A 72089-nucleotide genomic window follows, 5' to 3' on the forward strand; every position below is an offset into this window, starting at 1 on the left:
CTCAAAGTATTAAAATGCATAGCATCCTCATTTTACATGGTAATTCAGGAATAAAAAAATAAAAATGACTGTAAGCTGAAACAGTGCAAAGTAATTTTAATAAAGGGAGAAATTACATTTGTTCTGTAAGCTGTAAACATTTGTTGTCAAAATAATAAAAGATCTCTTACCAACATTTATACGTGTATAGGGGAATGAAAAAAGAGTAAAACTAATATTTATTTAGTACACTGTAACTTAAAACACTAGAGAAAGTGAGAATTAAAGTGCTCTCTTTCTTTGTAAAAATAACAATAAAGAAAGCTTATCAAGACAGGACTTCCCCTTCTAGGAAGATGGAATAGATATAATTTTTCCTATCTTCCCACTAAGTACAACTAATAACCTAGTCCATTACACATAAACAATCATAAAGAGACTCTCAGAGGTACAGGGAAGAAGGCAGACCAGCTAGGGTGCCTGTGACTCAAAGAACAACAGGGTGGTGAGTTCCCTGGATTTTCCTCTTGCCTCATATATCCCAGACTATGAGATGGAGAAGCCAGAAACCTGCAAACTCCAAGGTGCACAGACAAAAAAACAATCTGCCAAGAAAAGCCTGCTCTTTCTAGCGAAAGGATCAGGAAAGCCTAGCGAGACAGAAAGCTTTTAGACAATAACCTCTCTATTCCAACCAAACACCAAGGAAAACTGTGAACCCTCCTTCCCTATTGGCATCAACAATCATTGGCCCACACTAAGGCACTTCAATCCTCATTTACGACATCAACTCTCAACAAAGTGGGTACAGAGGGAACATACCTCAACCTAATAAAGGTCATCCATGACAAACCCACAGCTACCATCATATTTCTGGACTGTCTTCTCAATATGTAATCTCTATTCCACTCTCCTGTGGGAACTGCCTCCGTCCTCTAGCTGGGCCTAGCCCCTCCTAGGCACTTCTGGCCCGTGGGGATCATGAGGGGAGCTGGTTTGCAATCCCATGCCCCGAGGCAAGGGCTTCTCCCTCTACTGTAGGTCTAACTCCTCAGCTGGGGTTGGTCACGGGCCTCATTAAAGATATACATTCAGGCCTACTTTCCTAAAACTCAAGCCTCCTCAGTCACGCCTTACAACTCTGGACTTGAGAGTAGAGGAGACAAAGTCACATATCAAAGCCAAGGGCATCTGATTTGGATACTCTGAGGACAGATCATGCTTCCAACAAGCTTCATGGGCAACTTTCTGCTCACCACTTTCTTCTTACCTCTTAATGACAACTCAGTCGGCCCGAAAGGCACCAGCAGTTAAACAGGAGAAAATTTGGCAGAGACGATGGTTCACACAGCATAAATATTTAAATGAAAGCTGAGAGGTAATGCAAGGAAAAATAAATCATCATTTGTGATTTTTTTTTTTAACAATCTTTCTGTGGAGGGCTGCCGCAGTTCACACAAGTAACAGACTAGAAGTCAGGACCCACCTTAACACCCAAAGGAACTTGGTCATGGCATGCCTGCTCTAGTAGCCTTCATTTCTTTATTGGAATATAGTAATAATAACTCCTGACCACTCCAAAGCAGTGGCAAATATTTTATATGTATGATATGCCATAAATGTCTATACAAGTACTTCAGACATGGGAATGACATTAAGGTATAGCATGAACAGTCTGAATATACATCAGTATTACACTAACATCCCTGAGTTTAAACATTAATGGACTTTCCTGGTGGTGCAGTGGTAAAGAATCCGCCTGCCAATGCAGGAGACACGGGTTTGAGCCCTGGTCTGGGAAGATCCCACATCCTGCGGAGCAACTAAGCCCGTGTGCCACAACTACTGAGTCTGCACTCTAGAGCTCGCGAGGCACAACTACTGAGCCTGCGTGCCACAACTACTGAAGCCTGCACACCTAGACCCCATGTTCTGCAACGAGAAGGCACCACAATGAGAAGCCCATGCACTGCAACAAAGAGTAGCCCCCCTCTCGCTGCAACTAGAGAAAGCCAGCGCACAGCAATGAAGACCCAATGCAGCCATAAATAAATAAATAAGTAAATTAACAAATAAATAAATTTATAAAAAATAAAAATAAACATTAAATACCTCAGATGTTCTAATTTAGAGTGAGTACAGAAAATAAGGTCACTTCTGCACATCACATGCTCATATAATTTCTCACACATATTAAGGATTCAATGAATCTCAGGGGCATGAATGTGGGAACAAAGTCTGCTTAGCTTAGAGGGGGAAGAAGATAACTCTATGTGGTTCTTCAATTAGTAACAGTAAATATATTTAAATGAGCAAACGTGCACAAAGAGTCTAACAGTGTAGTGCACACCAAGGAAACACTGGATTAGTGGTGGTTATTACTTATAACAGCTTCTCTGATTTTTGAAGTGATTGTATTCACTTTGTTAGTCACTGTATCTGAACATATGATGCTTTTTCCACACTCACTTTGTTAGAGCATTTTGACCTTTTAGAAACTCCCCACACCGTAATTCAACCTTTTCCAGTATTTTCAACACTAAGTCATTTCCATGACATAGACATACAATGATAGTGTTCCAGATGAGCTGACTGATGACAGAAACGATGGTACAGAAGGAATCCTTGGAAAATTTTCAAGTAATTGCTGCTTCTGTACAGAGGGAATGGAAAGAGAAAGTAACTAATATTTTAAACTCTAGAAAGTAGAATTCAGATTGAACTATGCTGATCATGTAATAAGATATGAAAATGACTTAGTGATGAATGAAAATGCTGTAAATGGTCCTCTAGTTCATTTATAATGTTGATGGCCTCCTCTGTATTAAAACTGGCAAATTTAGATGTTTGATATAAAAAAGGATGATATAAAAAAGGATCTAGGGCTTCCCTGGTGGCACAGTGGTTGAGAGTCCGCCTGCCGATGCAGGGGACACGGGTTTGTGCCCCGGTCCGGGAAGATCCCACATACCGCAGAGCGGCTGGGCCCATGAGCCATGGCCGCTGAGCCTGCGTGTCCGGAGCCTGTGCTCCGCAATGGGAGAGGCCACGGCAGTGCAAGGCCCACGTACCGCAAAAAAAAAAAAAAAAAGGATCTAGCTTTGGGGGTATCTTACATATATATTATATAATGCCAGATGAATTTACTTCTATAATGGATTCAAAAACGTTTAAGAATAAAATAGCACACAAAGTGACAGGGGTGTACTCTTAAGTATCACATAAATGAATAGTACAGCAACCAATTTTTTTTTTTTTTTTTTTCTTTTTGCGGTATGCGGGCCTCTCACTGTTGTGGACTCTCCCGTTGCGGAGCACAGGCTCCGGACGCGCAGGCCCAGCGGCCATGGCTCACGGGCCCAGCCGCTCCGCGGCATATGGGATCCTCCCAGACCAGGGCACGAACCCGTATCCCCTGCATCGGCAGGCGGACTCTCAACCACTGCGCCACCAGGGAGGCCCCAGCAACCAATTTTTAATTTTCATTCTTGGCAATAACAGTCAAGTGACTTCACATTAGGATTAAATTTCTTGATTCTACCTACTTTAAAGATTATACTCTTAACCTATACACTGCTTACATAAGCCAGTTTACTTTATGCTCAGCCTGGATAAACAATGAATACTGAAGATTCATTGTATTTTGAATAAGTTATTGCATTTCAAAATAGGGGCATTCTCAATTCACTGACTTTGGCTATAATAACATGTTTTACCAATTGATAATTGAAGAATATTCATTTTGGGAGAAGCACAAATACTGTTTGTCTCCTAGTATGAAATAATTTTTCTCTTTTCTAAATTCCTATAACATTCTATCTCTGTTCTTCTAGTGGCATTTACATTATTCTTCTTTGAATTTATGATGATTAATGCTCAGATACTATCTCTCTCTTATCTCCCTGGAGCTTGTGCTCCTTAAAGTTCTTTAATATGTGGTTTTATATCCCTCTTAGAGCCAAATTAAAACCATTATCAATAGGTGGGTGGTCAACAGAGATTGAACAAAAGGAAGTTAGTTTTTTGGTGTTTTTTCCTAATTGTGCTGTAATTATAATTTATAAAAGATATAATGCTCACCAGATTTCAGCCAAGGCTTTCACTTGAACAATGAACAAAATTCTCCAGCTAATGGAAAAATAACAATAAAAATTTTGAAATATAAAGAACTCATACAATTCAACAACAACAAAACTCCACAAACAATCTGATTAAAAATTGGGCAGAGGAACTGAATAGACATTTTTCAAAGAAGACATCCAAATGACTAACAGGTACATGAAAAAATGTTCAACAACACTAGTCATCAGGGAAATTCAAATCAAAGCCACAATGAGGTAACACCTCATACCTGACAGAATGTCTATCAACAACAAGACAAGAGCTAACAAGTGTTAGCCAAGACGTGAAGCAAAGGGAACCTTTGGGCACTGTTGGAAGGAAGGTAAACTGATACAGCTGTTATGGGAAACGGTATGGAGGTTTCTCAAAAATATTAAAAGTGAAGCTACCATAAGATCCAGCAATCCTACTTTTGGATATATATAGATATATATCCCCCCAAAACTGAGAACTAGATGTCAAAGAGATATATCCATTCTCATGTTTATTGCAGCATTATTCATAATAGCCACGAGGTAGAAACAACCTAGTGTCTTTAAGGGATGAACAGATAAAGAAGATGTGGTATACATATACAATGAATACTGTTCAACAGAGAAGGAAAGAAATCCTGCCATGTGATAACACGGATGGACCTTGAGGGCATGATGCTCAGTGAGATAAACCAGACAGAGGAAGACAAATACTGTATTATATCACTTATATGTGGAATCTAAAGAAGCTGAACTCATAGAAAAAGAGTAAAATGGTGGTTACTGGGGTCTAGGAGTAGGGAAACTGGGGGGACATTGTTAAAGGGTACAAACTTGCAACTACAAGATGAATAAATCCTGAAGATCTAATTCACAGCACAGAGATTACAGTCAACACTATTGTATTATATACCTCAAAATTACCAAGAGACTAGACATTAAATGTTATCACCACAAAAAGAAATGATAATTATGTAACATGATAGAGGTGTTAGCTAAAGCTATGTATAAATGTAGCAAGTCAACACGTTGTACACCTTAAACTTATACAATATTATATGTCAATTAAGTCTCAGTCAAATAAGTATGTAAGTAAGTAAGTAAATAAATAAATAAATAAAGTGAGGAAGCAAGCTGGGAAGTATACAGGGACAATATTGTAGAAAGGATGAGAATGACAGACCATAAGTGTGCTTATTTTTTAATGTTAGAAAATTAAATTTCTTTTAAGGATATTGTGTTTTGTTATTCAAAAATAATTTCTTGTTCTTAACAAAATATAAATTCTAATATAATGAGATGTATCTATCCCACATATCCATTCATACTAAGTTAATAACTATAACAACTGGAATTGAATATTTATTTCAACATCCTGTTAAGTGACAAAATCTTGTTTATACTTTTTATAGACAATGTTTTCAGAATGAAATTGTCCTGTATGCCTGAGGCTGATATGAATTCATAAGGATACAAGTCTAAGAGAAATAATTACATTTTTTATACTTCCACTTACTTAACACTGAAGATGTAGGCTAGCATATATTTTTATCTATTTATAAGGTCATAATGCATTCGTCTTTAGAGCTACAAAAAGAAAAAAAATACTGTCCTGTGGGATTTTATCTTCATAGAAGTTAACTTTTAAAATATATTTTGGGACCAAGAACTTTAATTTATCAGTAGTCCAAGTCTGTTTTAAACTAATTGGAGGCACCACACAAATCACTCCTCACCTAGTTAAGTCTCTAAATAAACTGGGTTTAACTTCTATAATAAGTAAATAAATACATTTAATATTTGTCTCCACAAGACATAAAACTTGGATTGAAAATATGTTAAAAAAACTTTTCCAAAAAGTGATATTATTATAGCTTACAAACAATTAAGGATGACAGCCTTAGAGATACAAAGCTTTTCATTCCCTTTTGAACATTTCCAATCTCTTTTATCACTAGTCACAGAGATAAGAAGTTTATGGCACCATTATGTCATGCTATATCCCAAATTTTGAAGCTGCCTTATGACTGATATATACAGGGGCATATTTTTAGAATTGATAAAGTACAACATATTTGTTAGAAAATGTGTTAAAACTAAATTGGCTTTGGACAATTTAAGCTTTGGAAAATTTACCTAGGAGAGACCCTGGGGAAATAAAAATGGATTGGTCCCTACTGGCAAAGATGTTGAGATCACATTTTGTCATTATAAGAATGCAGGCAGTTAACTGTCTCTAGGCAGCCATCTATGGCCATGGGAGCCTCCCTACCTGAATGCCTTTTGTCTGGGGTCCTGTTAGGAAATGTGGGAAACTGTCCTTTTCCATACACAGTAAGGGTTAAGTGAGAAGGAATTTAGTTAGACTGGGAGACCCAAACATTGAAAACCACTCTTTCGAGACAGGAGCCACCTGACTTACAATGATTTGCCCAGTGGGCTTCCAGTGACACAATCTCTCTTTTACAAACAAAGTTCCTGACAAAAATGACCCAAACTTGGCAAATTCCATCTGATAGAGTGCTTCCCAACATATTCTCTTCAGAGCACTCCTTCCAAGAAAGTTTCCCCCAAACGGTTCTGCGATTAATACAGACTCATCACGAAGCAAGGTGGTACTTAAGAGCATTAATTCTGCAGTCAGTCCCCTGAGTTTGACACCCATGTGTCCACAGGCATATATTTTAACCCCTATGCCTAAATTTTACTACTGTGAAATGTAGATACCAATAATATCTACCTCATAGGATTATTGCAAGAATTAAATTAGATATTACACATACAAGGCTTAGAACAGTGCTAGGTATGAATTAAACATTCATCAAGGGACTTTCCCTGGCAGTCCAGTGGTTAAGACTTCACCTTCCAATGCAGAGGGTGTGGGTTCGATCCCTGGTCGGGGAGCTAAGATCCCACATGCCTCGGGGCCAAAAAACCAAAACATAAAACAGAAGCAATACTGTAACAAATTCAATAAAGACTTCCAAAATGGTCCATATCAAAAAAAAATCTTAACCAAAAAAAACATTCAACAAATGTTAGCTACATGTAGCCATAAAAATAAACCTGGAAATCCTTCATATAATAATCCGCTTCTGAAGATTACTGTGAATGTGAGCATATAAATGCTCTGAAAACTACTTAAAGAAATCAGTCTAACCTAATATTTCCCAAACCTAAATAGCAGATCATTTAATGACTCACTGAACTAGTTTTCAACAGAATATTCTATGAAAAACTATCCCAACAATTTTTACTGATGCCAAAACCAAGTTGAGTTCACCCACCATCTTTTCAAAAAGAAAGCCATTCTCACTTTAAGCAAGTAATGATCACTTTGGACGAAAACTGTGTGACAAGACGTTTGAATTCAAGGGCAAGCCACATGAACTGAGACAGGCCAACCCCCAAAAATGGACTTTGAGGCATTCTTCAAAAACCAATTATATCCCAATTCTGCGGTCATCTGTTGCTGAGCACTTGAATGACCCATTCGTTTACACTTTTGCTATACCCTAATCAATTACTTACCTACATGTTACAGAGAAAGAAAGGTTGATGACCCTGCCTTCAGCAATATAATAAGACTGCTAGCGATCACCTAAGAAAGACAGTTCGCCCCTCAGATCAAACTCAAAAATAACAACTCCTTGAAATGGACACTCAATAGTTCTAGTCATCTCATATTACTAATTCTCACAGAAATCTTCCAGTGGGCATTATAATCCTCATTTTACACATAATGTAACTAAAGCTGCAAAAGCAACTGAATTATATAATTAGGAATCAGGTAATAATGGATTCACCCAGATCTGTGAGATTTCAAAGCTAGTGCTCATTCTTTTACACTATGCTGGCTATTTATACAATGAGTATAAACTGTTCCATTTTGACTTTTTAACTTTTTAATCATCTTTTTCTGCTATACTGTTGTCTCTTTTCCTTTGACATTGACTCATAAAACGGAATTACAGTCTTTGGGGGGAAGATTCTGAGAAAGCAAATCCCTATGGACAGGTACCCTCTTCTTAACTAGTCCTGAGTGGGAGTGGTTAGAAACCCAGATAAGACTGGTGTGGCAGCTTTGAAATACTAACTTAGGGAAGGTTAATTTCTTAGGAATCTGCAGTGGGGACTTAAAGAAAACAAAGAAAACTGGAGTTCGGAAACTGAGAATTGGTCTGAGGCCTTAAATTGTTGGAGGTTTTAGTTTTCTAATAAACTCAAGTTTCTCTGGAAAGTTTCTTGCTTAGCCTTGGTGGATGGGGCCTAATATTTGTGCCGCTGTAGGAATTCAACTTATATAAGTTAATGGCAAAACTGGATTAGCTATATGGAATTCTTCCTTACCAACAATATTTTAAGAAATGCATCTATTTCTAAAGATAGCTGAGGTACAGCTGCTCAGTGGAGAAAAATAACCTCTTGATTCTGCCATCATCAGGGTCTACTACTTAGAGAAATAAAGTTGACAGCTGTTAACATTAAGGCCAAGTCAGTGTTGTGCTAAGACAAATAGGAGGAAAACAGAAAGCACCTTGTATTCCTTCTGTTTCCAAATAACCTTAATAGAATTAAATCCCAAATGTGCCCAAGATGGGCTGGAAGGATTTATAGACTACAAGCATCTAATGATTACAGATAAATCTGGGCATCATTAATATAGTACCTATGGGGAAATGTTCAATATTTCTGGCTTTCATATTTGTTGTAATTTATATGAATGGCTGTCAGTGTACTTGCTCAATAATTGGACTGTAACATTAATGAACTGGTATTGATTTAATATACCTGAGGCTGTAAAATTATAATTATGAATGGCTGTTGAGAGAGGTATGAAGTCAGAAATCATACACTGACAGTAGCCCAAAGTGCATAGATAACTTGAAGATGCAACATGAATTTGGGATATAAGCTGAATGAAAAAACAAAGAAGATGCAGTCCCTTGGAGGCATTAAAACCTACCAACTTTAGACAGAGGCTTGTCTAGATAGAGACCAACACTCTCAGGAAAGTAAATCAATATTTTGGGGTTGGCTCAAATTGGCAGTCCAGAACTAGAATGGATCAGTGGGCAATGGAGAAAGTTACACAATGTCTTCAAGTGCCTGACTCTGCACTGCCATTCACTGCCATCAAGATGGCCCCATTCACGAGTAAGATGATTTCCAGCAGCAAGTATGTTTCTATCCGTGATGTTTCAGATGCAGTCGGAGAGAATAGGTCACTTCCAATGACCTTTAAACAGAAGTTCTGAACTTCCTGCTGTTTGGGTCACTTCTGATCCAGTCCCTGGGACCAGAGGGAATGTCATGCCCTGAATAAAACTCAGGCTTTAGTTATCTGATCTACTGACTATGACAAGGGAGTGTTATTATCCTAATTAGTTTTGACCAATCAAATTTCACCCCAACAAGAGGAACTCCACCCCCATCAAAAACCTATATATACAGGCTGCTACTTTCAGAGAATATATTTCATAATGTCAAAGACAACATCTCCTTTTATTCTTCAAGACTCAGGTAAATATATCTGATATAAACATAAAGAAGGGAGTGGTGAGGGGGGAGATATTATCTACATAGATATAATTAACATCTAAAGGATAGCTTCTAAAATGTGACCTATAAATGAAAATTTTTTTCTCTCAGAGTAAGGCTAAATACATTCATTTATACATACATATATATGCATGGAATTAGAGGTTGAAACATATGCAGATACCTCAGATATCTTGTGATGTTCTTTAAACTTTCTAAGTACCCACCAGTTGATTTTATAATTTAAAAACAAATAACCTCAGCTCCAAAAAACAAACAAAAAACAAAACAAATTGACTTGGATATCCTACATTTCTGGGGACAATCGCTTGACTCAAAGAGAGATATCTGCTTAACTTAATTTACAAATAGAATCTAGCATTTCTAAGTAACTGGCCACAGAAGACATTTAAGGAAGATTTCACATATAACTCATATCAGTGAAATTTTACACACCAGTGTGCCATATCATGATTAGTTATTCTCTACATATTTCAATTTACAATATGAGATTTCAGAACAGATTGAAGATGATTACTTTCTTCTTAAATTTTCTCAGATTCTAAATATTGCCCATATGTCAAGTTGCCACATGGTTAACTTGGTAAAATTAGAAGTTTAAAGAGGCTATGGTGACCTAAAGTAACTAGAGAAAGAAGAACAAACAAAAACCCAAAGTTTGTAGAAGGAGAGAAATCATAAAGATCAGAGCAGAAATAAATGAAATAGAGATGAAGAAAACAACAGTAAAGATCAATGAAACTACTGGCTGGTTCTTTGAGAAGACAAACAAAATTGATAAACCTTTCACCAGACTCATCATGAAAACAAAGGAGAGGATTCACATCAATAAAATTAGAAATGAAAAAGAAGTTACAACAAATACCACAGAAATACAAAGGATCATGAGAGATTACTACAAGCAAGTATATGCCAAAAAAAATAGACAACCTAGAAGAAATGGACAAATTCTTAGAAAGATACAACCTTCCAAGACTGAACCAGGAAGAAATAGAAAATATGAACAGACCAATCACAAGTCTGAATTTGAAACTGTGATTAAAAATCTTCCAAAAAACAAAAGTCCAGGACCAGATGGCTTCATAGGTTGAATTCTATCAAAACATTTAAAGAAGGGTTAACACCCACCCTTCTGAAACTCTTCCAAAACGCTGCAGAGGAAGGAACACTCCCAAGCTCATTCTACAAGGCCACTATCACCCCGATACCAAAACCAGACAAAGATATCACAAAAAAAGAAAATTACAGACCAATGTCACTGATAAATATAGGTGTAAAAATCTTCAACAAAATACTAGCAAACAAAATCCAACAACACATTAAAAGGATCATACACCATCATCAGGTGGGATTTATCCCAGGGATGCAAGGAATCTTCAAAATACACAAATCAATCAATGTGATACACCATATTAACAAATTGTAGAGTGAAAATCATATGATCATCTCAATAGATGCAAGAAAAGCTTTTGACAAAATTCAACACCCATTTATGATAAAAACTCTCCAGAAAGTGGGCATAGAGGGAACCTACCTCAACATAATAAAGGCCATATATGACAAACCCACAGCAAATGTCATTCTCAATGGTGAAAAACTGAAAGCATTTCCAATAAGATCAGGAACAAGACAAGGATGTCCACTCTCGCCACTATTATTCAACATAGTTTCGGAACTTTTAGCCACAGCAACCAGAGAAGAAAAAGAAATAGAGGAATACAAATTGGAAAAGAAGTAAAACTGTCACTGTTTGCAGATGACATGATACTATACAGAGAATCCTAAAGATGCCACCAGAAAACTACTAGAGCTAATCAGTGAATTTGGTAAAGTAGCAGGATACAAAATTAATGCACAGAAATCTCTTGCATTCCTATAACTAACAATGAAAGATCAGAAAGAGAAATTAAGGAAACAATCCCATTCACCACTGCAACAAAAAGAATAAAATACCTAGGAATAAACCTACCTAAGGAGGTAAAAGACCTGTACTCAGAAAACTATAAGACACTGATGAAAGAAATCAAAGATGATATAAACAGATGGAGAGATATACCATGTTCTTGGATTAGAAGAATCAGTATTGTGAAAATGACTATACTACCCAAAGCAATATCTACAGATTCAATGCAATCCCTATCAAATTACTAGTGGCATTTTTGACAGAACTAGAACAAAAAATCTTAAAATTTGTATGGAGACACAAAGGACCCCGAATAGCCAAAGCAGTCTTGAGGGAAAAAAATGGAGCTGGAGGAATCAGACTCCCTGACTTCAGACTATACTACAAAGCTACAGTAATCAAGACAATATGGTATTGGCACAAAAACAGAAATATAGATCAATGGAACAGGATAGAAAGCCCAGAGATAAACCCACGTTCCTACAGTAAACTAATCTAGGACAAAGGAGGCAAGGATATACAATGGAGAGAAGACAGTCTCTTCAATAAATGGTGCTGGGAAAACTGGACAGCTACATGTAAAAGAATGAAATTAGAACACTCCCTAACACCATACACAAAAATAAACTCAAAATGGATTAGAGACCTAAATGTAAGACCGGACACTATTAAACTCTTAGAGGAAAACATAGGAAGAATACTTTTTGACATAAATTACAGCAAGATCTTTTTTGATCCACCTCCTAGAGTAATGGAATCAAAAACAAAAATAAGCAAATGGTACCTAATGAAACTTAAAAGCTTTTGCAAAGTAAAAGAAACTACAAACAAGATGAAAAGACAACCCTCAGAATGGGAGAAAATATTTGCAAACGAATCAACGAACAAAGGATTAATCTCCAAAATATATAAACAGCTCATGCAGCTCAATATTAAAAAAACAAACAACCCAATCCAAAAATGGGCAGAAGACCTAAATAGACATTTCTCCAAAGAAGACATACAGGTGGCCAATAAGCACATGAAAAGCTGCTCAACATCACTAATTATTAGAGAAATGCAAATCAAAATTACAATGAGATATCACCTCACACCGGTCAGAATGGCCATCATCAGAAAATCTACAAACAACAAATGCTGGAGAGGGTGTGGAGAAAAGGGAACCCTCTTTCACTGTTGATGGGAATGTAAATTGATACAGCCACTATGCAGAACAGTATGGATGTTCCTTAAAAAACTAAAAATAGAACTACCATATGACCCAGCAATCTCACTACTGGGCATATACCCTGAGAAAGCCATAATTCAAAAAGAGTCATGGGGCTTCCCTGGTGGTGCAGTGGTTCAGAATCTGCCTGCCAATGTAGGGGACACGGGTTCGAGCCCTGGTCTGGGAAGATCCCACATGCCATGGAGCAACTGGGCCCGTGAGCCACAGCTACTGAGCCTGCGCGTCTGGAGCCTGTGCTCCACAACAAGAGAGGCCGCAACAGTGAGAGGCCCGTGCACCACAATGAAGAGTGGCCCCCGCTTGCCGCAACTAGAGAAAGCCCTCACACAGAAACGAAGACCCAACACAGCCAAAAATAAACAAATAAATTTATTTAAAAAAAAAAAAAAGAGTCATGTACCACAATGTTCATGGCAGCTCTATTTACAATAGACAGGACATGGAAGCAACCTAAGTGCCCATCGACAGAGGAATGGGTACAGAAGATGTGGTACCAATATATTAAAAGGAATATTAGCCATAAAAAGGAACAAAATAGTGCCATTTGCAAGACATGGATGGACCTAGAGATTGTCATACAGTGTGAAGCAAGTCAGAAGGAGAAAAGCAAATACTGTAAAATATCACTTATATGTGGAATCTATCAGAAGAAAATTGGTAGAGATGAACTTATTTGCAAAGCAGAAATAGAATCACAGATGTAGAGAACAAACTTATGGTTACCAAGCGGGGGTGGAGTGGGATGAATTAGGAGATTGGGACTAACATATATATACTACTATGTATAAAATAGATAATTAATGAGAACTTACTGTGTACCACAGGGAACTCTCCTCAGTGCTCTGTGGTGACCTAAATGGGAAGGAAATCTAAAACATATATATATACTCTTTTTTTTACACTCTTTTTTTAGTCACATATATTATATATATATATATAACTGATTCACTTTGTTGTACAGCAAGAAACTAACACAACATTGTAAAGCAACTATATTCCAATAAAAATTAATTTAAAAAATTAAGAGGCTATGGTGAAGCCAGGTCTTAGCCAATTCTTGAAGCAATCACCTAACAGCATCAGTTTCAGAATAGTCTAGCCCAAATATCCTCTGGGAGTAGCTACCCACATCTCAACCAAATCCAGTGAGAGAGAAATCAACACTGATCATCAAGTACCAACAAGTGGGGGTTAGGACACCTTGCTATTTGATTGAGTGAAACTTGTGGAGAAGATAAAAACAAAAATAGAAAGCAAAGCTTGGCAAACAAAAAATAAAGTGAGGCACCATGCCTAGTAGAATTTACAGGGAGCTACAAAGAATCTTAAAATAATTTTCTTTACTGTGCAATTAAATTTGAATTGTGTCAGATATTATTGAAGAACCTTAGGCTTAGTGATTAGGATAAACAATGAGTTGCATCTTCCTTTATTCATTTATTCAACATATATTTGAGGCACTATAACAGGTACCGAGGATAAAGTAATAAACAAATTACTTGATTGTATGCACTTAGAATTTAATATAGGACACAATTCTTAAACAATATCACACATACATTATTACCAACTGCAATAAGAGGTGTTAAAGAAAAGCTGAAGGTGTTTTAAGATTGTCTGACATAAGAATACAATTTAGATTTGGGGGGATAACCCTTAGAAACATTGCAATTTAAGCTGAATAAACAGTTATTCAGACTTAGAGTTGAAATAAAAGGCCATCTATGAAAATAAAGTTGCCTGTCTAAGGGCCCTTAAATGGAAAAGAGATTTAGGGAACGATTCAACCCATCATTCAGACAAGGTGGGTTTTTCCTCCTGATTTGTTAACCTATGACAATCTCTCTCTACTTTACTCTAGAAATCATGTCAACCTGTATTTAGGCATCTCCTCTATTATAAATAACTGATCAAGGTATTTTAAGTTTTAAAAAAGACTGTACTTCCAAAGCCTGGGATATTATGATTAGACTAGCTGGGAAAAATAAGTAGGAACTCTGATGAACTTATAATACAAAGGTTACACTTCTGATGAATTTCAAATTTGCATGACATGGATCTTTAAAAAGAAGTTTCTAACTCTGTCCATTATAAAGGCTTACAATTAATGGCCAGCTCAGCAAAACTCTTAACACTTGGAGTATGGTCTCTACCATCTCCCTCCCATAAAAGGAATTGGGGAACTTTAGAGAAATAACTGGGGTAGAAAATGTACAAGATATGCCTGGAGCACTGATGAACCACAAATGAAGGAAATTATCAAAACTAACGCATTCACACCAAAGACCTCAGGACCTAACACAGATCTCCTATGGCTAAAGAGGTGGAAATCAAACGTTATAAGAGTAACTGCAATGATTGAAACACATTGAGTATTTTATAATCTCTGAATTCAAAATAATAAAAAAGGGGAACAAAAACATCTTTTTTCCCTTTTAAAGAAGAATGTTAGTGAACCAACTCATTAGTTCAAAAACTAGTAAAAAATAAATGTGGGGGGGGGAGGATGAATCAAATATTTAACCTATCCCACCGATATGAACTACATCCTAGGGTAACCAAATACTTAATTAAGGGATGCATCTCTTTACAGATTGGAATAAGTAAGGCTGCCAGAGCTTTAGGTGTCAACAGGATATTACACATATGGCAATAACAATTACACCCAAGGATTAGTGAATGCTTTACTACGTATAGGATTCTGTATTAAACATTATATATATATCATGTAATTCAAACTTCACAAAATTCTGTCACAATGATAGGTATTATTCCCATTATAAAACAAGAAAACTGCCATGTAAAGAATGTGTCATACATCTACAAAGTACTTGAATTATGAATTAAATCCTTAAACCCAAGTCATCTAACTCAGTGGCCTACCTTCTTAACTCTCTTGACCAGTGATGACAGAAACAAGTTAAGAAGGTTATAACAGAAAAAGAAGGAGCATCTAATATACTCTTGGGAGATAAAGAGAACTTTCCAGGATGAAGTGATGTCTAAGGTAAGACATGAGGGATAGTGGTATATACTCACAATTGAGTACAGTGAGGGAGACCATGGCAGAAATATACCAGGCAAAAGGAAAGTCTTGAATTAAAGCCTGCATACTTGAGAAAGGACGATGCATCAGTTAGTTATCATTATGTAACAAACCATCCTAAAACTCAGTGGCATACAGTAGTAAACATTTATTTCTCATGCATATGTGGAGTTCATTGAATCAAGGCTATACAATGCTGATATTGGCAAGGATTGTTCGTGTGTCTGTGGGTTAACTGGGGTCTCTGATCTATATATCTCTCACCCACCACCTGGGACCATGTTCTTTTCTTGGTAATGGCAGAAGAGTAAGAGGGTAAACAGAAGCAAGCTAGTTTTCTTGAGAACTAGAGTTAGAAATAGTGAACTGTCTCTTTTGCTCATTCTACTGCCCAAAGTCAGAAGACCAAACTCAGCACTGGAGATTCACACAACTCAACTCACAGTAAGTGGATATGCCTAAAGCAAAGATGAATAATTGGAGCCACCATTGATGCAAATATACCACACATACCTAGGAGCTACAGATGGCACATAACAACCAACAGCAGAAACCTTTAAGGGGTTAGATGCAAAACAAACCTAGAATTTAGCCCAGGGTCTATATTAGCGCTATGTGTAGGGAAAGCTAAGAGAGTAATATGAATGCCACCATACCAGGGCTACTTCCTCCTTGTAATCTCCAGAGTCCTTCTTTTCTCTCTCATCCTTTAATTGTTGTTGTGAAAGGCAATATTTCCAGTTTCTAAGTTCTCCAGAGACCAGATTGTTCCTGTGGTACTAAACTACTAATGTACTTGATTGTGCAAAGCTCATCAGCCCTTCAGTCCACCTACTTTAATGGATGCTCAGTGTGTACCACATTAATGGAAAGAGGAAGAGCGTTTACCTGCTCCAATGGCCTGCACGGTATCCCCTAAATCAAAAACTGTCAGACTCTTCCCATACAGCCAGCTCCCTTACCTCACACCTTGCTTTGGAAATGGGAACATAGTCTCTTTTAATGACCTTGCCGTATCTCTTTGATGCATCTCAATTACAGTACCTAGGAGCTGCTATACCCAAAATGTGGTGAATTTGCTCTCTCTCCAGCTGTCACAGAGAAAAGCAGCTTTGAGAGAGCAGCAGCGGTTTAAAGCTTAGAATGAGAAAGAAAGATCCAGTCAAGTGTCATTTTCAGAAAGAAAATTGATTTTTTTTTTCTAAGTCAGAGACAGGCTTTAAAATCTAGAAATTCTAGGTTGTCTTTCCACACATGGCTGAGTTTTTGGTTTTGTTTTTAATTTGATTCTCCTAATGATTTTTAAATCTCCATATATAAATAAAATCCCTTTTCAAGAATCACCTAAAATCTGGCCCTGTTCCTTCTACAGGGATCATTACACAGGTTGATTCTGTGACATCTCATCATTATTATTTGTGGTTTGGGGATGTAGAAAACGTTTCCAATGCATGGACTTTCCTTAGCTAACCATACCAGAAATAATTTCATGTTACTGTTTTTGAGACTAATATGAACACAGACATACAGAATTGGGTTAAAAAACTGGTTACTTTGAAGTTATAAGAAAATATAGATAAATACATACGAATAACAGTGGCTATAAGACATTTCCAAGTAAATAACTCAAATAACAAAGATGCATAAGTAAAAAAAAATTAAGTAATTCTTATGTCCACAACTTTTCAAACTCTTAAAAACTTAGACCAATTTTCCTAAGAACCAGTGAACTGCACAGAATATCTCAACTCACTTAAATGTGCTCTTTTCATTTCTTTATCATCTCTAGGCATGTTATTTACTCTGTACTCTATTTTTTCAAGCTTCATATGTCCTCTAAGTCTCTTGATTTACAGGCACCACCTCCATCCCTTTCCTTTCCTTTCCTTATAATTTATCTGTTGATGAATCCAAGTCATTTAACTAGTATTTTCTCACAGACTGGATTTTGCTGACTGTACCATTATGGTGCAGATTGACAAGTTGCTCTGTCCTTTGCACTTCTTGCAAATTGGCAGGTGAATCGAGGGACTTGATCAGAGTTGGGTTCAGTTCTTTTTGAAAGATTACAGGTAGTCTCTTTGGGAAACAGTTTCACAGTTCCTCAGTAGTGCTAAACAGAGTTTCCATATGACCCAGTATTTCCATTCCTATTTATATACTCGAAAGAATTAAAAACATGTCTACACAATATACACATAAAAATGCTTTAACATTTATAGCAGATTATTCATAATAGCCAGAAAAAGGTAGAAACAACCCAATCTCCATCAACTGATGAATGAATAAACAAAATGTGGTAAACAGTGAAATATTATTCAACAAAAAGGAATGAAATACTGATAAATGCTACAACATGGATAAATTTTGAAAATATTTATGCCAAATGAAAAAAGCCAATAACTAAAAAGCCACATATTATATGATTCCATTTAAATGAAATGCCCAGAACAGGCAAATCGCTTGAGACAGAATATAAATTAATGACTGTGAGGGGTTGGGGAGGGAATGAGGAGTGACTGCTACGGGACAGTAACTTTCTTCTTAGGGTGGTTAAATGTTCTGGAATGAGAAAATGACAATGGTTCGCAACTTTGTGAATATACTTAACACCAATAAATTGTACACTTTAAAAGGATGAAGTTTTTGGTATGTGGATTATATCTCTGTTTTAAAAGACTTCTGATGGTATACCAGGAAGGTACATAATTAGGTTATCTCTTTTGTTATCTTAGTGCCTTTTGATGCTCAAAATCTAGATCTAATAATGCACTGGGGATTGCAAAGTGGTGAAATTCTAATTCTATTAGTTTCTTCATAATAGGGATATTTTATTTAAAAAATTCTTCTCATCCTCTATCTGGTTAGCCAATGGCACACTTTTTTTTACATGTACTATTTTTTGTTTTATTGGGGTACAGTTGCTTTACAATGTTGTGTTAGTTTCTGCTGTACAATGAAGTGAATCAGCTACATGTATACATATATCCTCTCCCTCTTGGACCTCCCTCCCCCCATCCCACCCACCTAGGTCACCACAGAGCACCGAGCTGAGCTCCCTGTGCTATACAACAAATTCCCACTAGCTATCTACTTTATACATGGTAGTGTATATATGTCAATCCTAATCTCCCAGTTCACCCCCCCTCCACCTCTCATGTCCACACGTCTATTTTCTTTGTCTGCATCTCTTTTTCTGCCCTGCAAATAGATTCATCACCAATGGTACACTTTTTATACAAAAGGCAGAATAAATGCCTTTTAATTATTTCTTTTTTCCAATTTTAAAGATACATCATTGATTCTCTATCATCCTTTGAAAGAAGCTGATTCACATGTGCATGCACACACTCATACACACACACACACAACTATGAATCCATGAATTGAAATAGATTGAATAGGTTTTGATCAGCTGCAATATTATACTTTTTAAAGCTCAAATGATCTCATCTTTGGCCAGGATGAGCCTCTACCAGCAGGCTCCTGAGTATATTTGACATAACCCTGGTAGTTTTTAATAGCTTCCTCATTCATCTTGTATATCTCCTGCTTGAGACCTGGAATCAGCCTTTTTCCCAACAAGTCTTGGTTTCTTAGAGAAGGAAGTGGTATTCTAAAAAACACAATCTGGACTCAATATGCTCAGTGTTACTGTGAGCAAAGTTTCATATCTCTTTCAGGACCAGGCAAGATAAAGGTATGTTCTATTATAATATACACATAACTATATATATATATATATATATATATATATATATGTATGTATGTATATACAAAATTTATATAAAGGATATATGTTGTTATTAAATTTAAAATATATATTGAGTTGATGTACTACCTCTACTAAAAACACAAGACTACAGGATCTTACTATAGCTCTTATATCTTACATCTATAGCTCCTTTCTTCTACATTGGCAATTCAGACAATGTAGACAACGGTTTACATGGACACAGAGAATGGTAGGAGTAGAATATCTCATAATTACTCAATTTTTTCATATTACACACAGAATAATTTTAAAATATGATGCAATTATCACTGTCACCAATTGAATTCCTAGGACAAATTAAAACTTTTTTCTATATGCAATCCCCAATCTCCTCATTTATTTGTGGTTTGTCATATGTACATTGTCTGAGAATGTAGCTACTTTATTGATAACTTTAGAAAAATAGAAACATTTAGAAAAATTCTGATTTTTGTTATTCTTTCCGGCTTGTATCACTTCCTTAATGCCTTCTACCTTGTTATTAAATAGTATGTTGCACCTACAAATTGTCTGTGGACATATATTTCTGGCATATTTGGTTGTGTGTAAGGAAATTATTTTGCTCCTTTTTATCTCTTTTTATTATAATAACTTTGAATGGCATTTGGCTTCAAAATAATTTTTGTTATATATATATATATATATATTTTTTTTTTTTTTTTTTGCGGTACATGGGCCTCTCACTATTGTGGCCTCTCCCATTGCGGAGCACAGGCTCCGGACGCGCAGGCTCAGCGGCCATGGCTCACGGGCCCAGCTGCTCCACGGCATGTGGGATCTTCCCAGACCGGGGCACAAACCCGTGTCCCCTGCATCAGCAGGCGGACTCTCAACCACTGCGCCACCAGGGAAGCCCTTTTTGTTATATATTTTTATGTGTACGTGTTGACCTGAAACTTTCTAAGGAGGCACAGCTCAGAGTTATCATTTACAAAGTCACAGAGCTTGTTCATCCATTGTATATACACCACGTCCAAAAATATGGCAGCTCACTTTCTGGGATTTCCTGGCTCGGTTCCTTCCCTACTTTGATCTAGACCTTCTCTATCCTTTTCTCTATTGTGCCTGGCCTGCTCAACTTAGATTCCATGCATGGTAGCTTCTTTTCAGTTTGAGGTCCTATCCTGGATGGGAGCCCTGGAAGACAAGTTTGGAAAATCCATGAGGGCTCTGCGTTCTTCTTACCCTTTACAGCACAGGACAAAACCCTCTTGGTGTCAGCTGCTGTTCACATGTTGACCCACCTGCATACCAGCTGGCTCTTTGGGGTTTCTCTGTTCTTAGGGTTCTCATGATTATCAGACACCCCATTGCTTCTCTCTGCCCCAACACCACCATGTAGGTCCTTTAGCTTTTTATGGCTATCCTCATTTATGTGTATTTTGGAATGTGTGAGATATGTTTCATCTGGTCTCGTTGCAAACATTGTCATGGATTTTTGGTTCTGCTATTTATTGCAGCAATCTCTTTTTATGTGGTGATTTAGAGAGTTTCCAAAAAGATGCCCCTTTGACACCATTTTTCCAGAATCCTGCTCATTGGTTTCTGAAAGAATCAGACTTGTTTGGAAAGGGCTTTAAAATGTACATATGCAAAAATGATTACTTAGAAATAACAGGAAAGCTAAATTTCTTCAGAGAGACATATTACAAATTTCCTTGGCCAAAACTTCGTAAAAATAGTTGAAATTTTTAACTATCTCTAGAAAGACAATAATTACTTGAATTTCTACTGATTACATAAGTATCACGATCTCCTCCACAATAATCCAAACAGTGATATCCAAAGAATTACTTGATGTAGTGACGTATCTGGAAACTATTCATCACAAAGGTGATCATGCTTTATTCACTATGAAAAGAAATTAACAAAAGTTTCAGAATAATCTTTTCACATTCCCCAAATCATAAAATTCTGTTCCAAAAAAATAAGAGCTTTTTCCACACTGGTGATCTTCTTTTGTTTCCTAGGTTCCTTCAGAGTATTTTTTATATGCTTGTGCACTTATTTGTTTAGTCTTAGTAGAGAATGATTTTATTAAGTGAAATCTGAATCCAGTTCCACATTCTACAGAGTTATTTGTACACTATCAGCAAACCTGAAAGAAAGCAAAATGTTGGTATAGAAATGGAGCTGATTCACTTCCCCAAGTCTCAATTTACACTTTTGTAAAATGGAGATGACAAAAAACATGAAATAATGAGCATTAGGCTCCTGACTGGAAAAAAATTAAATAATGAACATGAGACTTTTGTGAAACATTAAGTACTTGATATAATGCCAGTAATTTCTGTGAGTAGTACTCTTCCTCCTAAGTAATGGAATTTCATGTATTTCATATTTATGCTAAACTTTTTTAAAAGGACTCATTTTCATAAATATGTTGTCATTTCTTCTGCAGAACCTGCTGATTCAAAATGGAATATTTTTAATTCACCTGTTTCCAAAAATGTGTCTTTAGGTTTCTATAGAAACTTCCATAAGTAATTCAGGAAGCATTAGAAATATCAGAGTTACCACAGCATGGGAATATGAGGACATTTTACATTTTGCCAATGTCGTCATAAGAAGTCAACAGCCACTGCTGTAACTGCAATTTGAGTAGAATTCTTTTACCATATTTTATGGTGAAATCTCAATATTCCCACCATTTTCTATTTTCTACTTGAGTGTAAAGATAGGTCAAATAACTTTCTTTGACTTAAGTTGAGTTCCATTCCATCCCTCTTATATTCTGCTCCGGTTTGCCTTGTCTAATCAGAGATCACACTGCCTCTTTGTACATCTCAGAAAAGACCTTTCTTCCAGATGCTGTACAAATATTACCAAGTTGTTCCAATGTAAAGACAGATTCCATAAGAAGAATTTCTGGGCAAGTTATCATACAGTTTCAGGACTGAGAAGTGGAAGGAAAAGCCATTAAGGGGTACGGATTTGAGCAGTCTTCACATGCCCTCGAGGTCTGTGCATACTTTTATGAGACAAATTGGACAGTGCTTTTCCTCTGTGGTAACTCTGCTGGCACAAACTGTTCAGAGGAAACACCTTTCTGGTTTGGTTTTGCATAGCAGCTCAAAAAGGCACAAAGCACCCCTTCTTTTAAGCTCAAGTTCATAAACTCATGAAAAAGGAACCTAATGGATGGGTTTGACCCTCACTCTGAATCCAGTAAAATTAAATTCCCCAAATAGAACTATTGGGGGTTTGTTAGCAGTAAAATTTGAGAGAACAATGAAGCTAAACCCCTATTGTGCCACTTCCTTTACTTTTCTTGGATTTTGGGAGCGTCGACTGGATTACCTCACATAAGCAGACCATTTGAGTAAGAGTAATCTTATTTTATATAAAATGACAAGCATTAAGCTGAATTCTTTCCTGTCTATTAAACAAAATGTATGGAAGAAAAAAGGAAGTTGAATTGAAATTTTTTTAAATATTAAGGTCAGAATTCACTAAATTATTACAAGTATTTAAACAACTTGTCACTGATAGGAATGCTGTAGAGCAAATGCTATCATGCTATTTCAATACAAAGTGTAAAGGGATCACAGAAGAGGTGTCTTTTCAGTTTTAACCAATTTGATACCACCATTTTCCTATCAGAATTGTTTCAAATTCCCCTACAAACCACTTAGGCTTTGTCGACATAAAAATTCTTTACATCAAGTAACGAAATGAAATTCTGTAGGAGACAGCTCCTGTATTTTCTTTTTAAATTCAGAAACACAACACATGTATCAACTAGGAATCAGAAGGGTTTTCAGCTGAGGTTAAAGCAAGTTACTGTGGCAGTTCACCTACCGTTGAGCAGGATCTGCCCATGTATCAGACAGGAATGTGTACCAGGAACAAATTTCTTATACAAGCTCCAGACAATGACCTTGCAAATTTTCCTTTTGTACAACCTCTGCGGCTTACATTACAAATCTGTCTCTAATCATTACTTTATTCCTTAAGAGCAAAACATTATTATTCAGCTTTCCCTTGTCTTGTCACTTTCATGTCTGGGTCAGATAAGATTGGGTAAGATCTCCCTTCAGGAATTTTTGTAATGTTGTTTCCCACAAAAAGTGCATCCTCAGTAGAAAAAAGCCCATAGCTGCCAAATGTGGATTTAAACTGTCTAAATGGCTTTATTACTTGAAAGAGTTTCTTAAATCCTTGAGGTAATTTGAAGCAGTGCTGATGAAAAGTACTAGTCATTCTGAAATTTAACTCTTTTGTATCAGGATTCTGAATAATAATTCATCTTTTTGTCTTCGGAGAGACCTTTAAAACTATCTACTGCAAAAGTCTAGCTTTTATAAAAGAGGAAAGTGAGTCTCTGAGATATTAAGATCACACAGGAAGATAGATTCAGAGCCCAAATCTATATGTGCTGCTGCAGCACGGCCAATATTCAGATCATCAGCTGAGGTTTTTGTTTTGTTTTGTTTTGTTTTTTGCGGTACGCGGGCCTCTCCCATTGCGGAGCACAGGCTCCGGACGCGCAGGCTCAGCGGCCATGGCTCACGGGCCCAGCCTCTCCGCGGCATCTTCCCGGACTGGGGCACGAACCCGTGTACCCTGCATCAGCAGGCAGAATCTCAACCACTGCACCACCAGGGAAGCCCCATATTGAGGTATTTTGTCCATAATGAGTCACTTCTCCCTTGCTGCTTTCAAGTTTCTTTTTCTTTGGCTTTCAAAGTTTAATTGTGACAAGTCTTGGTGCAGATCTCTTTGAGTTTATCCTTTTAAGATTCATTTGGCTTCTTGGATGATATATTAATGTTATTCATCATATTTGGGGAGTTTTCAACCATTATTTTTTTCAAATATTACTTCTGTTTCCCATCTCTTCTTTCCTCTGAGCCTCAAGTAATGCATATATTGATACACCTGGTGGTATACCACAAGTCTCTGAGACTCTTCACTTTTCTTCATTCTTTTTTCCTTCTGTTTCTCAAGCTAGATAATCTCCTTTGATCTACATTCAAGTTCATTGATTTGTCTGTCTCTTCAAACCTAAGGTTAAGTCTTTATGGTGAATTTTTCACTTCACTTCTTCTACTTTTCAATCGAGAATTTCTATTTTTTTAATAACTTGAATCTCTGTATATGCTTTAGTGAAACATCATTCTCATACTTTCATTTAGTACTTTACAAGTGGTTTCCTTTAGTCCTTTGAACATTTTGAAATTTAATTTAAAATTTTTGTTTTATAAGCAAAAAAATCTAGGCTTCCTCTTGGACATATACCATAACATAGGCTTCTATTTTTCTTGTGTGTAGGTCATACTCTCCCATTTGTTTACATGTCTCATATCTTTTTTTAACTGATCATTTTAAATAACATAATGTTGCAGTTCTGGACATTAGATTTTTCTCCTTCCCCCATGTATATTGTTGTGGCAATTTGTTGTTGGCATGGTTGTTTATTAATGACTGTTTTAAACTAATTCTTTAAAGTCTGTATTCTTTGTTGCATATGGCCACTGAAGTCCATGTATTTTTAGCCTAGTGGTCAGATACCGATTGTGCAGTTATTTTCTCAAAAGCCTACAACCAATAAGTCTCCCCATCTTTGCCAAGGACTCTGTGAATTTTGGGGAATGCTCTCAACTCTCAGTCAAAATTTTTACAACTCTGCCTAGTCTTTATTTCCTGTGTGCACAGAACCTCAACATTGGCCAGAGACGAGACCTTAGAGCTATATCAGGTCTTCAGGACCCACACAATCACAAGAATGTGCACAGGTCTATATATGCACATAGCCTTCTATATTCACAGATATATATCAGAATTCTTCAAAGTCTCCTACGGACAATCTAATTTCTCAACTTTTCCTCTTAAGCTTTTTGGTTAACCTATTGTTTGGCACAACTATTGTCAACAATCTCAGGCATCCATGATGTTAAACAATTGCATTTTTTTTTTTATAAATGCTTCTGGAGAAAGGGATGGTCACACTGGTCTAACTGTGAGTCAGGTCAAAGATGGCTTTGTGAATGGGGTTTTCTGAAGAACCACTGCACTGGTCACGTGACGGCAACTTCCTGATAATGGGATTCTGAAATAGCTCCAACCCAGTTCTGCTACCTCCAGTGGCTTCCAGGATGCTGTTTTTCACCATGATTGTGGGTTATTGGTTTTCAAGGCTACTGAAGAACTGAGAAAGGGGAATGAGGATAGGAAAAGTTAAGATGCCCCAGAGCACTCTGTTCCTACTGAGATTATTCAAGAAAGCCATTTCTCTTGAATTAACACTCTTCAGATTGTTCAAAGCCTTTGATTAATATCCAGAGCTTTAAAAAAAGCTGATTCTGACAATTTTCTCCAGTGTTTTCATTACTTTTATGGAGGAGAGAATTTTCAGAAGTCACTTCTCTGTCATTTTTGTTGCCATCACCCCAACCATTAAAAAAAAATCTCTGATCCATCAATTCAGTGACAATTATAAAAATCAGCTTCTATATGGTGACACAGCCATATTTGCCAGCTCTTAGGATGTTTCATTGCCTTATCTGTACTCTACAGGTTAACACTGGTTCTACATAAGTGCTGATGTCCAAGGTTCTTCTTCAAAGGAAACAGACTTGTTTAGGTTGGAAATGTAGAAAAGAATCTTTAGCCCAGGAGAATTTATGTTTGTTTATCATGTATTTCATGGTCAAATGAAGGCAAAAGGAAAAGAAGCCCAAAGGTGTAATTTATATATTAAAACCAACTTTAGGGAAGTAAAAGTATGATACAAAAAAATCTGACAATCTAGGATCATAAGCTGCATGATGCCATTTGGAAAGTAAAGGAAAGCATAAGTCATATTCTGGGGAATATTTAGACACTGTGTTGTTGAGTTTTTGTATGTATGTGGCTATGCATGTGCCTGTTTTCCTAACATGCAGAGTTCAGTATACCCATGGGACCATGCTAGACACTTTCCTGCCTTCACACATTTAATCTTTGCAAGAATCAGTAGAAGGTAATAGATATTATGAATGAGTAAACTGGGGCTCCAGGTAGTTAAGTAACTTGATCAAAGACATACATCAAGTAATTAACTAATATTTGAATCCAAGTCTAACTCAGTGTTCCCCACAGAGCTCTCAGTGCTCACGAAGAAGTTCTAAGTACCAATCACAACTCTCCCTTTTGGATATACTATACTTCATTGATTTGAAAATTATGAAGAACCTACAATTTGCAAGGTGGTGATCTTAGAACAATGAACAAGACTGTTTACAGTTCACCTAGAGACACAGATATTAAAGTAATTAGGCAAATAATATTAATAAGCGCTACGTAGAAAAAGTGACACATAAATGAGAGGTTATAACAGATGGACCTGATTTAGATTGTGGGGTTGGTAAACAATGAGTTGATTATGTGACATCTATGCTAAGGTTTGAAGTGTGAGTACGAGGGCACAGCATGGAGAAAGGATACTAAGCTGGAGGGAGTTTCTGTTGGGCAATAAACAGAGAGAAAGTCAGAATAAATGAAGTACCATGAGTGAGAGGGAGGGCAGATCAAAAAGAAAAGTGAAGAACCAGACCTAAGGGCAGAGATCATGCTGGGATTTACAGGCTACAATAGCAATGTTTTCTTTAAAAAGAAAATTAGAAAACCTCTAAAGAACTTAAGCAAGATAGTAACATAACAAGGTATGTACTTTTAAAATATTACTTTGAACGTGACCTTTCTGGAATTGTTCTACAATTTCTTGTGGGTCTGTATTTATTTTAAAATATTTTTTCTTTTTTTTAAAGTGAGGCACAAAGGAACAGAAAAGACTCCTTTTACTGAACCATAAACAATAAACTGAAAGCAGGAAGGGGCAGGGGGTGGGGGTGGGGTTGTAAAATTGGAATCAAAGGAAGCAGTTAAAAGCCTATCACAGTGGTCCAGACCTGGATAATGGTGACCTGGTAAAGGTGTTAAAACTAGAGGTGGAAACAAGGGTGTGTGTTTGAGAGAAGTGCTGGAACTAAAATCTTTATGAGGAGGATGAGTGAAAAGGATCTATCAAAACGGACTCCCATGTTTCCTGCATGAGTATTTGAATAGTACCATTTCCTGAGATGGATAAACTAAAAGAGAAACAATATTACTGGAGGACGACTAGAAATTTGATTTTGGATGTACAATGTTTGAAATGCTTCTAAAACAACGCAATGTTGCTGTCAAGCAGACAGTGGGATATATGGGTTTCAATCTCAGAAGATGTAAACATGTAAGTCTTCAGGTATAGGTAGCGTTTAAAGCCATGAGGGTGTAAACTCACCAATGGTAAAAAGGTAGAGTTGGAAAAGAGGCAAAAAACCAAATTCTAAAGAACAATAACATGTAAAGATCAGATAGATCAGGAAAGGCCATCAAAGGAAATGAAAAAGTTTGGCTAGTGAAGGGTTTATATTTCAAGACAAGAGATTCATTAGCCAAGACCAACACCAGCTCTCTTTGGGTTAGTTACCATGTTTTCCACATGAACTGAAACACCTAAAAGAGCTGCAAGCTTTACCAGTGGGTGTGTAAGATCTGTAACAAAGATTTTTCACAGTGGGCAAAGTGGAGAAGCCTTTCATCAGCTGCTGGCATTGGCATGAGTTCCTCAGAAGTCCTGAAGCACTGAAGACCCAGCTTCCCTTTAGCTGATAGAATCCCTTCCGCTTGAACATATCCAGAGATTGGAGGCTGGTAATTTACCACTTCCTGAGGCATCTTTGGACAGCTGAAACTGTTAGAAAAGTCTTCCTTATACTCAACTAACATCTGTCATCCTGTGGCTTCCGTCTACCATCCTAATTTTACTCCTTGGGGCCACATAAAACCAGATTCTCTTTGTAACATGACACTGCTTCAAGTTTCTGTACAAAATTCTTGTGTCCCCCAAGACTTCTCTTCTCCAGGCAAAATGTCACTGGTAACTTGTATCATTCTTCATAGAACACTGTTATGAATCAAGTCAAGTATACTGCAATTCAATTTAGAAAACAAATACCTGTTATGAGAGATAGCTAACCCTATTAATAGGTTGAGTCATACTGATTCAAACTGTTTATGTTACAAGGTTCGGACTTGTCTAGTAGTTTGGGCAAAATCAGGTAATAACAACTTTTATAGGAATGAGATTCATTTCACTTAAAATACGAAACTGGCTTTATATACTAGTATTTTGTTATGGGAGGGGCATAAATATATGGTCATAAACAGAAAAGTATTTAAAAGATGTATTAGTATTTCATCCCTGTTATATACACACACCTCCTTATTTAAAGCATAGCCAAAAATATTATTATTTATATATACATATCATTAAATCACTTCATCTTTTTTATGAAGCAGTCCTTTTCATACATTTCACTGAATTTGGTGGGGTGGATTATCTTTGGCTACTCTTAGCATTCCTTACCTCTGGTTTCACTATATTCACTTTAGATTTGGCATGAATGTTCAAGTTAAGGTCACCATGTCTGTAATTTTATTGCAACATCCCCTTGAAACTTGGCTAAAGTTTCTCTTTAGAGAAATGAAATAGTTTCTCTATATCATATTCAACTCAATAAATATTTGTGAACCATACACTACTGTTTTAGGTCCTGTGACTGGTACTAGAAAAATGTATTTGTTCCTCCACATAAATTGTTTTTTTTATTCTTAAGGCAAGTATTATTGCCCTCATTTTACAGATGAGAGAACTGGAGCTGAGGGATACAGATTTCAAAATCCAATCAGCCTTCATGATATGGAACATGCTACCCTTAGCTCTGGAAATACACATTTCAGAGTGCAGTGTTGACTGGGAGTTTTTAAAACATGGCTTAGAAATCTAAGTTCTCGTTTTTAATTAAAGACCTATCACCAGTAGATTGTGCAATCTTTGTCAAGTCACTTAACCTCTCTGTACTTCAGTTTCCTCACATGTTAAACAGTAATATTAATATCTATATCTTCATTTACTGTGAGCTTATAGTGAAATGTATATAATGTAATTTTCAGACATTAAATTCTGGCACATGGTACATGATATTAAGTAAACAATAAATGGCAACTAAAAAAAATAAAACTTAAAACTAAAAGCTTTCTCCTTAAAACTACTAGAGCTAATCAACGAATTTGGTAAAGTAGCAGGATACAAAATTAATGCACAGAAATCTCTTGCATTCCTATACACTAATGATGAAAAATCTGAAAGAGAAATTAAGGAAACACTCACATTTACCATTGCAACAAAAAGAATAAAATACCTAGAAATAAACCTACCTAAGGAGACAAAAGACCTGTATGCAGAAAACAATAAGACACTGATGAAAGAAATTAAAGATGATACAAACAGATGGAGAGATATACCATGTTCTTGGATTGGAAGAATCAACATTGTGTAAATGTCTATACTACCCAAAGCAATCTATAGATTCAATGCAATCCCTAGCAAACTACCAATGGCATTTTTCACAGAACTAGAACAAAAAATTTCACAATTTGTATGAAAACACAAAAGACCCCAAATAGCCAAAGCAACCTTGAGAAAGAAAAACAGAGCTGGAGGAATCAGGCTCCCTGACTTCAGACTATACTACAAAGCTACAGTAATCAAGACAGTATGGTACTGGCACAAAAACAGCAATATAGATCAATGGAACAGGATAGAAAGCCCAGAGAGAAACCCATGCACATATGGTCACCTTATCTTTGATAAAGGAGGCAAGGATATACAATGGAGACAAGACAGCCTCTTCATTAAGTGGTGCTGGGAAAACTGGACAGCTACATGTAAAAGAATGAAATTAGAACACTCCCTAATACCATACACAAAAATAAACTCCAAATGGATTAAAGACCTGGATACTATCAAACTCTTAGAGGAAAACATAGGCAGAACGCTCTATGACATAAATCACAGCAAGATCCTTTTTGACCCACCTCCTAGAGAAATGGAAATAAAAACAAAAATAAACAAATGGGACCTAATGAAACTTAAAAGCTTTTGCACAGCAACAGAAACCATAAAAAAGACGAAAAGAAAACCCTCAGAATGGGAGAAAATATTTGCAAATGAAGCAACTGACAAAGCATTAACCTCCAAAATTTACAAGCAGCTCATGCAACTCAATATCAAAAACAACAATCCAATCCAAAGATGGGCAGAAGACCTAAATAGACATTTCTTGTAAACGATAAACAGATTGCCAACAAACACATGAAAGGATGCTCAACATCACTAATCATTAGAGAAATGCAAATCAAAACTACAATGAGGTATTACCTCACACCAATCAGAATGACCATCATCAAAAAATCTACAAACAATAAATGCTGGAGAGGGTGTGGAGAAAAGGGAATCCTCTTTCACTGTTGGTGGGAATGTAAATTGATAGAGCCACTATGGAGAGAACAGTATGGAGGTTCCTTAAAAAACTAAAAACAGGGCTTCCCTGGTGGCACAGTGGTTGAGAGTCCGCCTGCCGATGCAGGGGACACGGGTTCGTGCCCCGGTCCGGGAAGATCCCACATGCCGTGGAGCAGCTGGGCCCGTGAGCCATGGCCGCTGAGCTTGCGTGTCTGGAGCCTGTGCTCCGCAACGGGAGAGGCCACAACAGTGAGAGGCTGGCGTACCACCAAAAAAAAAAAAAAAAAACAACTAAAAACAGAACTACCATACGACCCAGCAATCTCACTACTGAGCATATATATGGAGAAAACCATAATTCAAAAACAGTCATGTAGCACAATGTTCATTGCAGCTCTATTTACAATAGCCAGGACATGGAAGCAACCTAAGTGTCCATCAACAGATGAATGGATAAAGAAGATGTGGCACATATATACAATGGAATATTACTCAGCCATAAAAAGAAACGAAATTGAGTTATCTGTAGTTAGGTGGATGGACCTAGAGTCTGTCATACAGAGTGAAGTAAGTCAGGAAGAGAAAAACAAATACTGTATGCTAACACATATATATCGAATCTAAAAAAAAAAAAGGTTCTGAAGAACCTAGGGGCAGGGCAGGAATAAAGACGCAGACATAGAGAATGCACTTGAGGACATGGGGAGGGGGAAGGGTAAGCTGGGATGAAGTGAGAGAGTGGCATGGACTTATAAATACTACCAAATGTAAAATAGATAGCTAGCTGGAAGCAGCCGCATAGCACAGGGAGATCAGCTGCTTTGTGACCACCTGGGGGGGGGGAGATAGGGAGGATGGGAGGGAGACGCAAGAGGGAGGAGATATGGGGATATATGTATATGTATAGCTGATTCACTTTCTTATAAAGCAGAAACTAACCCACCATTGTAAAGCAATTATACTCCAATAAAGATGTTAAAAAAAAAAAGCTTTCTCTTTCTACTGGGGAGCTGGTTGTATATGTAAATACATAGCAAAAGAACTTACCTTCTATTTCCTATTTCAGAAGCAATTATCTTATACAAAAACATTTCCTGTTTCCTTTCTAATCCCAAATCAAATGTTGTACCTTTTCATGTGTCTTACTTTAAAATATTTATGGATCCCACTATTTTGAGAGACTTCATACAAATTCACTCAAACTGTTAAGTTTCCCTCCAAATACTACATAACTAAATGAATATAAATTGCTCTGAGACATAAAACAGGTAGGTTGTGTTACATTTATGCTAGACTCACTCCCTGATTCTTACAACAAAATGCTGAGGTGCCCAAATGGAAAGTGAAAAATGTAATCTAGGTATTTGTCTGGTATTTCATCAAGTTCCCTGCTTTAACGCAATCAATTGACCAAACCTGTAGCCACTTCCGATACCCCATGCATTCATCCAAACTAAGCGAGGGGCGAACATTTAAACTGAGTAATCAGTCTTTTAAACAAAACAAGTCAAATTTTCAAGTTTCAACCAAAGTCTCTGAGATTATTTAAATATATCCTTTCTAAATCTGTTTAGTTGTGGTCCTGCAGATGTTAACAGGGCATTTTTGGCAGGCACAGCCAGAGATTGCTACAGCAAACCATGTCCATCATCTCCCCTTGCAGTTCTCAGGAGATTTTTATATCTATTCATATGCATAGGAGATTTTCTTTGGTAACTGGGGAAAGAGAGGGAAGTTTTAGTTAGTCTTAGGGCAGTGAGGATAAGAGAAGTAAATAGATTAGTAAGTTTGACATCCATGAGGGAAAGGTCTTGTCTGTTTGTCTGTCTCTCTTTTAATTGAACAGATTTGAAATATAACATTGTGTTCACTTCTGTCTCCAGCACCTCAGACAGCGCCTGATTGCCACAGTAAGTGTTCAAATTATTTGTTGGGGCTTCCCTGGTGGCGCAGTGGTTGAGAGTCTGCCTGCCGATGCAGGGAACGTGGGTTCGTGCCCTGGTCCAGGAAGATCCCACATGCCGCAGAGCGGCTGGGCCTGTGAGCCATGGCCCTGAGCCTGCGCGTCCGGAGCCTGTGCTCCACAACAGGAGAGGCCGCAACAGTGAGAGGCCCGCGTACCGCAAAAAAAAAAAAAAAATTTTTTTTGTTGAGTGAGTGAAAGATCCTTGGGCAGTTGAGCCATACAATATAGAGGTTAGAGAAATGGAGGAGTTCAAGTCACTGCTTAAAAGGAACTCTGGGTTCCACAAGCACAGCTACTATGAAGCCCAGAGAGCAAAGTATGTCACATAGCTGGCACAAGTTCATCTCTCCATCTCTAATTAGAACCAATCACTTTCCTGATATCCGTGAACTTGGGAGTTTGGAGACACTCTGGAAATGGTATTCTTAGTAGAAATGTTGGTATTCTCACAGTGGCCAGTGCAAGTGATGATGAGTTCTCTCTAAAAGACTTGGCAACATGGAACATGGAGTGGAACATGAATCAAAACACAGGGCTGACTACTGCTTTACACATTAAGTAGTCTTCGAAGTAATCACCGCAACAATTACAAGACACTCTTAAAGATACCTATAATGGAAAATAATCTGAAAAATATACTTATATACATATAAAACTGAATCACTTTGCTGTATACCTGAAATGAACACAATATTGTAAATCTTTAATTAAAAAAATGTTAAGCTAACTCATACCAAAGGCATAAAGAGAGCAGGGAAAATAGAAATAGGTTAAAAGGTTAGCAACCTGTGTTTGGTGGCTGGCTGGACTCTGTTTCCCTTTACTTTTGTTTCCTTTCATTTCAGAAAGTTCCTAGTTGGGGGGTTGGTTGGGGGTGGAGGGGAGAAGCAAGGGACAGAGGAAGGGAGGGAAGGAAGGAAGGAAGGATGGATGGAAGGAAGGATGGATGGAAGGAAGGAAGGAAGGGGAAGGAAGGAAGGAAGGGGGAAGGAAGGGGGGAAGGAACAGGGGAAGGAAGGAGGGAAGGAAGGAAGGGGGGAAGGAACAGGGGAAGGAAGGGGGGAAGGAAGGAGGGAAGGAACGGGGGAAGGAAGGAAGGGGGGAAGGAACAGGGGAAGGAAGGGGGGAAGGAAGGAAGTGGGGAAGGAACAGGGGAAGGAAAGGGGGAAGGAAGGAAGGAAGAAAGAATTCTACTAATAGATTTTGGCACCTGTTTGGCTCCCCCTGCTAAAGGATCTTCCATCAACGTTGCGATGCCCAGTGCCCCCACCCACCCAGCCAGCTGGCCTTCTCAAGAAGCTTTTCAACCCAGCCCTCCTCAATTTTATTTCTCATTGTTTGTCTAATTCCTGATGGAAAGATATGATAAACTCTTCTGGGACAGATGTTAACTGTTGATAAATCCTGCATCTTTATCTTATCAGATGGACTTTAGCTAATTAGGTTGATAAAATCAATGGTATTTATCATCAAATAAATTTTGAAACAAATCTTGACTACCTCCTACTATCACTACTGCACCTCACAGCTGAATGGCTTTGGACAAGATGCTTAAACTCCACCAATCTTAACATTCTTACTCCTTAAAATGGGGTTATTATCTGCATTTCAGTGTGTCTGTAAAAATTAAACATGTTGAAGTATGCCCCAAGGACCTGAAACCTAATAGATGATCATGAAATATTATCAAATCCCTTTCGAAAATAGTTGTAACAATTTACAAAACTGTCTACATCATTTCCATTTTCCTTAGTTAGGCTGTGGGATCCTCCAGACACTGTTTCTCTTCTGTAACTTTGGTGCTAATTACAGTGTTGAATGTCTAGTTCTCAATAAATGGTTGGATCCATAAAATGAATAATCATTAAAGGAATAAATACAAACACTAACATCTACTAATCTCAACAAATGGCATTTTAACGAAATGAAAGCCCTAAATGAGTAAACAATTACTGTAGAAATAATGCATTGCCTTGCTCACAGGTGGAGGAAATATTAGCCAGTGCTTGACTTTCACAAAGATAAAGCCACATACAGAAGTGCTGTCAGAAGCACAGTTTGAGTTTCTGGTCATTTCGGAAGGTTCTTGGTCCCCCTTTCCTGGCTGATTAATAACGACATACACTGCTTATAATTACGTCTTTGGAGAGTGGATTCATTTTAAGAAAAAGCTGTATAAGAATAACATTAATTAATGACTATTTACAAATATATTCACAGTGGGATTCATTTAAATAGTGAAGTGTTTGTGCAACTAAAGTATGATTTGATTTAACAAAATTGATGTAACAACTTTTTCAGAAATACATTGCCAAAGTGTGTGTGTGTGTGTGTGTGTGTGTGTGTGTGTATGAAAGATACATCAGATAAGGCAGCCTTGGATACTGTAAGATCGATCAGGGATTAATTAGGGGTGTCTTTCATACCTGTAGGAACAGGAAGTGGTGACATGCATGCTGTTTTTTGCTGATCTCTCAAAGGTCCTTGAAAGATTACTGTATGGTAAGTCTATAGCTCTTAGACTGACTTTTGATCTCCAGGTCCAATAAAGTACTTTCAAAAGAGCACCCACAGAAAACAACAAAGGAGAAAATTATCAAGTGACTGAGGGCTAGGGATGATGCTCCAGTTCCTATCTTTGATGTGGGTGGCACTCAAGGGCAGAGGGAGGCTTTGTTTCTCTGTCACAGTGTATCTAAGTACAGCAATCATACATCCCAGTGTGCCCAGGACTTATTGTCCTAGCATTTGTCCAGGATTAGTTATTTCAAAACAAAGTACTATTATTTTGAGTTGCACCAGAACAAGCTTAGGTTTTGATACACCTCCACTTAGTACTTGCAGCTTCTGCCAGGAATTGTCCAGCAGTGTTGAATAGAGAAGTGAGCAGAGCTCACACCTTAACAAAACTAAATGTGAAAGATCAACAGCATATCCCATCTTATCTTTTCTGAACCTTTTCTGATATAACATAATGAATGTTGTTAAGTATCAGGTGCACATCTTGATGCACTTGATAATGAGATATCAGACCAAGTGAGCCACTTTTCCTGGTTTGAGTGGTGCTGGAGTAAGATTCGGCATTGCTGCTCTGTTGACCACTTAATCACCGGTCAGATATGCTGTGGTCCATGCTGTGACCTGAGAGATACACAAAGCCACAAAGTCACCAGTTGACAGGGATAGTGGGAAGCATGGGAAATTAGAGATACATGACACATGTATAGGCAATAGCAACTCAGAAGTCCTGCTGCAGAGCATATGAACAGTAGTCTGACAAGTGTCACTGTCACATGAACCTCAATAACAGAAATGTTAGTATCAGTGTAAACTTCTAAGATTCCTGCCTGTTGTTGTTCTCTCCAAATAAATCAAAATATGATGCCTTTGTTGCAACATTTGTAAAGACAAAAGACATGAGACTGTGGATGCAACAAAGAACTCTATACCAAAGATACATAGTACTCCCGCTATAAATGATATTATTTTATTTAAATCAACTCCTAGCTAATAATTTGAATATACAAGGGGACACAGTCCAGAAACCCAAATACATTAAAATAATAAAAAATTAATCAATATAAAAGGCATAACACAGCACAAAGCTAGAATTAACCAGTTGTTTCCAGAGTTTAACCATTCCTAGGGATAAAACTAGAAAATTCCACATCCTCACTAAACCTTTTGGACCACTAAGCTTGAAGCACAGCATCCACATAACCATATTCTAAGGTGAAGACATATTGTGTTCCATGCTACGAGACATATTTTAAGAACAAAATTGAAAAAACCAGTAGAGCCTTTCCAGGGATGGGAGACTGGAAGTGTCTTATGCAAGGAATTAAGCCTCACAACTTGGAGAAAAGACTACAGGATCAGCATAATTGGAAAGAAAATGGACCTCAATATAAATTCCAACAAGCCACTCCAAAGTGCAAAACAAAGAGTTCTATATTTTCTCTTCATGTATTCATTTACCCAGCAAATATTTATTGAATGTGTCATGTGCCAGACACTGTTTACAGCCCTGAATATACATCAGTGAACAAGGCAAATGGGCTCCAAACTTCCACAGAACTTAAATTTTAATAAGAAAAAAAATTATGGATAAAACAGACCATTAAACAAATTCAGTCATACCTAGTTAAGTGCTACAAAGGATATAAATGGCTAATCTAATAGAGAAGAACTGGGTTTGGAGGAACCTGTTTTATACCAATGTTGTCAAGGAAGATCTTATTGAAAAGGAGACATTTGGACTGACACCTGAATTAGATGACACAGTCTGACATACAAGGGTATGGATATGAGTGAAAAACATTTCAGGTAGTCAAGTCCAGCTAGTCCAGCAGTGCTAAGTAGGGTATGAGTTAGATGATTCAGAAGAAAAAATTCTATTTGTATGGTTTGAGTTCTTGGATTTCAGGAAAGATGAACAAAAAGAGAGGAAAATGTTTCTTTTCCTTCCCTAGTGGAGTTAACGAGCTCCCAAAGACATCCAAGACAGAGTGTCGAGACTGCCTTCTGGCTTTCATGGAAAGCACAGCGAATTGATATATAAGAGGCTAGAGATTCATAAAGTTCAACATCTCTAATAGATATGTTTTTCCCTGTGTGCTCCTTTCTCTTACTGAATGGTCTCTTCTGAAAACTTACTCTTAGCCCTTGAGGAGGTGGAGTTAACCATAGCAACTCTATGGGAGAAGTTGCTGAAGCAATTAATGCTGGAGCTGAAGAACATCGTCTCCTTCCCTTTGGCTGGTAGCCTCAACTCAGATTCATAATATGGAGTCTCTACACCCACCATTCTCATAGCACTCATGCCTTCATGTATTGCCTTGACTGCAGCACTGACTTTATTTCAACACTAGGTGAGCATCCTTTTCAAGTACATGAAGGGCTGTTATGTAAAGGAGTAAAAACAACTGTTTTGATTACTAACGAGAACCAAACTTAGACTAGAGGGCAGAATTTTAAGAAGAGAAACTTTAACTCAACCTTTCTAAAAAGGAGTATTTGACACTGTAAAAAAAAAATCATCATATAGGATGGTATGCTTTCCATCCCTGGAGGCATTAAAGCAATAGCTTTTGGACTTGTAAGTGATGTTGCATAAAGAGAATCTTCTCCCTGTGAGAAACGTTGTTCCTGTGGTCCTTTCTATCTCTAAGAAGCTGAGAAAGAGTCTATTATTAAGTAGTTTGTTGCAAAAGAGCGACTGGTTGCCTGAGAGAAAAAACTTACAGTTTCTCTGAGGTGCGTGGGCTGCTACCGCATCATAAACTCAGTATGCATTTACCAAGGATAGACAAAATGCTACTGGTTGGTTTGGAGGTTTTTAAGATATCTGCATCACTGGATTTGAGTCTTGGTTACATCTCTTGGGTCCCATTAGTTTTCCCCCAAAACATGAGCATTATAACCATGACTATGAATCCTAGTTGTTCTTAGTCTTTTGAATTCAATGCCCCACTTTGATGATAAATTTCTTGTAATGTTCTTTCACTGTCCTCACATTAGATTCATAGACAATATATCCTACCTATATACATAATCTCAAAACTAATAAATAATGTCATAACTATATTCAAAGGAGAAAAATAGCAGCAATTTATAATAAAATAATATGCATGTCGATATGTAAATAAATTGACACTACACTAAGAAACACACAGATGTACGTCCTACATGTATAGAATCACCATGAATGTGACAATAACAAAGGTAGACTAATTCCAGAGTGTTTTATTAATGATTCAAGATCTGCAAGCAGCATTGCTGTTGGTAACATGATTTTTTGTAACAAAGAACATCTCTCGGTAAAGTTTCTAAGCAAAACAGAATACAATCTTTGCTTAGTTGACGGAGTAGTTCATTCTTAGAAAATTCAGTATATTTTGAAACTAGGCAAAAAATGCTTTCTGTTATATGCATGATGGACTTAGATTATAAGCTCATGTAATTATAAACAGAGTAGTCCAGGTGATATTAAAAAGTCATTCAAGTTAGAGGACAAGTCTTTTTGTTCCTGGGTAATCCATCCATTGTAGAACAACTGGCATCCCTGGCCTCCATCCATTAATGCGTCTCCACCCTCGCTTTATAAAAACTAGAGGAAAAAGCCCACCCACAAATTTCCAAAATGGCACCTAGGAAACACCAAATTCTTTGAGAGTACTGGCATCAGACTAGGACAGGTTCAGTATATTCACCTCCCTTCCTTTAGCTGTGGGAGGCTGTTAGAACCAAGTGAAAACTTATACAGGATTGACTTTCTGAACCACTAAGTAGCTGAGGTACCTTAGGAGCACCAGTTCTTAAAGTGATCTGAGCAGGCCTTCCTTCAGTGAACTGATCCAGATGTGAGTGCTGTGATTTCAGATAGCTGGAGATGGGCCTCTCATGTAAAGGCCTGTCTTAGCAAATGAGAGCTCATGTTTCTTCGTGCAACCCCAGGATCAGTGCTACCTTGAAAATCACTTCTCTGCCTGGACCAGTTAGGTGTCTGAGTTGTATACAGCTAAAAACAGGCCATGACGCAGCTTTCATTAAGTTTAATCGAACTTTCTTCACATTAAATTAACCCAAGGGACATCCTTTATTCCCAATGATAAAGTAAACTTTACACAATTTATTAATTTTAGAATTACCAAATACAATTTCCTCAGTGAAAGTCTGAAAAGGAGATACATTAAAGTGAGTCCCTACAGGAACTGTGGGGAAGATGAGGATGTAGAGAAAATATGGGGAAAGAGTCATTTTGTCAACATGGAATTCTCAGAAGAGCTCTAGAATTGATGGTCTATCTACTTCTTATTGCATCTCTCAACACATATATTGTTTCAAACTCATAACTCCCAAAACTGTTGAAGAAACTATTTTATTTTGCTCTAAATTTTGCCTGTTAGCAAACCAAATTCTCCAGAGTTGCACAGAAGGGATAAAATTTCAGTGAATGCATGCCAATGTTCATTCAGCTGTTCTCATTTTCCAGCAGCCCCATCCAGATTTCTCCTCACTCCACCCACAGAGAAAGAGGAAATATGGGCAGAAGTTGCTTTTGCAGCAATGGACAAAATGCTTCTCCCAGAGCAGCAGCAGCATCAGAGAGAGTGTGTGTGTGTGTGTGTGTGTGCGCGTGTGTGTGTGTGTGTGTGTGTGTGACAGAGAGAGAGAGAGAGACAGATATAGGGATAGAGCTAAAAGTGGGGGGTAGGGGGAGAGAGAGTTAATTAGTTCCTGGAAAACAAAACATCCATTGTTACAGGAAGTGAATAAGGAAAACCTTATAAACAAACTGGTAAGGTCTACTGAAAAAGAGCTGCTCACATCATTTTGATGACTTGCAGTTTACAAAGCATTTTCACAAACATAATTCCAACCTCATCCTCACTACAAAACTTTAGTGTAGGTATGACTGTCTCCAATTTATAAATGAGAAAATAGAGGCTCACAGATGTTCATAACTTTCCTTAAATCACACATTGAGCAACCAGGGGACTAAAAGACCAAGTCACCTGACTCTAGGTTTAGAGCTCTTTTTCATGTTACTTATTCATACAAATTGAGTTTGTTAAATCATCTTATTGGCAAGCTGAGCAGAAAGGCCCAAATAGATGTTAATATGTAAAGGAACCCAACCCATTTTCTGATTATTGTTTTATAACTATATAGTGTTTTATAACTATACAGTGTGAAGATAATTAATTTCTACAGATCAGTAAGTAAAATAATAAAGCTCTAAGAATAAGATTGGAATTTGCTGAGGGACCTAGTAGGATTGGTTTGGGACAAGGTTGAAGACTCTAACTCTGCCCATCAGGAAAGGCAGCATAAGGTATTTAAAAACCTGTGATTTTAAATAACATTTGATGGTAATGGTTAGAATATGATACCTGTAAGAACATGTATGATGCAAATGATTAGAAAATGTTCAAGATATTTTTCACATATAAATCCTATTTAAATATAATTTTATAACAAGTGATAGCTTGTGTTGAAAAATGCAAGTGATTTCATCGGGTTTTCTGCTCTACACAAAGAAGAGACATTTTCCAAAGTGTAGAACTCTCCTTAATCACATCTTGAACATAACTTGGCTACAAAAATGGGTCAGTGTGTATGTATGAGAGAGAGAGCTTGGCCTGTTGGCAACAGTGTATCAAAGCATTACAGGATCATGAGGTCACCGCTGGTGAACTTTATTTTAAGCCAGATTGTCTTAGACTGTAGGACATTTCTAAGTCAACACTGGGAGATCCTCTAACCCAGCAGTCCCCAACCTTTTTGGCACCAGGGACTGGTTATGTGGAAGACAATTTTTCCATAGACCAGGGCGGGGGGGGGGGGGGGATGGTTTCAAGATGATTCAAGCTCATTAGGTTTATTGTGCACTTTATTTCTATTATTAGTACATTGTAATACATAATGAAATACTTATACAACTCACCATGATGCTGACAGGAGGCAGAGCTCAGGTGGTAATGTAAGGGATGGGGAGCGGCTATGAATACAGATGAAGCTTCCCCTGCTGCTTACCTCCTGCTGTGCAGCCCTGCACTGGTCCGTGGCCTGGGGGCTGGGGACACCTGCGCTAACGGCTATCCGCCATTACTCTGACATGAACTTCTCCCACTTGGCACAGTGTCTCCGAGTGGGCGCGTGCGTGCCTCCACGTGGCCTCAGCCTGTGCTTTACGTTCACGAACGCTGCATTAAGCAGTCTTCACCATGCGCTAGCACTGTGCTGTGTTTTCACCCATTTTTCCTCTTGCATCCTCACATATCCCTCGGCTACGGTGTATTACACAGGGTACTGCTAGCAGCTCTCACAAAAGACATCCTTACTTTCAGAGCTCCATATACTGGAGATTTACACAGAAGCAGCAGACAGATGTTCCCAGTTTGTAGGCAGCCTTCCTCCATGTGGTGACTCCGATATTCAGGCTCCTCTCACCATGAGAATCTGAAATCCCCTAGAGCAGGGATCAGCAAACGCTGGCTTGGGGGCCAACTGTTTCTGTTGTTGGTGTTGTTTTAATGTTCCACGAGTCAGGAATATTTTTTACAGTTTTAAACAGGAAAACAGAAATATCATATTTTGTGACATATAAAAATTATATGAAATTCCTATTTTAGTGTCCCTACACAAAGCCTTACTGGGACAGAGCCATGTGCGTCTGTTTTAAGTATTGTCTGTGGCTACTTCTGCACTAAAAGGCAGAATTGAGGAGTTGCCACAGAGATTGTGAAACTCACAAAACCAAAAAAGATTTACTATCTGGTTGTGTGAACTGAATGTGTACCCTCAAAATTCGTACGTTGAATCCCTAACTGCCAATGTGAAGGTATTTGTAGGTGGCCTTTAGAAGTAATTACTTTGAGATGAACTCGTGAAGTACAGCCCCCATGACAGGAGCAGTGTCTTTATAAGTAGAGAATGAAGGCCAGAGCTTGATCTCTCTCTCTCTCTCTTAGCTGTGTAAGAACACAGCAAGACAGGTGACCATATGCAAGCCAGGAGGAGGACCTTCACCAAGAACCCAACCATGCTGACACCCTGACCTCACATTTTGAGCTTGTGAGAAATAAATGTATTCGTTAGGCATGTGGTATTCTGTTACGGCAGCCCAAGCTGACTAAGGCACTGGCACTCAACTGAAAAAGTTTGTTAACTCTGGCTCTAGAGCTTCCTCATAGACTGAGTTCTACCCACAGAAAGAGAGTGTGAAACGTGTTCTAATCCAATGTTTAGAGAAGTTAGTGGCTCTCCTAAGGGCTTATGATTCCATGTTGCATACCCAGGATTCAAACATAGATCTCTCTGACCTCCAAAATCTTAACCTTTTTTTCTTTACGCTTAGGCTCTTGAATCTCCTCACCAATGTATTCATTTATAAATTCCAATAAAGGATGCATCTGTGGGAAACTGATGATGTCAGGCAAATATGCCTCATCACATCGTTTTATTTTAACATGCAATGAGCTCTAGATGTGCTCTAATAATAACTTTGAAAAAACAAGTATTTAGTATGAAATATAAAAACCCAATGTAGCTCTGCATGTAATGACTATGTGCCAACCACTTAATAAATCTTCAGAACAACAGCACTGCTCCCAGTAAATTTTTTGTATTTCAAAATGATTAATTTTTAATAGTACTTTATATCCTTTGTATATAATGTCTCAGATCCCATGAGATAAGCAAACCAATCTCCATGTTACTGTGGAACAGAAATAAAATATGACAGGATTATCTGATGATTCTGACGAGTTGAATAGCTCCTATGGAACTGTCAAGTTAATTAAAACAAGCATAGGATTACTATACTCTATTATAGCACAATTATGCTCTCCCCTCCTTTTTTTGTTCCCTCCTTAAAGACATATAAATGGAATCTAATCAAACAAACAAAAAATGGTTCTAAAGAACCTAGGGGCAGGACAGGAATAAAGAAGCAGACGTAGAGAATGAACTTGAGGACACGGGGAGGGGGAAGGGTAAGCTGGGACAAAGTGAGAGAGTGGCATGGACATATATACACTACCAAACGTAAAATAGCTAGCTAGTGGGAAGCAGCCGCATCGCACAGGGAGATCAGCTCGGTGCTGTGTGACCACCTAGAGGGGTGGGATAGGAGGGTGGGAGGGAGACGCGAGAGGGAGGGGATATGGGGATATATGTATACATATAGCTGATTCACTTTGTTATACAGCAGGAACTAACACACCATTGTAAAGCAATTATACTCCAATAAAGACGTTAAAATAAAATCTAAACTTTCTAGTATAATACACACACAAAAAAGATACAAAGATTCTGGTTTTAGGAGTCAATTAAGATTTATTTTCTTTTTTTCATGTCACATTAACAAGATTTATGGTACACATAAAATAGTGTTTATTGCAACTACTCAGTTCTGCCCTAGTAATGGGAAAGCAGCCATGGACAACACTAACGAATGGGCTAAATTCCAATAGAATTTATTTGCAAAAACAGGGGATGGGCTGGATCTGATGGGAGGGCCACAATTTGCTGTTCACTGCTGCTTTAATGTGCCAGGCAACCAAGAACTGAGAGCCCTGATAAGAAACAAGGTGGAGTTTGTTATTCTTTCCTAATTTCTCAGTAGATGCATGTTTGCATTTAATACCACACAGTCATTAATTTAAAACAGAACCTCCAGTGACTCTGAACGGGCAATTAGTTAAAACAAGGTAAATGTGTAAAGCGCCTGTCAGCTATCTGATCCGCCTCAATCCACACATGTTAAGTCAGTGAAGCAGGAGAAATGTAATTTTCCAGAACACACAACCCTACTGCTCTGCATGCCTCTAATGAGGAAAAGCTAATTACTTTATTATCTTAACATAAACCTCCCCAAATTGAATATTTCCAGGGTTATAAACTGTTTGCCTCCAAGCTTCATTAAAAGCTTAAAACCACCCATTTCACTTTTGAAGGCAACACTCGGTCTCCTCAGAGTTCAAATAAAGCCTTGAAACGTATTCAGAGCTTCTTCCTTTTCACATAGAAAAATAAGACCCTGCTCATGCTTTTCTCCTCATTGAGAAGAAGGTTCAGTACCAGTACTTCCTGTTGCTAGAAGTCTAAAGGTTGTGAAAGAAGTTGGAACACTTTTCACGGTTTTTCCTTTAAATCCAGCTCTAACCTCATTAGTGTTAACTGATTTTTATGTGTGCCTGTTATACATTGGCATTTTGTCTTTCACATATATAGTCTTCCATACACACATACATACACACACACACACACACACACACACACACACACAGTTTTCTTTATCCTCCAAGCTAAGTATTCTGTCTTTATTCTTCTTTCCAAATTCTGTGGTTTGAGATCTGCCAAAATTTGGCATTACAACCTCATTTGGCTGAAACTTTTCTCTCTATTTAATCCCATGGATTTAATTTCAGAACATACAGGCAGAGAGATGAGCTAAATAACCAAGTTTGGCTCCTATATTTTCTGATCTATTATTGAACCATAAAGCCCAGTGTTATCATATTTCTTTTTCTCTTTGTTCCAGGGTCAACAAAAAGCCACACTTCTTTTAAGACACCAAGTAAAACTAAGTCACAAGTGACTGTCCCATAACCATTGGAGGTCAATCCTTTCCTATGTTTCTGCAGGGGAAAATATCAAGCCAGTTTTTAGTTTTCATTACCTGTTTCTGATAATATGTAATCATATTCAAATGCTTTTATTTCCCCAAGCTTTAAAGTACCTCTCACTCATTCTCTCTTCATTCTCTCATACACTAATGTTTAAAATGTCCTGTGTTCTTCACAATATCCAATGGCAAGCCATGAACAATTACTACACATGCTTCCTATTCTTACTTGAAGTTTGAAGCCTTCAATTACTGAAAATAAACAAATTCTCTGGGAACTTTGGTGGCAGAGGACAGAACAGTGATTGCTACCTGCGACAGAGGGCCAGCCATGGCAACTGTGCTATCAGTCAAAGAAGGAATGTGTTCCCACCCATCTGATTGCTTCCTCAGGGAAGAAACTGTAGCAAATGGGAATGCAGTACTAATTCCTTGACCCTATTGTAGAGAGAAGCTCGTGGAAATGTCATAGAGCTTCGGAGTCTCCCATATAAGCCTATATTAAGGCTTTGTCCAAATCCTCAGCTTTATTATGTGTCCTCATTTGGAATTGTTAAGACTACTTGTGGGAGGAAGGAAGGGAAGAAGGAAAGAAGGAAAGGAGGTGGAAAGAAATTATTTATATTATGACAGCTCCCTTTGTACAAACGACCAACTGTATGTTTTCGTTTTGTTCTTTTGCCAGGGCTGAGGGACAGGGTGGGTGTGGATGGGGGTGACTGTGAGGGGTAGCTGGAGGGAGACCTTCGTGGTGATGGAAACGCCCTGAACCTTGACTGGGGTGGTGGTACATGCATCTACACTTGTAGACACAGAAGTCTACACAGACACTGTGCCCATGTCAATGTCCTGCTGTTGATATTTTACTATAGTTACGTAAGATATAGCCATTGGGGGAAGCTGGTTGACAGGTATAAGGGACCTCTCTGTACTATTTTTGCAAGTTTCTGTGAATCTATAATTATTTCACAACAATAAATTAGGAAAGAAAAGAAAAACGTTCCTAGGGTACATCCAAGCCCTGAGGGACTCCTCTCTCAGATTTTTCAAACTAGAAGAGCAATATTATTCAGTATATTTTCTTATGAGTTGCTTTAAGTTTAAAATGCATGAGTAGCCATTGGAATGGTTTTTGGTTTAATCAGAAAGGAAGGCTGTGAGTGTCCCCTTGTCACAGTAACCTGATGAGTGAGAATACTAGATTGAATGAAGGATACAAATGAATATAATTTTCTTTTAAGATTTTCTCAAGATACTGCATTTTTATTTCCAAGTCTTTGAATTAAGTTTTCCAAGCACCCAAATGCCATACCCAAGTTTTTTGTTTGTTTCCATGGTTGTTTCTTTTTTTTTTTTTTTTTGCGGTAGGCGGGCCTCTCACTGCTGTGGCCTCTCCCCCTGCGGAGCACAGGCTCCGGACGCGCAGGCCCAGCGGCCATGGCTCACGGGCCCAGCCGCTCCGCGGCATGTGGGATCCTCCCAGACCGGGGCACGAACCTGTGTCCCCTGCATCGGCAGGCGGACTCTCAACCACTGCGCCACCAGGGAAGCCCGTTTCTTTTTTTATTGTCAGAAAAGTCTGAGAACCCATGAAGCGCAGGCACCAAGGAAATGTTTGGGAACATCTGTAATTTGTTTATAAGTTTAAGTAGACTGTCCTGTCTTTTCTTAATTAATTTATTTTTTGATTTTATTTTTGGTTGTGTTGGGTCTTTGCTGCTGTGCACAGGCTTTCTCTGGTTGCAGTGAGCGGGGGCTACTCTTTGTTATGGTGCGCGGGCTTCTCATTGCGGTGGCTTCTCTTGTTGTGAAGCACGGGCTCTAGGAGCACGGGCTTCTGTAGTTGGGGCACGTGGGCTCAGTAGTTGTGGCATGCGAGCTCTAGAGCACAGGCTCAGTAGTTGTGGCACACGGGCTTAGTTGCTCCGCGGCATGTGGGATCTCCCCAGGCCAGGGCTCGAACCCATGTCCCCTGCATTGGCAGGCGGACTCTCTACCACTGCGCCATCAGGGAAGCCCCCTGTCCTGTCTTTTCGGAATGGGAGAAACTATATCTCTAAGAACTCAGTCTTGGTTCTTCTCAAAATGTATCATTCATTGTGCTTTCTAGGTTAGCAGGCTACGGAGACAAACTTTAACAATTTATGTAGTGTAGAGTGTTAAAAACTAAAAGGAATAAAAAGTTTTCATAAAAAGAGAAGAAAAGCTAAGAAGAATTTGGTTTCCAGGTTTCTCAAATTCAAAGGCCTTATCAGAATTCATAAGACAATGTGAGTTCCTAGTCCACAAAGCTCACATTCCTGAAGGCCCAGGGGGCCTCAGATTTTGAAGCTGTTGCCTACTCCTCTTGACAAGCACTTTAACTGGAAAAAAGGAATGCACAGGAGAAAGAGAATTATTCTTTCCTGCTCAGGAAAGTAAAGAGACATTTGCTTTATCATTATAAATCCATTCTACCAACTGCAGGTAGTAAAATTTAGCATTTGGTTAGACAACTCCCTAAAGAAGAGGCACAAAGGGATAGGAAGATACCCTGGGAAGAAATGGAAAATTGCCAAATTCATGGAAGCACAGAGTGATGGTTGCCAGGGTCTGGAGGGAGGAGAAATGGAGAAGTGACGGTCAAGGGGTATAGTGTTTCAGTTATGCTAGATAAGTAACTTCCAGAGATCTGCTATACAACATAGTGTCTATAGCTAACAATATTGTACTGTATACTTAAAATGTGCTAAGAGGGTAGACCTCACGTTAAAAAGTCTTAACACACACACACACAAATAATAACAGGGGACAGGAGGAAACTTTGGGAGGTGATGGAAGTGTTTATGGCCTTGATGGTGGTGATGGTTTCACAGGTGATCAAAACTGACTTTGAGAAATTATTTTTTACTGATAAAAATAATTAACTTCTTCATCCAGATCAATTTCACATTTGAGGATATAAGACTGGTGTTTAGGAATCTGAGAAAATATAGATTATTTCCTCCAAACCTGGTAAAAGTGAAAATGTAGTCAAGTAGTATTTAGTATCATTGGAAGAAAATCAGTAACCCAGCATCTAAAAGGGGGCGGAGGGGAGGAGCAGGAATAAAGAAAGAGGTTAAAAATGTTGGAATGACTTGGTTCTTGTTGGTAACTGGTTTACATTGTAAAATATTAACAGAAGGATTAATCAGAGTTGGGAGACCAGAAGAGGGCGCTCTCACGCCCTGCAATTATAGGAGAGCCCTACAGGCAGAGGAAAGGCTCTTCTTTCCTGGCAAGGATGCAGCCAATGAAAAGCCATGGGCTCTTGTTTATTGTAGCCCTCCCAACTTCTTTTTCCCCTCTATAAAAGAGTTCTTCCTTTGCAGGAGACTTGCACATGGATCACCATGTTTGCAGACCCTGAATTTAATTATCTGCTGACCCCAAATAAACCCCCTCCCCCTTTTTTTTTTGCTGGAGAAATAACTGGCAGTCTGTTTGTTTTAGGTCAACAACATTAAATACAGCAGACGAAAACAATGCATCTGTATTGAAAAGTAATGACCATAGAAGGGGGTGGGGGGAGTAGCTTTGACAACCAAGTGTTGGGCATGGCACTGGACACTGGATTCTTATTATCATTTGATCCATCCTGAGGGTGGATAAAATATTTCATTTTGCTAACAAATATAATACCACTCAGAAGTAAGTCAGAAAGAGAAAAACAAATACCATATGCTAACACATATATATGGAATCTAAAAAAAAAAAAGGTTCTGAAGAACCTAGGGGCAGGACAGGAATAAAGACGCAAGACGTAGAGAATGCACGGCGAGGGGGAAGGGTAAGCTGGGACGAAGTGAGAGAGTGGCATGGACATATATACACTACCAAATGTAAAATAGATAGCTAGTGGGAAGCAGCCGCATCGCACAGGGAGATCAGCTCGGTGCTTTGTGACCACCGAGAGGGGTGGGATAGGGAGGGTGGGAGGGAGATGCAAGAGGGAGGAGATATGCGGATATATGTATACGTATAGCTGATTCACTTTGTTATAAATCAGAAACTAACACACCACTGTAAAGCAACTATACTAAAATAAAGATGTTTAAAAAAATACATATATATATATATATATATATATATATATATATATATATATATATATATATATATAAAATACCAGAGTTGTATTCTGCAAATATGTTTTGCAGGATGTGTTAAGTGTCAACTGAGTACTACAGAACACTTAAAAGATGAGATAGTGAATGCTAGAAAATCTAAGTGTGTGTGTTGTGTATATATGTATATATGCCTGTGTGTGTGTGTATAAACAAATAAATGTATATATATGTGTGTGTGTGTGTATACATGTATATATACGATATGAACTTTGCGAATGTGCTTCTCTCTGTCTACTTAGTTAAATAGGTCTTGTGTGAGGTTATAACATCATTTGCTATTTTCCAGCTCCTATTGTGGAGGCTGCAGCAGGATGCTTATGATGCAAGTTAGACTTAGTTTCAAATCCGACCTCAACCACTCACTAGCTATATGTCCTTGAGCAAGTTATTTAAGCTCCTTAAGTCTCACCTTCCTTAACTATAAATGAGAGCTAATGACATCTACCCCATAAGGTTTATGAAGATTAACTATTTAAGCTTTAGCATACTGACTTCTGTAAAAAGCACTCAATAAAATTTAGGTGTTAGTTTTGTCTGTTTTCTCTACTGCTGTTTCCAACGCTTTAAACGGTAACCAACACGGAGTACACAATCAATAAATACTTACTGATCGACTGAATGAATTTATTATTCTCTCTTGCAAAAACATATATATATATTCCTGTAAAAGTAAAGATTTTCCTGCCATATCTCCTCCACACCAGACAACGGTAAAAGGCATGGAAGGGTTAACATCTGCCCAAATTGACCTGCACTGTAAGAGGAGCCCTGGGTGAGAAAATAAGAATCAAACACATGAAGAAAGGCAGAAAGCCTCTCTGCTGAATGAATACAGCAGGCTTCTCTAGCAATGTGTTCTCTTTCAAAGAATCATATTCCATTAACTTGAGGTCAGCTTCTCCCACTGTACCTTTTGTATGTTTCCCCTCCCCAGACATTTATTTCCCCGACATCCGAGGGATGAGTAGAACACACGAAGAAGAAACAGAGTTGTAACTGTGCCACTGAGCCAACAGAACCCCACTGTGAGATGAGACAGATCAACATTATTACTTTACTCACTTAAAGGAAACCCCTGGGCCTGGATATAAGAAGAGAACAGGAAGAGAAAAGGCGTTGAGTGTATGGACATGAAATATGCCCACACCCAGAGTCAATACTCCTCATTGTCTATACAGAGACATTAGCTGTCTTCATTTGTTCTATTTCAATAGTTACATGCCATTGCAAGGAATCCTATTAAAATGGCAAAATCTACTGGGGGCAAAGCTAACATTTACTGAGAAACTTCTACGGGCCAATGTGTGTGCATACCCCTTTACATACATTGCCACACTTAATCCTCACAACAGCCCTTTGAAGTGTTATGGCCCCAGTTTTCAGATGAGGAGGCTGAGGCTGATATACATGAAATAAACAGCCCAGTCACTCAGCTGGCAAACTATGTTGTTGTTATACCAAAACAGTCTGGCTCCAGGAAGCACACATCTTAATCTTACAACTTGTAGCCATACAGGAATTTTGTGGTGTCAATTACTTCTTGAAATGAGCAAATCTTCAGAGGATTTGACCATCTTTCTCCTATTCATGGAAATATTTGTGGTAAAGGGATGTTCATCCATACTTAATCAACCTACATTCTATTCATCAACAGAAGCTTTTTAAAGTGCTTCTTAGGCACCCGTTTAACCCTATGTGACTTTTAAAATGAATTTGTCATTAAATGGATAAGTGAAAAGTTTACTATAGACATTCCATTCATTTAAAGTAGCAGTTTACAGTTCATAAATCTGTTTTCACAGGAATAAATTCATTTAACTCTCAACACAAAGCCCTAGGATAGTTGGTTTTCTCTACAATTCCCCAGTTGAGGCTTAGGGATACATATAGCTTGTTACCAGCACAGCCAGCACCCAAATCCTGTGCTCTTTCACCTCCAAGCCCAGGGCTTCTCTCCCTGAATCACAACTACCTATGACAGATGACATTGCACTTGGAATCCACCCAGTACAAACCACCTCCATCAGACACTCCTTATCAGCAAATGAGCATAAGCATAGCTGCTGGGTTGGTGGTTTAGCGTAACTAAATATTCATCAAAAGTGTGCACATTAACAGGTACACACAATAATTAAACCCAAATTAATTTCCTCAGTTAATACATGCCACAGAATTAAATTAAACCTCATCAGACAACAGGGCAGACTGTAACTATTAATCCTCCCATAAGCAACAATAATTATTTTTGCCAACATTTATTTCATTTGCATATATAATGTTACATTGCAAATTTGCACATACCAGTGATGATTCTCTCTGCTTTTCCATATCGAAATTTCCATTCGGTATTAGTTCAAATAGTCTGCTGGCAGACATTTCCACAGACCCAGTTCAGGAGCAAACTGTTAACATTTGGGGCAGCCAGGTTCATTAACGATAGTTAATTCACAATGGGATCCAATGATTGCAAATGGGTGTGCAAAATTAACAGATGTAAACTCTGTAAATGACTAAAGGCTAATTTCATGCTATATGGAATATGCCTACAAGTTGCATATGAAATACTTCAAAAATTAATATACCTATTATTTTATATAATTATTATGAGAATCAATCATGGTTTTCTCTGATTGGACAATTATGTTTGTAAAATTTATTGATATATTTTTTCAATAAATTCTTACTGGAGCTGTCATATGTGAGCAGAACTATGCTAAGTCCTGGGACAATAGTACAAAAATAGCCACAGTTCCTTTTCTCATAAATCTTGCTTTCAGTGGGAGGCAGACACACATACAACTAGAAACTAAATAGTTCATGCCTAAGTGTATAATGCCTACTTCAAGAAATAAAAACTATAGGCAAATTAATATGAATCTGTCATTCATTAGATTGTGAAACTTTGGGTAAATCATTTAAACTCTTTAAACTTTAGCTTCCTCATCTGTAAAAACTGGTGTAAGGAGCAGATGAAGAAATAATAATGATAATATTTGCTACACTCAGCACATGCTCTCTATATACCAAGCATTGTGGTAAATACTTTGCACGTATCTTCTCATTTTTTTTCACAGCAATCCTAGAAGATGAAATTAACATTATCAGTACCGTCATTTTACAGGGTTAGAGAGGTCAGCTGCGGCCACACAGCTAGTATGGAATAATGGCTGGTTTTGAATTTGGTTAAGAGGACTTTAGAGATACTCTTATTAGCTGTCAAGTTATTTTGCCAACTAAGTACAGAATTCAGAGGCAGACATTAGCATACTTCTCCCTCTGTGTAATCAGCAACCAGGACATTCATTGAAAAGAGTAACCAGTTTTTTTCCTTCCCAACTACCAAGTGACATTTTACATTTTAACTGGTAGTTCAGCCACGGCAAAAAAAGAGCATGATGAAACTCTTAATAACAAAAATGTTGTCTCTAGTGGGTACAGTTTTCATTCAAGTATATGTTATTTCTGAGAAGAAACGTGTGAACTCCAGCACAGAGCTGTGTATTGGCAACTGATTAATATTTCCTTGGCTATGAGTTTAATGGGGAGTTGAGAGTTCTTATAAATAGAATCCAGAAGATTATCACCCTCTCACTGTTCAAGTTTTCTTAAGGCAATAGAAAAAAAATCTGTGACTTTGGGCCAGGAATAACAGCTACTAAGCAAATTAAGGGATTAGCTGTCTATATGGAGTCCCGCCAAATGTTTTCCAAGAAATGCTTTAATGCTATTAAATAGATCAAAAAAGGACACAGAAAGAGAATACTATAAACAAATCATAGAGTCCTTCATTGCATGTATCACTGGCTGCAGCATATTAAGATCAAGCTCTCATAAAATGTTTCTATCGGCCTCACATGGTTGAATTGTTCTGACAGACTATTTGTAAATGCAATGGATTTCAGTTTTTATCTTCCCAAATGAGAAGGAATTGACCTTCTTGTCTATGTATCACCTCTACTTCTATGGCAGAACCTCCTTCTTCCTTTTGATTATATATTTGCCTGCCTCTCTGTCATGTAAGTACCAGTCCCCCTTCTGATGGCTCCTGATTTCTGTGTGAGAATCAATATATGGTTTCAGGCAAGTTTATTTTTTTCCAGAGTCAGCTATGATCTAGGCAAGATGGGCTTCTCATTCCACAGGACAGTAGTGGCATGTGACCTAAACTGTTTCAATCACTGAGAATTTCTTTTTATATTTAAATTCTGTTTCTTTTCTTTTTTGCTGAGAGGTCTGGTACAAAGGCATTCTCTTTTTCCTGCCTTTTTGTGCAAAGGGAATACATAGCCCCAGGGGAGTCAGACAGCCATCTAGGAACCCAGGGAAAGCTAGCTTTTAAATGTAAACAAGAGAATGTAAGGCAGAGAAGAAAGGAAGGAAGGAAAGAAGGGAGGGAGGGAGGGGAGGAAGAAAGGAAGACAGAAATTCTGACCTCACTGCAACGATGGATCAAGTCTAAATTAAAAGTAGAAGCAGCGAACTTTTATTTTTATTATTATGTATGCCAAAAATTTCACTTTATTGTTCAGCCAATTTGACTTGGTTTTTCTGCTATCTGCATTATGAACATTCTTACAGATACCTATCACCTTGTACAAAAGTGTATTAGAAAGGCCCATAGTCCATTAATCCTTTTGTGCATGTGATGACTTTCCTTTTTCAGTTCTCAGACTTTGGAAGCCTATCTAAGTTTCTTTCTCCCTTCCAGTGGGTGAATTAAAATATCTAAATTATTCAATGGCCCAATCTGGGTTCTAGTCCTGGATCACTGGAGTTAACAATCAAGAGTATTGGTTTTGGAGTCAGATAGATCTTACTTCCAGTGCAGCCTTTTTTAGTTATCAGCTTGAAATCAATGCCTTACCTTGGCTCTGCCCAATTCTTCTTATGTAACTATATTAGTTTGTTTTTGCTGCCATAACGAATTATCATAAGTTTTGTAGCTTAAACAACATAAACGTATTCTGTTACAATCCTGTAGGTCAGAAGTCTGATCTGGGTCTCACGGCCCCAAAATCAAGGAAGGCATTTGCAGTACTGCATTCCTTCCTATTGTCTCTGAGTAGGATCCATTTTTTTTCCAGCTCAGCTCTTGGCCCTCATCCTTTCTCTTCAAAGGCAGCAAGAGCAGGTCAAGTCGTTCTCACGCCATTTCACTCTGACCCCCTGTCGCACTTTTAAGGACCTTTGTGATTACACTGGGCCCACCTGCAAAATCTTCCCTTTGTAATGTAAGGTAACAGACTCACGGGTCCTGGGGCTTTGGACATGGACATCTTTGCAGCCTTATTCTGCCTATCACAATAATATACACTTCCCTTTCAGACCTGTAAGAATTAATGGCATAAACTGTAGAAAATACTTTGCACATAATGAGTGCATTTTAAACTGCAAGTACTATTATTAAACCATGAGGGAAGAAGGAGGAAATAAGATTCAAGTCAGTTATTCGACCTTCCTAATACAAACTGTGGATCAGGGTCTCAAGATCCAGGGAGAAGTGCGTAAAGAGTTAGCACTGCTTCTTAGCCCATTCATCAATCCATCCCCAGTGGTCGCTGTCCTTGCTCTGCGCTGTCTTTCTCCCCATTGCCCAGAACTCTTGCTGTAGGTCTTACCAAGGTGTGTTCAACTCTTGACATGCTGATTCCTTGGATGGTAACAAGTTGAGCCTGTATTAATCCCACAGACTCTGATAAATTATTAAACCAACTCGTTGAGGACACTGATTGCTAAAATTCCTAGGCACGTAAATTATTACCTTCTAACAAAAAACACCAAGGCTCTAAACTTATTTTTTTCTAAACACTTCTATGATATTTGTCATAATATTAATATTATACTTTTATGATGTCTAAAAGATTTTAAAAATCAATTCATTTATTTCAATCAAAATTATTTTAAAATAAACTTTATATCACCACTTAAAATAATAACAAAAACTAGTATAACTTGCCATAAGTAGAAAATAAGCAAAAAAGTAAAGATAAGAAAATGAAAACAATGTCATTCAAATCCAGGTGGTTATTGCTGTTTGCCAAGGCTCTGAATTGAAAGGGACATTAGAGGTATTGAAAGCTCATGAACCCAAATATCCCTTGACAGAAAACAGATAAATTGTGGTATAGTCATATAATGGAATATTAGATCAAACCCTACAAATCATAAAGAATGTATAAACTATAGCCACACCCTACAACATGGATGAATCTCACAAACATAAAGCTGGCTCAGAAAAGACAAACACAAAAGAATACCAGTTATAAGACTGCACTGTACTTACGCAAAGTTCAAAACTAGACAAAACTAATCCGTGGTGGTAGAAATAGGATAGTGTCCATTCTAGAGGCAGTAGCGCCTGGGCAGGGGCACAAGGGGAACTTCTGGGGGCTGAAACATGCTGTTTCTTAATCTAGGTCCTGGACACAGGCATGGTTATTGTCTGTAATGTATCAAGCTGTACAGTTAGGATCATTCTTTTCTTGTATGTATTTCAAAGACATAATTGCTTTTAAAATTCTCTCTGCAAACACATACACCAGCAAAAAGCTAAGTCTTTCTCCAAGACGGAATCTGAAAGATTCACAAACGAAGGCAGAAAGACTGCCTCAAGCCAGAGGAATGATGACGATAGTATACATCATAGAACAATGGAAGGTCCCTCTCTGTAGGATGGCCATTTCCCCACGGGTGAGTTGGTGACTCTCTTCTGTACTTTCAGAGGACCTTGGGGCTTACTTGGATCTATCTCTCTGGACTCAACATGATTATTTTCTAGCCTGCCTCCTCCATTCCTTGAGGGCAGGAGCTGAGCCTCTAACTACAGGGCTTTAGTACCTAACAGTGTACCTGACAGATGGGGGTGCTCCATAAATATCTGTGAAGTGAATGGATCCGTATATGAATTAATCCTAAGACATGAACTGTACTGAACTGGCAGAAAAGAGAGAATAAGGGCATGCATCTTGCTGAGGGGAACAACTGCACATAAATCCTGACAATAACATATTGACGAGTTTGAGGAAAAAGGACTGAGGTACTAATAATCAGCTTGAAACCCACTGGAGAACAGGTGCTCTTACTTTGCTTTAGAAGAGCCTTGCGCTCTGGTACTTTCTACTATTTAAAGGGCCCAAGGTGGTGCTAGAGCTGTAATGTCAGTAATGAAAGCAAATGTGCAAACTGCTTGGACCTATGAAAGGTGAGTTATTTCGGGGGCATTCAGAATAAGTACACATGGAGAGGTAGAGCCATTCCTTTTCTATCCTTTCTGGGGATGAGTCAGAGAAATAAGCATGTCTGGATTCTTCACATAAGGCCCTAAATGCCTTTCAGCCACTAGTTTACAATTTTTTTTGTACTAGAGGCAGAACCAACATTTTGTGTGCATAAACATGTCATATTGAGTCTGATCTGAATGTGACAAAAGACCCAACATCCTTGGCAAAGTACCTAGTATTAAGTAGACATTCAGTACTGTAGGGGAAGACTCTATTGAGTCCAACCCCTATCTGCCTGCCGTTAAAAACTTTAAAAATAGTAAAGAAGGAGGATGGAAGGAAGCAAGGGAATGGGGAGGTAGGAAGGAAGGAAGGAAGAAAGGGAGGGATGTCGGAAGGAAGGAAGGAAGAAAGGGAGGGAGGGAGGAGGGAGGAAAGGAGGAGGGAGGGAGGGAGGAAGAAGGAAGGAAGGGAGGGGGGAGGAAGGAAGAAGAAGAAGAGGAAAAAAGAAGGAAGAGGACGAGAAGGAAGGAAGGAAGGTAGGTGAGAGAAAGAGAAAGAAAGGAAAGAAAGAAAAGAAAGAAAGAAAGAAAGAAAGAAAGAAAGAAAGAAAGAAAGAAAGAAAAAGAAAGGAAGGAAGGAGAAAAACAAGTGGGGAAGAAGAGACGAAAGAAGAATGAGAGAAGGAAAAGAGAAAGAGAGAGAGGAAGAGAGGGATGGAAAGAGGGTGAGTGCAAGAAAGAGAGAAAACAGAGAGAAGAGGGAGAGAGAGAAAGGCAGGAAGGTAGAGACAGAGAGGGAGGGAGGGAAGGGGGGGAAGGAGGAAAGAGAGAGAAAGAATAAAAAGAGGAAGCAAAGTGGTCATGAGAAAGCCAGTATATTCTAACAAAACATTTTGGAGTTTTTCCAAAAGGGAAAATTTTTAAAAATTAAACCGTCAAAGTGAATTCTAAATGTATTTAATAATAAGAGATGGTGTTATTAAATTAAAGCTAACAATGCTAACACAGATCGAAGAGGGAAGGACAAATGATGATGGGATCTAATTGCTTTGTTGTCCTGTACTGTGGAAATTTTCGCTCAAATATTCAGTTATATGAATGGTCTGTGTCATAGCAAGAATCGAAGGAGGGAGTAGACTGTGGAGAAATGTACCAGACTGGAAGGCCATCACCAGGGAAGGTAGTTAGTTCAACACCCTATTCTTCAGATCTGGGAAAACATGAAATTAGAAACAAGGCTATTCATACTAAAGGACAAGCAAGAAGTCCCCTGTGTCAGTATTTCATCAGAGGGATGTTATAAAAACTATGATCCAGGCTATCAGAAATGTCATCAACCCTAACTCATGAGTCTATAAGTTCTTGTTATTTATTCATTGTAGACAGCCTGCTACTAACTTTCGAAAGGAACTTCTTACTCTTGTAAATGATTTTACACTACAGTTAGGTATGTAGGTTAAATGCAACAAAAGCAATTAAATAAATGTGCTACCTGATTTGTAGTTATCTCCCAGTGGTAAATTGTATTAGTATTTGCCAGTGTTCTTTAGCATGTTCCTCCCTGAGGCTGGATTATATTGATACATTCCAATTCTGCTGAACTCAAGATGTTTCATTTTGTCTAAACAAAAGAAGGCAGAATGATATATAGATCCAAGCAGAAGCTCTAGAACCAGGACGTGAGTGCCGTGTTTCTTTTCCCACTGACACAACAATCAAAATGTTCCTGATAGAGGCTGCTCCAGCAACCTAGCTCCTCAATGAAGCAGAACCACAGCTGATTCACAAAGAACAGGCAGTACCTTTCATTTTATAAGCCACTGAGATTGTTTGGTAACACGGATTAATTTACCCTGTACCGAATGATACAGTACCCAAATAAGTGAAACAAAAATAAGGGCCAAATATATAAATGCATTAATTTGTCCAACCAATAGCTATTGAACACATTGAGATCCTGTGCTCAACTCGACAAGGACTTTATCTTCAAGGACAAACAGACTGGAGTTCTAGAAACTGAGAGGAAAGCAACATGGACTTCAGAATTTTGGAGGAGGACCACATAGAGAGTTGCATCTTGAGAAGGACATTATCAGAAAGGCATTTTTAGAGAGTATATTTCCAGTAGAGTAGGTAGAATTGCTCAGAGAGGCATCACTAAAAGAGAGACTTTGTGCACTGGAATAATGGGAAGGAAGCTTAGAAACAATCAGGGTTGAGTCAGGGGAAAGAAAATCTATCAACTTACTGAGGCATCTAGAGGCAACGGGCAAGTAATAGATTTTTAACCCTAATAAAGTAAGAATACTTAGGTGCTTATGAAGAGACCAGGAGAAAAAAAAAAAAAAAAACTGGACTGGGGACTGACGCCAAGTCTACTTTTTTGTCTTAATATGATTTTATCAGTATTTTTGGTGTCATTAATTTAAAGTCATAATGTCATCTTGTCAAAATTATATACTGAAGCCAATAATTTTCAATCTCACATTTCATAACCATTAACAATTCGTGCTTTATGAAATGAATGTCAGAGCACTCAGCTTACAATGTATGTTCAGTGACAGCAAAAAAAAAACAGTAATCATACAGAAATTTTAAAATATACCAACTAATATCTACACAAGACCTAGAAAATGACAAGTTGTTTAAAACTTAATCTTTAAATTCATCAGTTGCTGTGATTAGGATGAGAATGACAACTAAGATGCGACACCTTTTTTTTAAGGATGGATACAAGAGACAATGCTAACTGTTCATTAAATCCCATTTCATTGTCCTTTTGTTGGGGCACAATGGAACACTTCTCAGCTTCCCCTGCAGTTAAGTCAAGGTCATGGGATTGAGGTATACTTACTGGGAGTGTGCCAGTATGTCTTTTTTAGTTTACTTGTTTGCTTTTGTTTAATTTCAGATCTACAGGGGAATCTATTCTCTTGACCAGCAATTCCCTAGACCTACTACTCAAGAGCATTAAGTTTCAAAAACTTCAGAGAAGGACTAGATTAGCAAAGATACAAGGGAGTGAGAAGCACTTAGCACCTTCAGGAGAACCAGGTAGAGAAAGATATCCAAGGCAAACCGAAAGAAAATCCCTTTAGAGGTAGCAATAATCAGACACCAATCAAAACAGCAAGAATATTTTAATTCTAAATATCTAACAGTGTGGTCTGATTCAAACTTTATGTAACTTTATGCTCATGAAACAGAAGAGAAGCAGTTTAATTTTAAGTGGATATATTTATAAACTGTAGTATAGTCTTCAGGTGAAAAAAATATGTTTGATGATTCCTGAATCCCAGAATTATAACAAGTATTTATGGACTTCTAAGGGCATTCCATGGTTCACCTCTTTATCTTCAGAACAGCCCCAGATGATGGGCATATATTCATAAAAGGAAATGGAGTCTTTGAGATAAAGCAACACACTAAACTGTGCAAGACTGGGAAGAGGGAGAAATGGGATTCCAATCCAGGCCATCTTACTCTAGAGACTGCACTCCATGGTCTATACCACCACCTCATAGTCCTCCCATGGGGGCTAGCTAAACTTGAAAAGCCATTTCATTTAAACAGATGAGCCATTTGCTCTCATATCAGTATCTTCAGCATAGGCTAAATAAGTGCCCAGAAAATAATTTAGCCAGCAATTTTACCCTCTAATGCCCCAGGAACATTCCTTGAGTATTTAGAGTTTTCTAAATCATCACTTTAGTACAGAAAGTCTAGCATGGAGTCACTCAGAGGCACTAAAACATGTTGGCAATATATCTGATGTCCACAAACCAGGTAAGAAACACAGAAGGAAAAACAACTAGAGTATGTAACTTGTAATGAATCTGCGGGGGGCGGGGGGGGGCGGAACACCACCACGAAAGGGAACTTGGTAGCACCATGCGCACCTACTATTCCCAAGATCCTTATTTAGGACCAAAGAGGAAACATAGGGACCATAAATCAGTTCCATATCATGACTCTTCAAGAAGCTACAATCACATAAATAAATCCTTACAATGGCTAAGTAGAACTTTTTCCTCAGCCCATTTTCTCCAGCAAGATTCAGAATGTTACCATCAAACCCAGGGTAGACAGAATGCCAGTCCCTATTTCTTGGAAAGATAGGGGAAAGAGACCCTGTGTTTGGAATTATCTGACCTATCAAAGTCTCACAAACAACTAACACCCAGCCGGCTGATGAAGATGTGGCTCTTTAATAAAGGGCTGAATCCAGTCTAGGAGGGAAAGTTTCTTTGGAGGTGCTTCAGAACACCACCATTAGGACGGCACGTACTGTGCCTTCTTTGCCCTGCTTTGGGAGTAGAAGTTGTGTGTTAAGTTTTCTGCAAAGCCTTTTGTAAGGGATAATCGGTGACAGCACCCCCATTTGAATTAGATATGAAACATAAAATGTGGAGCATACATTGTAGCTGGCTTTCTAAGAATTTGAGGTCATTGTTTTTTCTGGATAAAAACATGTAAGTATTCAAGGAACACTTTCACTGAATCCCACAGGCTTTAATGAGCATTTATGCAGTAACAAACTTTCTTCTAATTGTATTCACTCTCTAAGAAATACAAACAAAAATCCTGCTTCCTTTTTACGGATTCAGACTTGAAAAGGTCATCGTTTAAAGGTCTGTACTCTATCAATTTTACATTTTAAAATTAAAGAGAAAAGGATATTGGCACATTTACTAATGCCTGTCCAGGTGCAGGATAGGTTCTTTGAAAATTTGCAATGGACAATCCACAAAGGATACTAAATATTGAAAATGCCTAATTTTTCTTCATTTAGAAGAGACTGATTTAATTGTTTGCAGGTTTGATAAAGGAAAATTTGCAGTCAGTACAAAACCACTTTCTTTGGCAAATGTGAAAACACTGAGAGACATGATGGTGAAAAACTGAATTTAAGAGGACACGAATGGACAAAAATAAAATCAATATGTGTTTTTACCTGGCACCAAAGAAGATTATAACAGTTCTTCACATCACGATTCACTTGTGTGTCCAGAGGTCACGATCAGTTGAGAAATGTGCTCCAAGTGATTACTTTTAATGACAAACTTCTGAAGTTTATGCGTACTTTACTATCATTTAATTGATCAGGATAAATTCAGAGTTATTTTTGTAGTGACACTGTCCTCACTCGTGTACTCAAATAAGCTTTTTTGAGTGGATGATAAAAGAGTATATTGCAACTTTATCTATCAACAGGAGTATATCTCTTTATATACACAGATGTCAAAAAATATGTGTCAATGGCTATCTTGAAAATATTTTTTTTTCATTTTTGCCAGTCTCACATACTTCAGAGGAGTCTATGAACATATAAAACACAGAGATAACAGGAGCTTGGAATATACTCCCAGATGCTATAATGTCATTTTTCTATGACCTTCCCCAGAGGCTAGAAAGTCAGTACGTGTGATTTAAATGGGGTTGTAATCAATAAAATACTAGACGGGCAAAACATAATAATAATATGTATCACATTAGGCAAAATGCTTAAGAATCATCAGAGGAAGGAGCAAAGTGATCAAAGAGAAGACACATGGAGTCTGAAGTCTGAAAGGAATTAGTGTTTGTCATTATTGCCTCTATGGCCTGGGACAAGTCCACGCCTATTCTTGGTCATAGCAACATCCTTTATAAATCTAGACATTTAGACCAGGGTTGGGAAACTATGGCCAGTGGGCCTCATCTGGACCACCACTTGCTTTTGCAAATAAACTTTTACTGGAACGTGATTATACTCGTTCATTTACATACTGTCCATTGTTGCTTTCAAGCTATGACAGCAGAGTTGACTAGCTGCAACAGAGACTGTATGGCCCACAAAACCTAAAATATCGACTATCTGGTCCCGTACAGAAAAAGATTGCCAACCCCTGAGTTGGACTATGAGGTCTGTAAGATTCTCAAATATGCCTATTCTATAACATGGCATTCTAAACTGATTACCTGAGAGCCCTCCTACTTAAACATGGGGTAGTACAAACAGCAGTTGAGCATTAGGATTAGGATAATATTTAACAGAAGTCTTTGGACTCCAACAGACCTCCTTTTAAATATCCCCTTTGCCACTGACCTCTATATCTCATTCCTTTCTTCTGTGAAATGGGAGAACTCCTATGTCATGAGATACAGACCTTAAATGAAAGAATACATGTAAAGGATGTAACATGGTATATGACAAAGAGTAAGTGTTCATTGAATAGTAGCTTCTATTGCTACTGCTACTACTGAGAAAGCCTCCATTGTTATCACAGAGAGCTAGATGTCCAGCTCAGTGCAATGACTTGTTATTTATACTTTCCTCTATGTAGATGCTCTTGAAGGAAAAGAGGAAGGGAGAACCATTCACGCAGAAGAGCATGTTATTCTCTTACCTCTGCATAAGACAGATATTGCCTGTGTCTGAGCCACACAGCTCCCATTCCTGGTCTACAACTTCATCGTGGCCAGGGAAAGTCCTGTTCTTCTTAGAGGTGAAACACCCTAGGCTTTTCCCTGCCACAGTGACACCTAGATTTGAGCACAAGATAATTTACTGGACCTAGAAATAGCTGAAGATGTCTTAAGGGTTCACAGAAAAGCTGCCAAGAAAAAAAAACATATAAGTGAAGATATTGACTGAAATCAATAATCCTCAAATCACATTAAGGCAACGTTATAGGTAATAATATAAAACCTGCTGGCGGGCCTCCCTGGTGGCGCAGTGGTTGAGAGTCCGCCTGCCGATGCAGGGGATGCAGGTTCGTGCCCCGGTCTGGGAGGATCCCATATGCCGCGGAGCGGCTGGGCCCGTGAGCCATGGCCGCTGGGCCTGCGCGTCCGGAGCCTGTGCTCCGCAACGGGGGAGGCCGCAACAGTGAGAGGCCCGCATACCGCAAAAAGAAAAAAAAAAAAAAAAAAAAAAAAAAAAAAAACCTGCTGGCTAGCTAAGGTGCTCAAAGGTGCTCAAAGTGATCATGCTCAGAGCAGTCATAACTTAGTCCCAAGCATCAGACTTGTATTTTATGGTGCTCTGTACAGGAGCTACGGTAACTACGTCTGAGAAAACCCTAACTTCCAAATCTCTGACTTCTGAATGTATAAGTCACATCACACTACCAAAAAGAGTGAAAATGCAAAAAAACAATGCCTACTATGCCTTGCTTTTAAGGGAGTGATTTCCACTACATATGATCTGGAAAGATACTTCTCAAACTAACAGTGATGAAAGATCAGTTTGGTTTCTTTTTTCCCCCAATCAATTATGGACTGAACCTTTCAAAACTGCAATAAATGTAAATTATTAGTGAAAATAAAAATTAAAAAGATGTGCAAAATAGATACAAGTCCTGGTTTCTTATTTATTAAATTCCAAAGACATAAAAATAACTGTCAAACTGCTCTAAAATCTTCTGAATTCTTTATTTCGGTTCTTATCTTGCTGCAGACCAGTAATCCACAGTTGACAACCCCTCCCTGCTCCATGCTCTACATCTGCATAGAGGGTAGGCAGATCTAGGACTTTCTGGACTGTGATGGTAACTCGTTCATCCAAAATAAGCCCCTGATGGAAAGATACCTTCTCTCAAACTAGTCATGGAGACGACAGTGAAGCAGGAGTAGAATTGGGGGATGGGGTGCTGAGGAAGGGCAAAGAGATCTTTCCGGTTTAACTGTAGATATTGCATGATTTAGGTCTTGTGCAATGAGCATGCAGTTACTACACATCTGCGTTTAGAGTTTTCAGAAATGCAATTTAAAGACCAATTAAAGCACTTTAAAATGGTATTTCCTGTTTAAGATTAACTTAGTGAAATGCAGAGGCCAAGGCCACAAAAGCAGGCAAAGGGAATGTTATAGGTTCTGAAAAACTATATGTTGAACTGATGTCTGTTCACTTTCAATGAGTGTACAGACAGCAGGCTGCGTGCTAAACCATGTGAGTACCACAGTGAACAAGCCACAGTCCCAGCCCTCATGAGACTGGTATCTGGTTCGGATAGAAATACCTGCAAATTCATTACATCCTTACAAAATCTACGCTAGAAATTCCTTCAGTTTAAAGTGACAGTGAAAGGAAGGAGGGGTCAATTTTCCCTAAGGGAAAGACAGAGTCTGTCATCTCTCCCAGAGTGTGACCCCTTTATTAGGGCATTGAGAGATGACTAGAATTAGAACGCTTGGCCATGTAGCTGACACTTGCTTTTCACAAGTTTGTTTCTAAAGCTTATAACCCCTAAAACCAACGTGCTCGGCCCTATAAAATTTCCATCCCAAGTCTTAATTCCTGCTAACTTCTCTTCAGGTCACTGAAAATATATAGAATGTGGGGTTCATGGATGATTTCCATGGAAACACTTGGGAGCATCATTTGACACCCAGTCTCCTGCTATCTACTTGACAGCAGAGATTAGGAAGGTCACCAAGAACTAAAGTCTTGATCCACAGATCCCATTTAAGAGTCCTGGGACAAGAAATGCACAGTCAAGTAGCATCCTGTGAACTTCACTGTAGTAGCTTCCATGACATTCTAATAAAAGTGGCAAATTTTTGTCATCCAGTTAGAAATGTTTCCTGACCCATGGTCTGCCTAGTGACAGTAGAGATGTATTGAAGCTTTGGCTTCAGTGAGATCGATTCAGGCTCTCCGGAACTGCCGGGGAAGACAACTACCTGTGCTCATTCACCTGGTGTCAAGGAAGAATTCTAGAGGGTAGTCGAAGAAAAGGAGCTCTTTGTGTGTGTGTTTCCACATAAAAAATCTGAGCCGTGTTTTCTTCCACTAGGATAGGTGATTGTTTGACCTTATTTTAATTCACAAGTGCAGACACGCTGTCATTCAAAGAATGGCTGATAGACCTTCCCTCACCTCCCCCATGGATCACCCCTTTGCCTGAATGAAACGTGCCAGTAGGCCACCTTTGTAGCCACAAATCTTGTTCATGTGATTGGAAGTTGAGATTCAGGAATTCACTTCACGCTGCATATTGATATGACGGATGCTTTCCAATTCCTTTTTCAAGTATTGCTACCAGTTCTTGCTCCTATTTTTACGCATGCAATAGTACCCCTGGGGGAAATGGAATTTGGAGGTTCTTAATCATTCATAAGACAATTCATAAAAGCATTTCTATATTATAGCATCACAAAATCACACATGAAAAGTCCAGTGATTTCCACCATCACTATATAACTATTCCACCACCATCACTATATAACTATTTATATCCTTCTTCTAGGCAGATCTTCCTAAAGCCCAAATCAAATTACATTGATATTTACCTCGGAAATTGATAGCTCCTCAGTATCTACAAATTAAATAGTACTATAAAACATAAGGATGCAGTGTAGTATAATGTTTAAGAGTATGGCACCTAGAGTCAGATTGCTTGCTTTTCAACCTAGACCCTGCCCTTTATTGCCTGTGTACACTTAAATAGGTTATTTTATTTCTCTGTTTTCAGTTTATTTGTCTATATACTGTAGGGAATTATATGTATAAAACATGTATTATAAGCAAGATGGGCATTATATATTTTATAACATGTGTACATATATTATACATAATTCATTATATAATCAAGATATATATTTAAAATATAATTTGTAAGTATATTAACAAATAACTATAAGTAATAAATATATAAATACAAATGTACAGTATATCTTGCTTATTATACACATTGTCTGATACATTGTCTGTGTGTGTGTGTGTGTGTGTGTGTGTGTGTGTGTGTGTGTGTGTGTCTTAGAACATTACATTGCTAGGTACACTGTAAGCACACAGGGAATGTTAGCTGTTTTAGTTTTATAATCTTTGTGTCTGGCATACACTGTGGCCCAACCATCCCTTTCTGGTTTTATCTGTCATCCCTTCCTTACACAAAGACTAAATTCCAACCAGACTGCATAATTACTGTTCATCTAGTTCACTAAACCTGCCAGCGGCCATATACTCATTTCTGCTGCCTGGGCTATTGAAACCATTCCACCCACAACTCGCACTCAGAATACCTTTGAAAACCCATTTATTCTTCTTAGGCTAACTTAAACATTACTCTTCCAGGAAGGTTTCCTTGGTCCTCAGTCTCCCACCTTAAAGCATCTATTGAAGAATACCAAGTGTTTTAATTTTGATTCACTGGCAGCAACTTTATACAGACTCTGTTGAGAAGAAAGCAGAGCTCAGATCTGACTGAGAGACAAAGAGCATCACAATCAATTAGTGATGTCTGCCATGGGTGCTAGAATGGAATACAGCATCTATTTGCCATCTCTGCCCATTTCCCTTTGTTAGTAATATCACCAAGACACTTGAATTATTCAACTGCTGTTTTACCTCCATCTTTGACCTGTTTCATATCTCGTATCTTTGTGAAGGATTAGGCCCCATTTTACTCAACTCTGTATCTCCTGCAGTATCAAGCAGAGCCTGGCGGCATGCCACATGTGCCCAAATTTTGTTGAATGAGTTCAAATTGCCCAATCTCACATTCTCTTTATTTAAATAAATTCACTTTTTACTTCACCTTGGGACTGATTTACGTCTGTGCCAGTAAGGTTTTACTCAGGAGATCTTGGTTGGGTCCATGATATTCCCATCTGCAATCCTTCTCTACTTGGACCTGTGACTTCAAAGAATGGAAGCCTAACTAATTCTGATAACCTCCTAAAACTTATATTCACTCCTCTTGCCTCTTTGTCTTACATCTGCATATTTTGCTGTCCTTCTGGTTCGCTTGTGTATTAACTGTTTTTTCTTATTTTCTATATTCTTGATGCTCTGGCATCTGGGACTTCACCAACTGAAGAGGGTTTGCCCCTCTCACAGCTAGCCAATTCTTAGATATAGCAAACAAGTACCTAGAAACAGTTCACCCCAGGAACATGCCTTTCACATGTAAACTAAGCAATCCAGGGTCTACACTTTAAACCACCTCCTCTACCTGGCTCTTATACTCCAGGAGGCAATCCTCCTCTGCCCTAATCATCCAGAGCCACCTATCAGACAACAACAATCTATCATATATGCCAGAGCCTGATGAGATTATTTTTTTAATTAATAAATTTATTTATTTATTTATTTTGGGCTGTGTTGGGTCTTCATTTCTGTGCGAGGGCTTTCTCTAGTTGTGGCAAGTGGGGGCCACTCTTCATCGCAGTGCGCGGGCCTCTCACTATCGCAGCCTCTCTTGTTGCGGAGCACAGGCTCCAGAAGCGCAGGCTCAGTAGTTGTGGCTCACGGGCTTAGTTGCTCCGTGGCACGTGGGATCCTCCCAGACCAGGGCTCGAACCCGTGTCCCCTGCATTAGCAGGCAGATTCTCAACCACTGCGCCACCAGGGAAGCCCCTGATGAGATTATTAAAACTAGCCAATCCTAAGCCTGCTTACCCTGTCTTGTCTTGCCTTTCTCATGGAAACCACGTTAAGATTGTCTCATGCTTCCCCATTGCTCCCGCTGCCTCCTGCCTGACCCTGGTGCTTCTCCATGTGGCCTCACATGGTGTGGCACGCCCCCTCTTCTTGGGAACTTGAGTAGCAAACTATCTTTGCAATGGCAGTTGTCTCCTGATCTGTTAACCTCACCATACCTGAATAACAATAAAACCTACTTTTTAAAACAACTTGCCATTCTGTAGCCATTGATTCCTGTTTCCTCACCTAGTTTTCAATCTTGCTTTTCAGAACACATGAGAATCATTATGTGCCTGGAATGACCAATTTTTAAACCCTTTCCTCCATTACTTTGGAGATAATCACATGCAACTTCCTCTCTAAATCACCTTAAAGGACTCTCTCAGCAGGAGCCTTGCTTTGGTTTATTACCTCCTAGGATAATACCATTAGAGATAATCACATTTGTAGATCCCATCTCCAAAGAACAATTGCCTTAAGAGTCCCTATTGATGTATTTTTCATTTATAACAAGATCTCATGATAGTTAAAAATAAACACAGCACAGAAGCCTAATCCTCTGATTCTCTAATGCTGTGAACTGTCATGCAGATCAACACAACAGCATGTTTTGGAAAACCTCCCAGCAGAAATGAAATTTCATGATTCTTTTTTTTTCCTCTTATTTTTCTATTTTCCAGGAGGAAAAAAAAAAGTGTGTGATGCTACTAATTAATGGACTTGTACATTTTAAGATAACTTTTACTTCTAACCATAGTTACACACAGAATCTTTAATAGCCAGTAAGAAATAGTAACAAAAGAATTATTGGAAATGAGTATTTCCATTCAACCCACCCTCTATCACCATCCTCATTCACCTAGTTAACCATGTATAACTCTTCTCCTCTTTATTGCCATAGATCATCATCATATGTCCACAACGGCTATTTCTGAATTTATTAATTGTAAACATTATATGTTGATTTTATATTATAGTACAAAATGGGTTTACCTTCCTTAGTTCATTCTCCACCATCTGCATGAACATCTAACTGCCATAGACCTATTCTTCTAATTTACTTATATCATAGTTACCAATTAAATAAATGATCAGATTGGTTTTTATTTATATTAATACTATCATATTTTTCAACGTAGCTTTGCTACTTCTTCCCACAACATACAAAAGCCTTTCCATATGGTTTTCCAAGACGTCAAAGAGATCATTTCCATTTTTCCCCTAGGGGAACTCTCCCTGGATCCTTCTACTCTCCTGTTTCAAATGGCTCTAGCTTTTCTCTAGCTCTGCTGCGAAGCTTCTATCCTGGGACTTGCCATCACTATCAACTGGAACCTCTCCTTGAGAATGCTCTGATTCCCGAATTCCATGTATTCTACTTTCTTGGTTTGTCTTCTTATTTTGGTAGAGCATGTATCCACAGCTTCCTGAGAAAGGTGCAAGTACATAAAAAATGTCTGAGATTCTCCTTGTTTTAAAATGTCCTTATTAAACACACTCTTTTAAGCCAGAGTTTAACGCTCTCCCTCACTATAGTGAGACTATTTCTCTGTATTTTTATGTGTCAGTGTTTGCTGAATGTAACTCTGATACCCAGTCTTTTGTACAGAACCTGCTGCAATGTCCTTCTTTCCTCTCTGTAAAGTAGGATCATCTCTTTATCCTTGTTATTATCAGGTCTGAGAGATTTTCTTATATTACTCCTTTGACATTTCCCCATTATGTTTTCTCCATTCTCTTTTTTTCTAACACTATTAGGTGGATGTTGAAGCTTCTAGATTAACTCTCTAATTTTCTCACCTTTTCTCCGCTGAAGTTCTATTGTACATTTTTTGACATTATCTTCCAACCTTTTTACTACCTTAAATTTCAGCTACTAAAATTATTATTACCAAGAGGCTTTTTTGTTGTTGTTGTTCTCAAAAGGTTCTCTTCTTATTTCATGGATGAATGAGCCCTTCTTATTTCTCCAAGAATATCAGTTTAAAATGCAATTTATTTTGTTACCTTTATTCTTTTTCTTTTCCTGTTTATGTATTTGTGTGTTTTGATCTCACTCTTTTGTATTGAAGGCTTACCACAAATACGTTGTGGTCTTTTGCTGTCTACCTAATTTTTTTTTTTTTTTTTTTTTTTTTTTGCGATACGCGGGCCTCTCACTGTTGTGGCCTCTCCCGTTGCGGAGCACAGGCTCCAGACGCGCAGGCTCAACGGCCATGGCTCACGGGCCCAGCCGCTCCACGGCATGTGGGATCTTCCCGGACCGGGGCACGAACCCGTGTCCCCTGAATCGGCAAGCGGACTTTCAACCACTGCGCCACCAGGGAAGCCCCTGTCTACCTAATATTAACTGGAAGGCACTAAAGCTATTTGGACCCCCACTGCACATGGGCCAAGCTATGGACTAGTGTATTTCACTGTAGATTGTTCTGGTAATGTAAGTGCCTCTATTGGAGGGGACAGAGGTAGCTCTAGGGGGTAGGAATCTGACCATGACATTTAGGGAAAGAAGGTTAGAGCATCTCAGAACTCCAGATATGTGTTTAATTACTCTTTTATCAGACTGGTGCCTCAGCCATGCTATCTGTTATGTCTGGTGCCCTAGAGCCTCTCTGGGAAAGTAGAAGAGAAGCGCAGTTAGTTAGCATCAAGAAGTAGGGCCAGAGTCTTGGTATTTAATTTTTTCTTGCACTGATCTTCTTTATACAGACTGGTGCCTCCCACTGCTGAGCATTTCTGAATTTCTGAAAAATAAACTGTCCACTTTTCATCGGGATCTTCCTCTGCTGGCACTAGTCTCCTGCTTTATCTTCTGAGTTTCATTCTCATCAGGGAACATTCCTTTATCCTTGCACCACCTTCCAATATATGTTGACAACTCTCATCGGCTATTCTCTCTTTTCCCTTTCTTGTCCTGGTGGGCCTATATTTATTCAGTGTCTTTATTTTCATTTTATTGGGGTGTCAGTAGTAACCAGACAAGATAAAAGCATGTGTTCTTGTACCATACTTAATCTAAAGACAGCCTTGTGCACTTTAATGACTACATTGTTAAAGAAATTAACAATGACTGTGTTCACACATGGGAAGTCAATGTGGTATATGGAGAAATATCCATTTCCACACATAGATCAGGGAGTCCTAAAAGCAGGATATGGATCATTACATAATATCATTTAGGCAATGTGTTAAAAATAGAGGCCAAATTCCTTGAGTTTTGGATTCATAACTTCTCAGTGATGTCCAAGGTTTGGTATATTTAACAAATTCCTGAGTTATTTTATGTTCAGCCACTCATTTAGATAGGCTACCTTGTTAACCCGATTGAATTTTAGTCATACAATTTACAAAGTAAGAACGCATCTCACTGAACTTAAATTTTTTTTCACTGAGCTTTAGACAGTAAGAGAATTAATATTTATCAAGCACGTAGGCCTTCTGCTAAGCAGCTTTTTATAGAACACTAGAGTGATATAAACAGGTTCCCCATTCCATAGATGACTAAGTAGTTATCATAAATATTAGGTCACTTATCTAAAGCAATGTGACTAATTATTGGTCAATTTTGATTTAAATTCCAAGTCTGAATCATTCCTTAACATACCTCTATTCAATCAACACGATATTTCTTCATGCTGTCAATAATCAATTATAATCAGCTGATTACATGCTGCATTTAACCAGTGAACTAACCACTGTTAAAGATCAGACGAGAAATGTGATGTGTCCCTCACCCTTACTAAGCTTGGGAATTGAACTGAAACAAAACAAATATCCATGAAATAATCAGAGAGTCTCTGAATGATCTAACACTCTCCTACTTGGATTCCTAAGGATGTTAATATGTACACTGAGTAGAGGGAAAAAGGGACGTTCTATGATCAATAAACTATGGGTAATTAAGTTTGAAGAAGTGTGTTTGTTAATTACAAGGCATCTCAGAATCTTTAATGCACATGTGCATTATGAATTTTCAAGTGCAAGATAAAGCATTTCCTACACATATTTGGCAGTTAACCCCAGTCACAAATAAGATAAAATCCCATGGAAAATAATTTGGAAAATGCTAATAGGGTAGGGCAATACGTTGACTGTTCAAAGACAGTAGAAAGTGCACTGGGACAAAGAAGCCCAAGGTGGTACCATGGATGAGTAGTCTAACCTTTGAAGAAATATAGACAGCCTAAAGGTTGTATAATGCCACAGAGGTGGGAGAGATGAAGCTAGAACGAGGCTGGCTTGTTTCAGATGGAGGATATTACCACAACAAGAGCTAATGTTACTG

This window comes from Mesoplodon mirus (genome assembly GCF_964341445.2).
Source record: "Mesoplodon mirus genome assembly, chromosome: 12".
Lineage (NCBI taxonomy): Eukaryota > Metazoa > Chordata > Mammalia > Artiodactyla > Ziphiidae > Mesoplodon > Mesoplodon mirus.